Source organism: Hyperoodon ampullatus, assembly GCF_949752795.1.
Source record: "Hyperoodon ampullatus genome assembly, chromosome: 1".
NCBI lineage: Eukaryota > Metazoa > Chordata > Mammalia > Artiodactyla > Ziphiidae > Hyperoodon > Hyperoodon ampullatus.
The window spans coordinates 192,318,755-192,390,843 of NC_136914.1; the positions used below are offsets into that span (position 1 = coordinate 192,318,755).

General features: G+C 43.3%; 3 protein-coding genes across 3 annotated transcripts in view; 1 reads left to right on the forward strand and 2 right to left on the reverse strand.

Moving 5' to 3' along the window:
* The window catches only part of CH25H (cholesterol 25-hydroxylase), a gene marked incomplete at both ends in the record, with an annotated part of 813 nt that extends 617 nt beyond the window's left edge, over window positions 1-196 (reverse strand). Inside the window, one exon of the mRNA XM_079707634.1 lies at window positions 1-196. This exon is cut by the window's left edge and continues 617 nt beyond it. Within this exon, the coding sequence (XP_079563760.1) occupies window positions 1-196 (196 nt within the window).
* Window positions 197-7,514: 7,318 nt separating this feature from the next.
* On the reverse strand, window positions 7,515-38,801 carry LIPA (lipase A, lysosomal acid type; the record flags this gene model as incomplete). The annotated part of the gene is made up of 9 exons (XM_079704893.1): window positions 7,515-7,827; window positions 8,712-8,783; window positions 13,829-13,900; window positions 14,783-14,929; window positions 17,676-17,812; window positions 19,361-19,470; window positions 20,813-21,011; window positions 36,066-36,183; window positions 38,691-38,801. 9 exons carry the CDS (start codon window positions 38,799-38,801, stop codon window positions 7,594-7,596), a joined length of 1,200 nt encoding a protein of 399 aa, XP_079561019.1. The 3' UTR covers window positions 7,515-7,593.
* Window positions 38,802-66,716: 27,915 nt separating this feature from the next.
* LOC307069745 (interferon-induced protein with tetratricopeptide repeats 2-like) lies at window positions 66,717-70,185 on the forward strand (the record flags this gene model as incomplete). The annotated part of the gene is given in 6 exon segments (XM_079728072.1): window positions 66,717-66,779; window positions 68,705-68,776; window positions 68,779-69,147; window positions 69,151-69,301; window positions 69,304-70,004; window positions 70,006-70,185. Coding segments are annotated over 6 exon segments (1,536 nt in total).
* Between the last annotated feature and the right edge of the window lie 1,904 nt (window positions 70,186-72,089).

Genomic DNA, 72,089 nt, shown 5'->3' on the forward strand with positions numbered 1-72,089 from the left:
GCACCCAGGGGCACAGGACGTCCAGCACCACGAAGGGAAGGCAGAAGCCCACGTAGGTGGTGATGGAGAAGACGACGGGGAAGACGGGCGACTGGATGAGGGCCTCCCAGGTCCTCAGGCGGTCCCAGAGCGGCTGCAAGAACAGCTGGCCGGAGCTGCAGAGGACGTGGAGCTCGGAGCCGTTGTGACTGCTCATGATGAGGTGGTGTCTGGCAGCGGCTGCCGCTAGGGTCCTACCGACTTTTCTTAGGGCTTTCGGCCCCGCCCCGAGTGATGTCAGCCGCCGTTCTCCCTTTCCCGGCTTCGGGGAGCTTGCATAATTAAATAATCAAACAGAGTTGCTCTTAGTTGCTATAAATACTCATCTACAGCTGCATTTAATCGGCATTCCTGTATGCAGTTACGCAATGGCACGCAGTACTTTCTATGCATGCAGGATTACGTTCTGATTTCTTAATTGACGTACAATTTACACACGATACCATGCACAGATCTTCAGTATAGAATTTCTACGAGTTCTGACAACTCAATTCATGGATCATCACCATTCCCAAACAAGATGAAGAATATTTCCATCATCACCGGGAAGAGCTCCTTTGCCACCAATGCAGAATTACTTGTGTTTTTTCATACATACATAAAATTGCGTCTATGTGTTTTAATAAAGATACAAGTGTAACTGCATTAAAAAACAAAAAACTTTAAAAAGCCACGTACCTTTCGTATTTCGGGTCTTTTCTTTCTGCTCTCGCCGTATGGAGCTAACCAGCAGTGATCAGCAAACTAACCTTTCGCAGTTAACCGCGGGTCTTTGGCGGCGCGCGGCGGCGAGCAGCGCAGGAAATCAGACTGGCGGGACGGGAACCTCCTCCAGTTTCAGTGTCTCCGTTGGGGAGCTGTGCCCGCCAGCTCGCGGACTGCTCCAGATCCCACCTCACGCAGACTCCCCCGGAGGAGCCCCAAAACCTGGCGGGCGGGTCGTCCCTTCGCGGCGCGCCGGGGTCGCCCAGACCAGCGAAGGGAACCTGGAGGCACGGAGGGAAGAGAGGGGACCGCGACTGTTACCCTTCACTTTACAAAAAAAGAAAGAAAGAAAAAAAAAAAGTCAAGGGCTGGATTTAACATCCAGAGCCTGCCCAGATCTGGCTAAAAGCCGCTGCATCTCAGTTTGGGGTGGAAGCAGTGAAATCAGTAAACCACCCACTTTGAGGAATCAAGGGAATATTTTTGCATTCTGGAAGCCTCAGGGGAGGCTGTTGATTGAACAGATGATGTCACGCCCTCCCTACCTTTCCCTTGCTGGCTTCGCGACGCCAACTTGCCCCACGTCCATGACGCCTATTTCCCCAAACCACCCCAGACTCAGAGAGCCCACCGGCGAGGCCACGCTCACCTCTGCGTTTCTCCACCATCAGCTGGAGTCGACTGGCCTGGACTGAGCCTGAGAAAGTCGGTACTAGGAGAGCTCTGATGGGTCGGGGCGGGGGCAGGGGGTGACCCCGGAACTTGAATGAAAAGAAACCTCTGCGTTTGACCCCGGGGGCCAGACACAAGGGGCGCCTAGAGGATAGAAGTTTGGGACGGAAACTTCGAAGCCAGGGATCACTCCTAGCCCTAGCTTTGCCTCTTCTTGCCTCACAGACCATGAGGTTGGGGCCAGCGCCTCTCTCCATGAAGCTTTGCGTATTCTTACCACCCCTTCCTTTCCAAAGGGAAATAACAATAGCAGCCATCGCATGAGGCTACTGCAAGCATTAAATGAGAAAACAATAATAATAATGTTAAAGTTACTATGTAACGTCTGCCAGGCATTAACTGTTTTACTTGAAGTGATTTCATCCAGTCCTTAGAAGAGCAGGGTTTGCCACACTGCCAAGATTATTATTGCCATGGTCTTACAGAAGGAAAAGTATAGTGCCTGGAACAGAGTTACAGAATGAGACATATTCTTTTAAATGTGTACTCCACCTTTTACCTAAAGAATAATTGAGGAAGTTTGCATTTAAAATCAAATAAAGTTATGTAAAGAGAAATAAAAGATATAAAGCCATATACTATGAGGAAATAAGTACAACAAAAATATAGACCAATATATGGGCCTAAAATATATATGTAATAGTCCAATTCATAACATATATATTAATATATGATATATATGGGATGTTTTATGTGTATGTATACACACACACACCCCTATAATAGGTGAATTCATAATTCAGAACCTCCTTGAACTGCCACTAATGGAATATGGATATTCCTTAGATGCTCATTCTCTGGAACCCCCAGCCTCTGGCCCTACCGCAGCCTTTTAAATTTTTTTTAGACTCAGTTGGCCATAAGAATATTATGATATTCTGCTTGTGTCTTGATCAGATAAATGTTCAGAAGCAGCTTTGAGCTTCTTGACAGCCAATGCAAAAAAGGAAAGGGGGTGAATTTTCTAATGTTGCTTGGATATCTGGATGGTAGTAGAGACAGGTACCATGCAGGCCCTTGGCCTCCCTGCGGGGGGTTTCTCCCAGTTAGACAGCCTGTCCTTTCTAGGCTTCTCTTCAATCTTCCCCCTCCTCCACTGCTCTTGGCAGTTCACCTTTAGGACAACCCAGGCACCTTCTTCTTTCCCATTCCTGGTAGACATCACCCTACCTTTGAATTTTGTATAACTCAAGCAGCATCTCAGAGAGAAGAGGAGAGTTTTTTCTCCTTTACTTTTTTTGGGGGGTGTTGGGGTCGGGTGGGGTGATTTTTTTTTTTTTTTTTTTTTTTTGCGGTACGCAGGCCTCTCACTGTTGTGGTCTCTCCCGTTGCGGAGCACAGGCTCCCGACGCACAGGCTCAGCGGCCATGGCTCACGAGGCCAGCCGCTTCGCGGAATGTGGGATCTTCCCGGACCGGGGCACGAACCCGTGTTCCCTGCATCGGCAGGCGGACTCTCAACCACTGCGCCACCAGGGAAGCCCGGGGTTATTTTTAAGACGTTTATTTGAGAATTACACCACACAATTGAATGTCTCTTATGCCATTTACTAATATTTGCCCTGAACAGAAATTAAGTCAACCTTCAAATTTCCATTCAGCACATGCTGTTCTTTTCTTTGGTTTCAGCTCTCATGCTTGAATGCTTTGGATTCTCTCAGATTTAAGTGGGTGGCTTCATTTGCTTAATTTGGATTTAGCTAATAGATTGCTATCAGGACTGCCTCCTCTGAGGCCCCAGCCCCAACCAACACGTTCTTTTCCTTACTTGGTTCTTCCATCCTCTATCCCTAAGCCTATTAGAATATGCTCCATAAAACCCTGAGCAGCAAGACCTAAAGCCACAACTTCAGCCTGCTTGGCCCAGGCTCTCCCCTCTTACTTGCAGTAGCACTCTGAAGAATAGCCACCAGCTTCTCTGCCTTTCCAGCCCATGAAGCCCCCCAGGACAGAAGTCTGTGTCCTCCTATCTACAAATGCAATTGTCTCGAGGAAAGTGGTCAGTTAAAATCTCATCAGTTGTCCACTCTCTCTCATGGAGGATGCTGAAACAGTAGGCACAACATTTTGACCGATCAAAACCAGCATCACTTAATGGACACAAATAAAATTGAGCCCTATTTAGCCTTAAGTGGTGCTATTTCCTGCATTGGCAAACATGCACCTTTAAACACTTTAAACTTACACAAAATTTAGCTAATGGCTTGCTAGATGAATAGGTGTTTTTAGGGCACAGAGTCTATCTTCTAGGATTTTTTTTCCCACAGTGTCAAGCATCATACCTTGCACATAATGAGGTTCAAAAGATATCTGTGAACTCAGTGCTCATTTTAGAAGATATTGGCTTTAAATCGAGGCTTAAAAAGGAATCATTTTTTCTGGGGCACTGGTTGATATCATTTAAGTCCATTTACTTACTGGGATTACTGGGATGGTTTTCCATAGAAGGGGGTGTTTACTGACTTGTGATGGTATTAGGATTTTGGCCACACTATTTCTTGTGCTTCTCCAGTTGGTTTTGACTTCTGTGTATTTTTATCTTGGCGTGGTCTTTCTGACAGAGATCCAATCACTTTTCTGAGAGTACACCAATCAGGTCTATGCATATTTAACACAATCTCAAAGCTATTTGGTACCACCTCACCAAAAGACAACGTGTAATGCCCCCGCAACCCCCTCAAGAAAAAATAGATGTAGTTGGAAAAACCCTTTACCAATGACACAATCTTTTTTTTTTTTTTTTTTTTTTTTTTTTGCCGTACGCGGGCCTCTCACTGTTGTGGCCTCTCCCGTGGCGGAGCACAGGCTCCGGACGCGCAGGCTCAGCAGCCATGGCTCACGGGCCCAGCCACTCCGTGGCATGTGGGATCTTCCCGGACCGGGGCACGAAGCCGTGTCCCCTGCATCAGCAGGCAGACTCTCGAGCACTGTGCCACCAGGGAAGCCCCACAATCTCTTTTTTCTTGCATGGCCTTTACGATTATTTTTTCTCTGCATAATTAGGTGAGACTGTGTTGGCATCTATCTAACCAAAACGATTATTCCTGGGTATCAGAGATGAGAAGTGTTTGAACATTTTACAGCTGTAACACATAAAACTCATAGAGGGTGGAGCAAACTCAAAGATCAAAATCTAATCCCTCCTTGTAAAAATGAAGACAGTCTCAGAAAAGTCAAGACTAGCTAGGGTTCAATAGGAAGTAAGGGCCAGACTGAGAGCAGAACTTGGTCAGTGTCAATTTCAAGGTAGGTACCTCTTCAGGAGGAGTTTGGTGTTGGAGTGGGGCATCGAAGTTGCATTTATAGGGCAGTTTACAAAAGACTCAGAAAACAATAATTATCAACACCAAAACAGTAGGGGATGCTGATGAAGAACATGGTGGGGGGAGGGTATAAGCTCCCCCAAGAGAGTCCTTGATGGCCTTATTTGACACAGATGCTGATACATATTTGGCTTTAAAAGTGTTCTCTTTATATTTTGATCCATCTGTGTCACATGTAAGTGGGTGCTTCTACTGACATTGTTGGAACTCTCGACAACCTGCTTAAAATATATAAAGCATATAAAATCATCCCCATTAAAAGGCATACCGTTGCCTGTAAAGCAGAGAAAATACTCACCTTACCCATCAAAGGGGTGCTGTAAAGATCAAAGCCTTATGAGAAGGCTTCAAAACCCCGGAAGGCACAGTGTAAAAATGCGAGGTATTTGTTTTAGTACTACTAAACCAAGTTGGTAGAGAAGGTTTTACTTGTTTAGTTTGGAATTGATCTTGAAATCTATACCTTGCACAGTACAATAAATACTCAATAAATACTCTTGAATGAATCACTGACAAACTTTTTTAAAATCAGAATTATGATAACCTGATGTTGTCTTTCAGGGGTCACATTTTGAAAATCTCTCCATATATCAAAAAAAAATGATGAGTTAAAATTACAGGATACTTTAAAGGTATACATTTAACAAATTAACGCGTTTCATACCCACAAACACAAAATAATCGTTTGGAGATAATATCAATAGTCTTTAATTAAAGTGTGAAGCCTTGGTTAAAGCATTCTGCACTTCCTCCTCATGTCTGAGGTTCTGACCATTCTTAGCTATTCGGCAAGTTTTTATTTTCATGTCCCATTTGGGGCACAGTTATTCTTTGAGAACATTTTTCAGATATTACGAATTAGGCAAGAATTCGTTATAATCCTGGACAGAAATGACCACAGACATGGTTGGTCTTCCAGTCCTCAAATTACCAGCTGGCTCCTAAATCAGCAAAGTTCTCTGCCTAGCCCAGAAAAGGTTAGGAAGCAGAGCCAAGAGTGCCCCCTTATGGCGAATGAAAAAAATGACTTCATTCTCAATTGTGACTTCATGTAGTGGCTTTACCCAAGTAAACACAAGATCTTGGAGTTCCAAGTTGACGGAATATTAACTAGTCTTCTCCTTGCCCTAGAGGTCTGTGGAGATCTTTGTGTTCTGCTCAAAAGAATATATAGCAAACCCAGTGGAAAAGAACAGAGTCAGAACTCCTCCCAACCTGTTACAGGACTTCTCAAGGCACAAGGTCCAATCTTGCTCTGCACTGTCAGCCAACGGTGAAACAAAACTACGTGAATGCAGCTGGGGTTGTAAGGATATAAGAACCTACAAAGCTGCATCAGGAGCAAGAGGCCAGCAATAAAGGCAAATGCACCGTGTAGCCCAACTGTAGCAAAACCCACCATGCAACATCTCCACTTCTGGACTGGCCCACATACTGAAGAAAAATCCCCAAAGAAAAGTTTGGGAAGGAGGTGAAGAGAAAAACACTCCAACAAAGGTGGACTCTATAGAATGTAGCCCCTGCTCATTCATTCCCGTGGTCTGAGTGGCAGATTTACTGACCACAAGTTCTCAAGGGCATCTGAAGGAGACTCCATGGCAGCAACCAAAGAAGGGAAACCAAGTCACCTACGACACAGAAGCCATTCTCTGACGAGCTCTCTCTACCACTACTGGAAAACGACAAACAAAAACATCCACTCAGGGCTTCCCTGGTGGTGCAGTGGTTGAGAGTCCGCCTGCCGCTGCAGGGGACACGGGTTCGTGCCCCGGTCCAGGAAGATCCCACATGCTGCGGAGCTGCTAGGCCCGTGAGCCATGGCCGCTGAGCCTGAACGTCTGGAGCCTGTGCTCCGCAACGGGAGAGGCCACAATAGTGAGAGGCCCGCGTACCGCAAAAAAAAAAAAAAAAAAAAAATCCACTCACTGTTCTGTTCTTTCTGGCCCTGACCCAAGAATCTTGTACCTGGTTGGCCAAACCAGTTTGCCTTGGTCAAAGGAGAAAGAATTGTCCTTTCTTTAGGGGGACATAAGGCCAGTGGGGAGAGTGGCATCCTCCTGGGGACGTATATCCTTCGCATCTAGTACAATTTTACTCTTTTCTTTACAATTTCACTTTAGTTGCCATGAAAAATCAGATTCCACTTCAGACCCTCGCAGATGTTACTTGTGCATCTAATTTCATATAGCTAAACAACAAAGTCCATCGCCTGTCACACATTCTGTCAGTCTGCGTATATTTATTAACTCACTAATATTCCAGGCTTTGTGTTAGATTCTGGGCATACAGAGGTAAGTAAGATATATCTTCAAGCTTACAGAGTAGTGGGAGAAATCACATTAGACCCCTAAATCTATGTTTTGGGGGCCCTATGGCATTGTCTCTGCCAGCTTTGGTTGCTTCATTTGTCCAAGGAGAGCATTTGATGGACAGTCCTTGAATCCAGGGTCCCACCTGGAGCCACTACCTGCAAATGGGCTAATCAGGGCTGTCTCCACTCACAGCCTCGCTCAGTGGAAACTGCGGATTTCCAAACCATCACCCACCCCTCCTTAGGTTTAAGACCACTCTCCTCCCCATGGGAGAGGATCAAAGGTTTGCGGGCAGTTTGTTTGATTGAACAAAAAAAGCGAAAGCATTTCTTATCCTAACTGGAGAGAACTGGGCATCTTCAACGGCATAATTTTCTTGGATATAAAAACACAAAATGCCTGGGAAAGGAGAACAAGTATATTTAGAGAAATTAAGCAAACAAATTTAACATGACTTGATAGTAAATGTCTCCAGTCTGGCGTTCACTGATACTTCCTCATTAGATTTATCATTTCATTATAGAGCTGCCACGGGGCATCCAAGCCCCAGATGAAGTCAAGATGCTCCCACTCAGGAATGTGCTTGTGGTACACCAGGTTGGAGATCTGGGTCAGTAAGATATTGACGTCGCTGACGTCCGCGAGCCAGTCCTGCCCCCCGCTCCAGACAGCGGTCCGCACCAGCATGTCTCTCACATTGTAAGAGGGAGGGTAACTCTGTAATGAAAACCCATAGAAAGCTTTGTCTTTGTTGTTTTAATTGACAAAAATACAATCCCCAGTAAACACTGATACACTGATTAGTAAATCTCATCTGAGAATCAAAGACTAAAGTTTGAAAATCACTCTGTTTACTTTTTAAGTTACTATTACCAGAACAAAAAGAAGCCTACCTAACCCACAAGAAAAGAATACTAGCCGTTACAACTGCTAGCTCTCGAGTTGTTACCCTGTGCTGGGCAAGGTAACGAGTTTCATCCCCTGGGAGGAAGGCGTCATTCTCCCAGGTAGTTGATGCCAAGCTGTAGAACCAAACCAAGTGGTTGGGAAGGAGCTTTGGAGTCATACCCACATCTCCCTTCCCTCTGGGGTGTGACACAAGTCACAGAAATTCCCTAAGCCTCTGTTTCTTCCTCTTCAATCATCATCACATCTATGTCACAGGGATATTCTGAGAATTAAATAAGAAAAACATGAGCAGAGTGCCTCACATTTTAGAGCCCTTAGCACCCAAAAAGTGGTCAATTCATTTGTATATGGAAGAAAAGGTTTAGGCAATGCAATTTGGCCAAGGCCCCCCAGCCACCAGGTAACAGCCCTAGGCTTGTCTGACTCTTAAGGTCTGTGTACCTGATCACTATCCATGACCGATGACAGAGATGACTATTTATACAGAGCCAGGGAAAGGACAAGGTCCAAAGCACGAACCAGGATGCTTAGGTTGTTCTAGGATTGACTGGGGGAGAACAAAGGCTACCTAGTCAACCCTCCCGACCATTTCCCCCCGCACCTGAGCCCAGCCAGAATCCTCATAACTCAGGCTGGCTTCCTTGATGAGTTTTCAGGGCCCATTTTAATTCTAAAGACTCTGAAGACTTTACCTGGTTGTAATGAAAATAATTCTTGGCACTACTTCCCCAGTCGAAGGCTTGAAACTTCTGCAATTTAATAAGCTAGACAGAAGATAATTGGGGGAGAAATAAAGTTATCTAACACAGAAATCTGATATAGCATCACAGGTTGCAAGAGTTAGCCACCCCCTCAGATACCAAGTTTACACCGATACCCAGATTCACTCTTAATTTCCAAACTGCAATTTAAAATAAAACGGCATAATTTTGCTCTCCTTTCCTAAATGACTCAATTTCTCACTGTATGATTGGAAAGTAGCTATTACATGACACAATAAAGCAGCTACACACATGTGCCATAAATGATCCTGGATCAGCATTGCATCCGTTGGATAAACTTTACGCTGATTTTTTTTATTGGAATTTGAATCTTAAACTTTTCCAAAGAGTTAACTATCTCACTTGGGAAAGAAATACATATTACATATAACATATGGATTAATATATTAATGTGTATTTATATGGATAAATATATTTATATTAGTATGTAAATAAATTGTATATGTAATTATATTACATATAATCTCCATCATATTTCTTATATATCCATCCGATTTGACTCGTTATATTATTTAATATTTTACTAATTTAATTTATTTAACACTTTTTCTTGAGTACCAGTACCAGTACCAGTAAAATCACCAAATTGTACTGCACACTGAACAATTCTAATCAGTTGAGGATACTAGAGCCATGAAATGATATTGTATATGAAATTTAAATGTATGCTTATTTAGTATAGCATGATATAAAAATATTAACAGAAAGTCACTTATTCATAAATTTTTAAATAATGCAAATACATACCTCCTCTATATCCCCCAATTAAAAATGTCAAGAATTAAATCCAAAAGTGGCGAACCAAACGAATTGGAAACTGTTTAAGCTTTGGCCAGAGGGTGGCACCTGGTAAACAGGAAAAACCTAGGCATTCTTTGTCAGAACTGCCTTTGGCTTCAGTTCTTATCAATTGCATAAAATTCTACTGTTTTATACAATAAACAACAGTGTGAGATGAGGTACTACAGGGGGAATGTTTAGCATCTGCATTTGCCATTGCAAATGACAGATATTAATACCTGCAACACATTTAACAAGCAGAATAAGGTATGAATTTACAGGACCTGTTAGTGTATCTCTTCCCTAGCTCTAATTGCCAGTGAAAATATATCAATGCAAGTTGTTCTGCCCCCGTAGACAGACATCAGCTTGTCATTTTCTCACATATGTCTTTGGCTTTTATATAAAGCACCCAGAGTGAGTGTAGTAACAAAGGAAAGACGTGCCGAGAGTTCAGGCTAAACTTCAGATTTGACTTTTGTGCTCAGCGTCATAGGACTTCAAACTATGCCCTTGAAGGGGCATCTCAGAAGGAGGGAAATGTGAAGAAGACTATTTATAGTAACAAAAACCTGCTAATAAGCTAACATCCAATGACAGATACTTGGTTAAATACATTATATTAATTACATCAATATACACATGGTATGCCACTGTCGTAAATATAATACAATAGAAAGAAAAACTGTTTATAAATAATACTAAGTAGAGAAAAGTCAGAAAGTAAAATTGAATATGCACTATGGCTATACTTAAGTGGTAATCTTATGTGGATAAAGGTCAGGTGAAAATGCTTATAATACTAGGAGAGACAGTTTTTAAAGTCTCTCCTAATATTATAAGCATTTCCACCTGACCTTTATCCACATATGAATATTTTAAGTTTAAATTAATTTTAAACTATTTTAAAAATTATTTTAACATCTTGTTGGTACTGAAAATGTAAATAGGTTCAACCTTTCTAAAGTACCATACATATTTGAAAGTCTTAAAGAGATGCCTACCCTCTGATCACTAAGTCTACTAAGACTGTATCCTAAGGAAGTCATCTGCCTAATGTATAAGAACAGATCTCTAATTCAAGAATATTTATCCCAGAATGTTTTATTGCCAAAAAAACCTATCATAGTAATAATAATAAATTCAAACAATAAAAAGTTGTCCTCAATTACAAATATTTTTAAGTGTAGTTATTGACCTGGAAAAGCATTTTTGATTATGGCAGAGACTGCTATTTGCCCCCCAGTACCCATTCTTGCCTTCTTCCTTTCAGTAATAAAATTTCTAAAGTTTTTGCTAAGCACATGGCTGCCAGGGTAGGAACCATATCCCTCATGTGCCTTCTTCCTGGGGGCTGGAACTGCCATGAAAGTGACCCACTTTCAACCAGGCAGAAGAGGCCAGCGCCCCAGAGATGGCCAAGCTATAGTGCCAAGGGGACTGGGTCACTGCATGGCTTCCCGGAGCAGTCACAACTCCTCCACAACTGTGTGCCACTGATGTCTGGACTGGATTCTGAGGAAGAAAACTATTTATTTAGATGCTGTATTTTAGGGTCTTTGATACAGCAACTTAGCCTGCACCTCAGAAATACAATGCTGTTTAATCAAATAAAAAATAAAATTATTAAAAAGTGAATGTAGCATAATCCTTCTTCTGTAATGGAAACAATTATACCAAAAAATTATAAGATTACAGTGCAAGAGTTCAGGACATGCCACCCCAAAATATGCCACTTTGGCATAATGATTATTTTGAGTTAAAGGCACTTGAAAAACAGAAGATGTGGAGAGGATGCTGACCTTCCTTTTTCTTTCTAAAAGGAGAACACAAAACTCCCATGTGAAAGAAGCCCTCCCTATACCAGGAGGAAGAAGCGTGCTCATCACCAGAGTCTAAAAGAGGAGGCTGACAGAAATCTATACAAAAAGACCTTGTGAAAATAACTCTTATGTCTTGTAAGTCTCCCCATATATTTTAGTTACTTTTCTAAAACTGCTACTATTTGTTCAACCTAGTATATAAGCACTTAGGCCTAGTTACTTCTTTGGGTCTTCATTTTTGTGAGGGCTCCCATGTACACGTAAATAAAATCCATATGCTTTTCTCCAGTTAATTTGTCCTATGGCAGTCCCAGTCAGAAACCCAAAGAGGGTAAAGGAAAAATTTTACCTCCCCTATAATACACAGATGCTAATCGTAGTTATCCCTGGTGGTAGACATACAGGTAATGTATTTTCTTCTTTGTACTCACATATTTTTTAAATTTCATAATGAACATATATGTATAACAAAAATTTTACTAAATGTCTCTTACAGTGTTTTGAAGAGCCTAGCTAATGTATATTTTGCATTTTTTTTTTAAGCAGCAGGTTTCAAACAATAGAGAACATCAGATCTTACAAGGTGCTTATTAAAATGCAGATCCCAGAGCCATACCCTCAGGAATTCTGATTCTCAACAAGTCTTGGGTAGACCTAAGAAACTGTATTTTTTTATAGCACCCTAAGTAATTCTGAACAGCACTGTAAAGATATGTTAGGACTGGCCTTCTTCAAACAGGAGCAAGTAGCTGGGCTCTGGGCATAGTTGGCAAGGGGGCTAGAGATTCCGGAGGGTTTCTGAAACGTGTGAGGCTTATAAAGAGAAGAAGAAGATTTGTAAGCTAAATTTAAAAAACCCAGTGAAGAACTAGGTTTTAGAACTTCGAGAATGCTGAATGCTAATTACTTATACAAAAGATCCATTTCAAATTTTACTCTGAATAGAATGGCCTTTAAGGGCACCCCCAAACTCCTGCCACAGAAACCTCCCAACTTCACATCTGAATTGTAGCCCTCAAGCCTGCCAGCATCCAGGCCCTGCACACCCTCAGCGGAAGCCTCTCCCAGCAGGGACCAGGGCTGCTGCCCCAGCATGTCCTGGGTAGGCAGAGAGTGGCAGTCCCTGGCTGGCAGCCCTTGGCCAACAGCCCAGAGGAGGGAGAATCAAGAAGATCCTATGAAACAACTGCACAAAGCAACCATTTTCTTAACAAAGGGATGACACAGGGAGCAGAAAAACAAAGGGCAGGGCTGACTTCTGCAGGGAATCTGGGCTTCAGAAACGTTCGTGGCACACATTGCAATGCGGTGAGGACCTAAAACCACATGGTCACCACTGGGCCTGAGATTGGTGCTCTGATCCACAGCCAGCAGCCTCTGACCCCAGTCAGCTGCTTGACAAAAGGGCTGGAATGGGCTTCCCTGGTGGCGCAGTGGTTGAGAGTCCACCTGCCGATGCAGGGGACACGGGTTCGTGCCCCGGTCCGGGAAGATCCCACGTGCCGCGAAGCGGCTGGGCCCATGAGCCATGGCCGCTGAGCCTGCGCGTCCGGAGCCTGTGCTCCGCAACGGGAGAGGCCACAACAGTGAGAGGCCCGTGTACAGCAAAAAAAAAAAGAATTTTGGGGGAAAAATTATACAAAAACATGTCCTGAGGTAGAAAAAGTCCCTGACATACTGTCAGGTGAAAAAAACAGCTACAAAAGAGTAAGAAGAAAAGTAATCAATCTATTTCTACAATTATGATTTCTATCTATATCTTTAACCACTTCTTTCTGAAATGATATGCAGCAAGAGACATGGAGTAGAATGTAGAGACATTTTATATCCCTGGTACACATTCTCCATCTCTGTGTGGGATTACAGAACAATTTTATTTTTCACCTTATGAGAATTTTTATTATTACACCCATATGTAATTTATAAATTTTCTAGAATGAACATGCATACTTTTGTGATGTGTGATCATACAATCAAAACTCTATTTTAAAATTTAGTGTCTCTTACTTATATCCTTGACTGATTTGGCTCTGTTTCTCCACTGATGTTTCAGGCATACAGTGTTCATAGGTTAATGCTAAAATAGCAGCTTCTATCTCCAAAGCTGCTCTAAAATCTTGCTTTCTGGAGCAACACAGAAATAAAATAAATCTGGGACTCAATGAAAAACTGCCAGAGGGGAGGGGGAAGAAAAGAACAAACAAGTCAACCCCAATAGCTGTTTGGTGAACTCACACCTTAGTACAGTCTGCCCCGGGGAGGATAACACAAGCAACATAAACATAGTGACAGGAGCCCAGGACTCAGGAAGGAAAGCAGCTCAGATGTGTAAGTAGACTATGTTTCTATTTGCTTCATGGAATGCACAGAACTTTCTAAGGCCGATGTTCCACAAACCCCCCACTGTACTCCTGGAATGCGTACCTGGCTCCAGTGTAACATATTTTGCACAGAAGTTCCGGCAGGAGAGTGTGTGGCATACACAGCCACTCTAGACTGCAAAATAAACACGTGGAAATAAAGAATGAAAACAGCCTGAAGGAGGCATTGATAATAAACACAGTTCTCACCTTGAAGCATTAAAAACTACAGAGCCACAATCTCAAATACGTGAGATTAAGAGCAGGAAAAAATTCTTTGACTACAAATACGTCCTGTAAAAATATGAATAACCACACAAACACACACAGAATACACATGAAAGATATACAGCAACATGGTGACCGTGGGGCTGTATTGGTTGAGATTACTGCTCATTTCTATTTTCTTCTTCATATTTTTCTGAATTTCCAAAATTTTATATAACAATCATACCTTGCTTTTATTCATCAGAAACAAGAAAAATTAACATCCCTTAAAAATTCCCTAGAGCCTTCGTTCCAGAATTTTAAGACCTGTTTTCAAAATACAACATGACAAACTACGAATGCATTTAGAAACACCAGCACATTGCTGGCCAAGGGTTTACATTTTATAAAATAAATAAATAAATGTATATATACATGGGTGGGTATGTGCCTGTGTGTGTGTGTAAATGGCCATTCCAAATTTAAACACAATTATAGTAATTATTTTGAAGAAAAAGATCACTAGAATAAATATAAATATTGCAATTTAAATGATGACCGATCTCCTCATTCCATAGTTTCCACATAGGTACAATGTAGGAAGCTGACAATGGCTGGCCTGAGGTTAGCCACAAATGGTGTTCCAGGTACCTGCCAAGGTTGATTCTTATACCCCTTAAATGAAAGAGCCTTTAGAGCTCTAATGAGGTCATTCCTGCCTCTCCCACACCCTCCAACACAAAGAAGCACATTCACAGATAAAATAAAATCACTGACAGTTTAAAGCAAGTGTTATTGTAAACATACATACCATATTTAAATTTCTCTCATTAAATCCACACATAACAAAAAAGACATTTCCACAAAGCTCCTTCAGAATGACATGAGTACAAACATGTGTACTCAGCCATTTCACAAACATACTCTGGGGAAGAAATTCTTTAACCCCAAATAAGTCCTGCAAAATAAAAAGAATATCTCAGCATTTCCTTCTGGTGTATGGCCTCCACGTCCCACCTCACAAGCAGACACATGCCAACCTTGTCCACGGATGGCCTCAGAAAGAGAAATGGCAACCAGTGGGCATTCAAACTAGGACACCTGTGCGATACGTTTACTAAGGCAATAGCAGATGTTATAGACGTGTATTTAAAGTCTCAAATGAAAAAAAGAAGGCAAAAAATCAAATAGGTCCACAGAAGACTTTTACAGTGGGAGGGGGCCTGAATGATCCCTGATCCCAGGGCCATTCTCAAAGTTTCATCTGACTCTGATGGACTGCTAGTGACTTCTGAGAAAGAGTTGAAACTGTGGTTGGTCAGCAATGTGTCTGCTTAGGACACATACATCTGATCCGATGCTATTGGCCAGTGGGCTAAATCCTGCCCACTGCCTTTTGGGGTTTTTTAATACTTAATACAAAATTTACCATTTTAACCATTTTTGAGTGTTCAGATCAGCAGCATTAGTACATTCACATTGTTGTGCAACCATCACCACTATCCATCCATCTCCAGAACTCTTTCAACATCTCAGACTGAAACTCTGTACCCATTTAAACAATAACTCCCCATGCCTCCTCTGCCAGCACTGCCTGTTTTTATAAAGTTTATTGGAACACGGCCATGCTTTTCTCTATACACATTGTCTCTGGCTGTTTTCACAAGACAAAGCAGAGGACTTCCCTGGTGGTGCAGTGGTTAAGAATCCACCTGCCAATGCAGGGGACACGGGTTCGAGCCCTGGTCCGGGAAGATCCCACATGCCACGGAGCAACTAAGTCCGTGCACCACAACTACTGAAGCCCGCGTGCTCTAGGGCCCGCGAGCCACAACTACTGAGCACATGTGCCACAACTATTGAAGCCCACACGCCTAGAGCCCGTGCTCCGCAAAAAGAGAAGCCACCGCGATGAGAAGCCCGTGCACCGCAATGAAGAGTAGTCCCCGCTCACCGCAACTAGAGAAAGCCCACGCACAGCAACGGAGACCCAACGCAGCCAAAAATAAAAAGACAAAGGCAGAGTTCAGTAGTTGAAACAGAAACCATATGACCCACAAAGCCAAAAATATTTATTATCTGGACCTTTAACAGAAAACGTTGGCTGACTCCTGGTGTACATCAGGCCTGACCAATGGCCCCTGGACCTGTGCTCAAGTATTTCTGGGGCAACCACTATGCCCTCAAGGCAGATCGTCGTGTACATGTGTAATAGGAAATAGGAAAAAGATCTTCTTTATAGTGAACCCAAATTTGTCTCCTTATAATTTACACTTTCGCTGATGCCTACCCTCTGGAGGGACAAGCAGAGTGAAAAATTCAAATGCCTACAAAGGCAGTTTTATGGGTTGAATTGTGTCCCTCCCGAAAAAGATATGTTGAAGTCCTAATTCCCTGTATCTCAGCATGTGACATTATTTGGAAATAGGGTCTTTATCAAGGTACTCAAGTTACATAGTTGGATACTGTCTACATTGAAACAAAACAATACATTTCTCTCTGGACCTATACAGGTATATAAATTCACACACAAGGTCTGTAGGAAAAGACCCCAGGCTGAGCATGGTGCTTAATTCTGAGGAAGGCGCTAGGAGAAGCCTTGGTAGTTGAAGGGTACTTTATTTGTAATCTCCGAATTGTATACAATGAAAATCGAAGGTTCTGTTATCCAAGGTATTTAAAATAAATGTGGTTAGAGGGGCCCACATCTTACCTGCCTCTCTGATCACTGGTACAGAGAATCCCATCTTAGGTGAGAGTCAGATTCTGAGGTCAGAGTATATAGTCTATATGTCCAGTGAACATATTTCTTAAATGGCCAAGAGATATGTATAAGTTAAGTATATATTTCTGTATAGGATTTCATATGTGTGTGTACAAACCTATCATACATAAAACATAGATAGTGCGTGCGTAACGGACCATCTGGCCTCAGCTGGCTCTCAACTCCTCAAAAAAACTGCTTCCTGGGACTCCCTGGTGGCGCAGTGGTTGAGAGTCCACCTGCCGATGCAGGGGACATGGGTTCGTGTCCCGGTCCGGGAAGATCCCACATGTCACAGAGCGGCTGGGCCTGTGAGCCATGGCCGCTGAGCCTGCGCGTCTGGAGCCTGTGCTCCGCAACGGGAGAGGCCACAACAGTGAGAGGCCCGCGTACCGCAAAAAAACCCCAAAAAACAAAAAAAACTGTTTCCTCCTTGAGCAAAGCCTGGAGGGTTCACACATTGAGCTCCGATGAAGTTACTGGCCTCTGTTTAGGGGCCATATAATATAATAGATCACCCTCAGTGTGGTCAGGGTCGGGCATGTGGAATAGCACATCGCCTGTCTCCCATCTCCTGCCTACTCCTAGGCACGGACCCACCCTATGGAATAAAGGGCAAATTCAGGGAGGTTTAAGCTGCCTTCTCCCGGCCTTCCTCGTGCTGCTCTCTTTGTAAGGTGGGTGGGGAGTTGCACTGACATGTTAGCCACGAGAACAGGGAGCTCCAGTGTGGAGTCAAGGACACCTTCCCTGGCTCCCCCGGATCTGGAAGTAGGGGTGAAGGGGGAAAGAAAAACCACGGACAGAGGAAAACCCACTGTTCCACTGAAAGCAAAACACAGGGGAGGAAGGCACACCTTCTTCCTCTGAAGGCCAATTCTTCAGAACCAAAAGGGAAATCTGTGAGGGAAGGGAGTAGAGGTGGGGGGAATCCAAGTACCTTAATGAGAAGATCTGGAAATCGTCCTAATTTAACTAAAGGGCTAGTAGCGAACTGGGCTGAGGCCACGGGAGCCAGGGCAAAAAACATTTTAATCTTTTTGGCCAGCTCCGGGATCCGTGAAAATGCTATGAAACCTGTGGGAACAAAAGGAAAATAACAGAATTCCATCTTCTGGGACTTTTCTCTGAAGAGGCAAGGGCAGGCATGCGTGTCGCCTTCTAGTGGCAATCTGAGAACTGTGCAAGCGATGCCAGGAGGCAAAACTCGTGAAACGAGGGCCTCTGAACTCCTATGCGCACAAACACTGAATTTGATTAAACCAGTAAATCAAGTTTTGCTAAGTGCTTGTTTCGATTTTCAGCCTACATATATATGCACTGGAAGAAATCCGGGTTGCTAGAACCAGAAGATGTTTCCCGTTCCTTTAATGATGTAAGCCAGGGAATGGAAGACTATTCCTAACAGCTCCACCCCACTGTGTCCATCCCCTACTGCCCCCACTCCATCACCAAGAATGATGTACGAAGGTGCTCAAAGCAGTCGCCAAGGACTTGAAAGGAACTTACACATTTAGAATCCTCTAGTTTTAAAATATCTTTTAGCTTCCTCTCAGGTCACTTCTTGCCTTAAACTTGGCCCCAGAATGTCAATTTTGAAAGCAGTGGGGCAAAGGACACCAATGGACAAGTCATGGAAGAACAAATATAGATGAAAAAAATGCTTAAGTCCATTAATAAGAAGGGCAATTACGTCCATGTTTCTTGTTGCTTGAAGCCTCTCAAGCTGACAAAGAGGAGTGGTAGTGAGGGCAAGGCAACTTAACCACGTATAAGGAGATGCTTCAAAGCATTCATACCTTTCATATCATAGTTTTCTTCTAGGAATGTATTCTAAGAAGATTGTGTGATAGGAACACAAAGATATTAGTCATAGTAAACACTAACGGGGGAATTAAATAAATTATGGGACAGGTCTCTAGTCCCTAATCAGAGGAACTCTTGTTTGCTCGAATTATGAGCATTTTTTTTGGGGGGGGGGGGGAGGCCACGACGCGTGGCTTCAAGGATCTCAGTTCCCCAACCAGGGATTGAACCCAGGACAAGGTAGTGAAAGTTCAAAGTCCTAACCACTAGGCCACCAGAGAACTCCTGGCAATTTTTATTTTTTTTAAACTTTGCTAAATTTTCTGTTTCTGTTTACAATGAACACACAATACTTTTATCATCAGCACAAATTAAAAATATATATGACTTTTAAATATTATTTGTAAATAAAGTGTACTATGGCATCCTTGTAGCTAGCTTTATTCCACTTCACTTTAAAAAATCAGTGTATTTCCTTGTTTTCTTTATAGAAGTCTCTGCACTTACACAACTTTCTGTTTTCTACTCTCTTACATCCCCATATCACTTAACTAGGAAAATATGTAATAGGCTGTGGTTTACATTGATTCCTTCAATCAAGGGAACCATACATCATGTTCATCTATTTATGCTTGTCTGAATTTCCAGAGAAGACTCAATATTACCAAAATTCTTTGCCCTATTCATTATTTCTGCCTGGCATTAAAAAACAAACACAAAACTCTATCTGAACATTATTTTTTTATATTTCACTTTTAAGAATGAATACAAACTGTAATAAAACATTACATCAACCTCCCATCTTTATTTTATACATACCTATCGTGGTGCCTTGAGAATGACCCACATAATACACTTGTTCTTGGCCAGTTTTATTCAGAATGAAGTTAATTGAAGCTGGTAGGTCATAATTTGCCATCTCATCGTAACTGTAATCCAAAAAAGGAAATCCTTCATTGAGACATTGCATGCAAATACAACAGCATACAAGTGTGCTGCTTGATGAGTTATCGCAAAGTGAACACAGCTGGGTAAACCAGGCCTGAGCACAGGGAAATGAACATTACCAGTGCTGCAGAAGCCTCCCTGGGCTCCTGGCTAACCATGCCTCCCCAAAATAACCACTATTCTCCTTTCTTTTTTTTTTTTTTTTGCGGTACGCGGGCCTCTCACTGTTGTGGCCCCTCCCGTTGCGGAGCACAGGCTCCGGACGCGCAGGCTCAGCGGCCATGGCTCACGGGCCCAGCCGCTCCGCGGCATGTGGGATCTTCCCAGACCAGGGCACGAACCCGTGTCCCCTGCATCGGCAGGTGGACTCTCAACCACTGCGCCACCAGGGAAGCCCTATCCTCCTTTCTTAAACCATAAATTAGTTTGATCCATTTGGGAACTTTTCTATGAATGGGATCAAACAGCATGTATCGTTCTGCATCTGACTTCATCTTTGCTGTCACATATAGCTGTCGGCTAGTCATTGTGTAAATACATGACACTTTATTTGTTCACTCACTGCTGATGGGCATTTGGTAGTTTCCAATTTTTTGCTATTACAAATAGTGTAACAACAAGTATATTCTTGGAAATGCCTTTGGTAAAAGCTCTCATTCCTGTGTTTCACGGCCTCGGGTAGGTTCTGGTTTTACAAATGGGGAAGCAAGCCTGAAGGAGGCATGGTGCTGACTTTCTCTAATGCCTGGTACAGAGACACAGCCCTGAACCTGTACACATGTGTACTGACTGTAACCACCACTTGAGCTGTGCCAGGCTCTGTGCCAGCCTCTTTCCTTGTATCCTCTCCTTTAAGCCCCCAGTGACCTTATGAGAAAGGTATTTATTAGCCCCATTTTACAAAAAGGCAACAGACACAGGGCTTATGCCACATGCCTGATACCATGCAGTGATCCACTGGTATAGCCAGAAGTAAGAGAGAGAAGAGGAGAACTTCTAGAAATAAGAAGAGTGAATATTTTCAGGACATGTTTATGGAGGAAGGGAGAAGGGTATGGTACACAATTTACACAGCGACACCCACACCACCAGGAATGTCAAAATAACTAAAAATCCCTTATTGAATCTAATCCATAAATGTAATCATTTATTTATAATTTACCTTACTGCTATTTATTAAATTCCTAACAAGGTATAAAACCTTTCATAAACCATTAATTTCCCATCATATGATCTTGAGTTTCCCATCTATTTGCCTCCCCAGTGTCTATGTTGAGGGTACCAAGGAAAAAGACCCCCCCGTCATAATCAATTCAAAGATACCTGAAGGCCCAGAATTCATCCTGAGAAACTGAAAGAGTCTTGTGTTTCTGAGACCAGGTGTTTCCCCTGCTGTTCCCCATCCACACATCAAAACCCGCATCTGCCAGAATGAAGCCCAGGCTGCTGTTGGGCAGGTTTGTGACCCAGTTACTGGAATCGGCCAGCAAGCCATGCTGCAGGAACACAACTGGTTTGGGACCTGGAAAGCAATCATGTTTAGGAGTTAGCAGCACTAAGCTTCAAAACAAACATGATATCTTGCTAATCAGAAAAGTCACAAAAGATCACAAAGCAAATAATGAAACAGAAACAAAAGACTGAGGTAGCATTATCATTCCGTGGTAACTGTACTATATATACTGTGTGAAGGGCGCTTGGGAGCTGTATGTTTTCCTTGGGCACATTAAGACACTTCTCACCCATCCAAGGTGCTCTGGGGCTGGGCCATGAGGAAGAAGACTTGACCTTAAAAGACCAGGAAGTCAAGCTAACCAAGAAGAGACCTTGGCAACATATGGGGAGCAGTGGGGCAGGACTGCCTTGTTCCAAGAGGCGCTGCCGCGGGTCATCAGTCAGAGAGAAGGAGCGTCGGCAGTGCGGTGGCCTCTGCCGGGGAAAGCAGAGTTAGAGCGAGGCAGAAGGAGAGCACGCTGGGGGCCAGATTCCTTGTGCTGGTTCCAACCTGTGACTCTTCAGACACTTAGTGGAAAACCTGAGGCTGTGCAGCCGACTTCACAGGGCAGAGTCCTGAGAAAGGAGGACGGGTTTCAGTGTGGGTGGGAGAACTGAGGAGGGGAGAGCAGGATAGAGAGTGGGGCAGCCAGGCCAGGGCTGAGCTGGAAGGGGGGTCAGGTGCCAGTTTTCAGGAACCAGGAGTCAGCTGCCTACCTTTTCTTTTTTTTTTTTTTCTTTAACATCTTTATTGGAGTATAATTGCTTTACAATGTTGTGTTACTTTCTGCTGTATAACAAAGTTAGTTTCAGCTATACGTATACATATATCCCCATATCTCTTCCCTCTTGCATCTCCCTCCCACCCTCCCTATCCCACCCCTCTAGGTGGTCACAAAGCACGGAGCTGATCTCCCTGTGCTATGTGGCTGCTTCCCACCAGCTATCTAGTTTACCCTTGGTAGTGTATATATGTCCATGCCACTCTCTCATACTTCGTCCCAGCTTACCCTTCCCCCTCCCCATGTCCTCAAGTCCATTCTCTACGTCTGCGTCTTTATTCCTGTCCTGCCCCTAGGTTCTTCAGAACCATTTTTTTTTTAGATGCTATACATATGTGTTAGCACATGGTATTTGTTTTTCTCTGCCTACCTTTTCTTGATGGGGAATATTTCAAATTCCCCTGAAATCTCTCTGCACTTGCATCCCTAACCCCACAGAAGGCTTCAAGGGAGAAATTTGGGAGTTGGCAAGTTGAAGATATACCAGGAAACTCTTTAAGCATGGCCAATAAATAACTTCGGGATTCCCACAGGCAATTAGGAGCCACTGACACTTTCCCAGGAGGTGAGCGTGAAGCCCAGGAAAATGCAGGCGGCCAACTCAGGCATGTGCCCACCATGCATGTGTGCCCACCATGCACGCGTGCCAATTATGGTGGCTGAGGGGCTTCCAACAATACCTGCAAATACCCCCACTGCAGCCCGTACCTACCATTCACCCCTGCTCGAGGCTTAAAACATTCCCAGACCCCTCACCCTACACTCCATAGAAGGGTTTCCCAAAGTTCCTATATTTACCCCATACATTGAATTTCCATGGACTTGGCTTTGCCTAAAACAACCACTACTGCAATCCAGGTTATAAAGAGTCTCTGTTTAACAGAAAAAGAAACAAAGAAAATATGTTTAATTACTTTGGAATTTAAATAAACTGTTTACATTAAAGGGTAATCTGTGGACATCCATTAACTCTATGCCACAGTCAGCTGGGTACCTACAAAATGAAAGTAACTGCACAAGGACAAAGAGAACACAGCTACACACACACACACACACACACACACACACACACACACGCACAGCCAGACCATGCAGACCCCAGGGTGACAGCAAACGCACAGCCAGACCATGCAGACCCCAGGGTGACAGCAAAGCCATCCAGTGTGTGTCGGGGGAGGGGTGGTGGAGAAAACTCAGTGATTTGTTAAGACACCCGTCAAGGGGGAAGGGAGAGGATCGAAGTCACTTTTTTTTCTAATTCTCTTTTTGTTTGTTGGGATTCCCCCATCCCTCACTTCAAGCTGAATATGAAAGCTCAATGAACAGATATAAAAGATGGCACCACATAGGAAGAAAATAGTGAATCTGTTCTTGAAAAGCCAGGTGTTTTCAAATCTGGAGGATCCGGGCCAAGAACTGCAAAGCATATGGCAGACCCCACGGCTTGCTCATGGGACATGCCAGCAGGGGAGCAAAGGGGCTGGCATGGGAAGGCACATGGCTGAGAAATGGCACCTCAGCAACCTCAGGCCTCTCAGCTGGGTCCTACTCATTCATCTGAAGAGTTTTTACTGAGAATTTTACTGTATAATAAGCAGTGCACTAGAAGTTAAAAAAAATCGAGTGATTCAAAACACACGTCACATTTTGTATAAACCTGTCCTGGTACCTACTATGTGTTAGTCACTGTGTTAGATTTAGGGACACGAAAGTGGGTAAGCCATGCTCCCTCCCCCACGGAGCTCCATTCTAGTGAAGGAGACAGATACACGATTACCTTCTAGACCAGTGTGGAAAAGGCCAGACCACCACGCAGGAAAGCCCAGAGGAAAGAGAAAAGTACTCAGCCAGGGGAGGAATATTCGAGCCGGTTCTTAAGTAAGAGACAGACTGCCCCACAAAGGATTCAGGTGAAGAAACGGCAGCCTGGATTGGCAGAGAACAGACAGTGCATCCCAGGCCTCAGCCAGATGGGACCCCAGAGTGTACTGTAAAATGTAAACACTCCCTATAGGAGTCTGATGCACAGGCAGCTTGGGGAACCGCTGGTAGGGCATGGTGCCTTGTCTGACCTGGGCACAGAGGGGATATGAAGGACTTCCTTCAGGGGTGCACATCCTTGCAGGTGTGGCCAGCTCCCTTTCCTCCCAGAACAAAAGGGGCCTCTAAGGACGAAGCTGCAGAGGATACAACCCACTGGGCTTCCCATGCCCGTGATTCCATTAGACATGATGGGCCACCAACAAAGAGAAAATATTAACAAATCCTGTCCTGGGATGGAAAATGAGTGCTAAACTGCTTGTCCCTTCCCTCTGGCATTTCGTGAATGCAAAAGGGCAGCAGAATAGACAAGGGCACTGTGACGGGCCTACCCACATGTCTGCCAGCTTCTCCCACCTGCTCCTAAGAGGGGGGGAGTGGGGAGAAAGGAAGGCATTATGTCATCTTTCCCATCCCGCCACCAATCAAGGATTTAAGGATTTGCTGGACAAAGAAGTTTCTCTCTAGGAGGGTTAAACCTACTGCCATTCACATCTTCCAGTGAATTACTTTAATCAGGTTTCTTGTCATCCTGCTGAGAGGAGCCGATTGAATTAACAGCTAGCTATATTATTATGCACCCCTGTGCTCTAAGGCACTGTGCTGAAAATCCTATGAAGTTAGTACTATTTCCATTTAACAGAACAAGAAATTGTGGCTAAGAGAAGTCAAGTAATTTGCACAAGATTGGATAAGAGCTAAAAAGTGGGGGAGCTGGGATTTGAATCCACGTAAGTCTAATGCCAGGGTCCATGCTCTTAGCGGTTTTGCTTCGGGAAAGGCTAACAACAGAGAGTCATTCTACAACATACAGAGGCCCTCAGGGAATGACAAGCCAAAGAGAGAAAGCTATTTTGGAGGGAGCTGGACCAAGTGCTTGGAAGAAAGGAATCTCTAGTAGATGGATGGAGGAGACAGAGAACAGGAGGCCAGGCCACGATATGCAACCTTGCCTGCTCAGGCAATTCTTCCAAGGACCAGCCTAGCCCACACACTCCAGCACCTGCAGCCTGGTCTGTCTTTGAGCAACAAACCAACAGGTCAGGACAAGGGCTGCATTTCCTGCTGTGCCCTGCAATTAGCTTGTCCAAACTGGCTGTACGAGGGCTGGGGGCTGAGGGAAAAGCCTAAAAGTACCTTGGCCCAGAGAGGGCAAGTGACTTCATCACAGTCACCTATGTAGTTTGCACAGAGCCAGCAAAGAGATGCAGCCCAGTGACGGGCCGCCACGGCGCTGCCTGCCCGATGGGGCCAAACGTGGGTGGAAGCCAGGAGGGGATTACTCAGCCTCCAAAAATGAATCTGCTGAGCCCACAGTCTCACAAGAGGAAGATGACTGGGTGCATGGGAAAGTTCCTCCTGCCTCCCAAGCCCTGGCCTTCTCTACCAGGGCAGTGTCTGGACAGGCCTCCACCATGCTCAAAAATGGTGTGAGAAATCAGCTGAGGTCCAACAAAGAACCAAAAGAAGGAGGAAGAGGAGGAGATCACAAAGATCCGTGCGTTGGCATGAAACAGACTTTGGTTCTTACTGGATATGAAACCCTTCAGAATTTACTCAATCTCTCTGGAGTATCGATGTCCTTTTCTAAAGTGGGGATGATACAATGGCTGATAAATCATAGTGACTCACAGTAATAATAAATGTACAAATGTAATAATAAATCATTACTAGAACGCAAGCTCTGTGAAGAAAGACAACACGAAGTGGCATTCTTTAGCCGAGAAAAGGCTAATGGCAAAAGGAACTTGGCAGATGTGATTAAGGATCTTGAGATGGGGTAGCATCCTGGATTATCGGGTGGGCCCAGCGTAATCACAGGGCTCCTTCTAAGAGGGTCAGAATCAGAGAGAGATTGGAAAATGCTACCCTACTGGCTTTGAAGATGGAGGATGGGGCCAGAAGCCGAGGAATGTGGGCAGCGTCCAGATGCTGGAAAAGGCAAGTGAATGGATCTTCCCCAAGTGCCTCCAAAAGGTAGCCCTACCAACACCTTGATCTTAGGACTTCTGGCCTCCAGAAGAGTAAGGTAATAAATTTATGCTGTTTTAAGCCACTAAGTTTGTGGTAGTTTGTTACAGCAGCAGTAGGAAACTAATACAGTTGGGGATGAGTTTTCACCCCCATTTTTCAGATAAGGACTCTGAGGCACAGTGTGGCTAAGTAGCCTGTGCAGAGTTGCACAGCCACCAATCCCAAACCAGGACTCAGAGGCGGGCAGGATGTCTCCTGGGCCTGAAGAAGAGAGAGACCTGGCTGCTTGCTAGTTTGGCAGGAGCCTGCATGACCTAAAATCTTCTAGAAAAGCTTAGAAGACAGGCTGTAAGTTGCATAAGGGCCCCCCATCTTCTCTGCAAAGGCAGGTTCTAGACAAAATGGCAACAAGGACCTGGCTTATGGTGCACAGGCATCCCTGGCACCCCACACTGAGTAATGCAAAGTCAGGATCACCCCTCACTTTAGACCTCCCTGCAGCCATCCATGGGACTGGACAAAGCCAAAGTCCAAGGGCTGGTTCAACCACGCCAAGGACAGGCTGTCGATCACCCAAAGAGCCAGGGCCCAGGGGGCTTCCTGAATCTGCCCCGACTGCTTAAGACAAACCCTAGCCAGCATTGTGGCATCTGGTGGATTTATTGTTATTATTACCATTCATCAGTAACAGCTACCTATCATGCACCACGTTTCACATAGATTACACTGTTGCAAGAGAGCTGTTAAGATCCACCCCCATGTTACAGATGAGGTAACCGATGCCTGGAGAGAAAGGTCAGGTAACCTGCCCTGGAACAATCACCTCAGCAGTGAGCCAGAATTGAAACCCAAGTCAGCCACATTCTGAAGTCCTTGCTTGTAACCACTACTCTAAAGAAAACTTCATTCAAAAATAAAGAGGTAGGGGGCAGGGGGAGTGCTTATAAATATTCCGTTTGTACGTGGCCACTTCAAATCAAGCCAAGCACTAGTTCCTAAAAGTGGCTACATATCAAAATCATCTGGGGGCATTTCATGCACATTTCTGCCCTTGGTCCTGATTTAGGGAATCAGGAAGTCCAGAGACGGAGCCTGGAAATATTTATTTTCGGCAAGCTCCCTCAGCTCTCCTGACGTAGCCCATCCATAGCTGTGTTCAAAGTGGATTCATTAAAAGGGAAGCATGTCCAGCCCTCTGCTGCACCAGGCTGGCCCAGAGAAGAGGCCAACCAGACGCGGAGATCCCGGGTCCAGCATCCAAGAGGCCCCTGAAGGTAATTCTAGGGCCTCCTACTCCAGAATTATCAAGAGCAGACTTTCATTTATCCACAACAGGGGACGACTGGGTGAATTTTTGTAGTCTAATTCTAATTTGAAGAATTGGCCTCAAAAACAGCCCAAAACACTGTCAACAAATAACATTAATGGGAAGACTCGGCCACAACACCTTATATTCACTGGAGGAAGAAATAAGGAGAGGCTTATCTCCAAAGCACTCATCACCAGGAACTTAAGCAATGGAAGCTGGTACGCAGGTTATCTAAACCAAGCACTTTGCACAGTGTCCCTTGATCAGAGACATTGCTGCAGTGCTAAGAGCCCAACGGGCAGACATGCCATCACAAGCCATGGGAATCCTGTCTTTACGACCAACCACCAGCTACTTTATAATAAGCAAGTTAATTAACCTCTGTAACCTTGGTTTCCTCCTCTGTAACAGGGGGTAGTAAGAGCCCTGACATCCAACAGCTGTGTGACAAGTCGTGACAGTTCACACAGAGTGCAGCACATGGCCCACCCACAGGAAGCGTTCAGAAAGGCATGCAGACCTTGCCACTGCCCAGATCACTGCACTCACATTTCACAGTCACCCTGCTGGAAAGGGGGTGACCCTCGGCAGAAGGAACACAATAGTGCTGGGATCACAGAGCAGGGAAGAAAAACACCCCATCCTCAGGATGCCATTCGCCCCACCAGCAGCAGTGGTGGTCACTTTGGTCACTAAGCAACAAGAAGGCAGCAATCGGTCTGTCTCATTCACAGCAGCCTCCGTGGCACCCAGTGCTGAGTCTGCCACGTGGTGCTCGCTCCAGGCAAATTCGATGAATAAAAGCAACAATGAAGGAATAAAGGAAGGAAAGAAATAAAAAAACACACAACAGTGCATATTCACACACGCAGAGATACCCACCCCACATATACCATGTGCACTTTCCAGGGCACTGCCTTAATTAGAGTTTACTGTGTATCCGGGATGGCACTACGCCATTTATGTTATCCTTCCTACGTTACAGACGGGGACTCTGAGGCATAGAAAAAAGCAATGATTTGCCCCAGGATGTAAATACAATTAGTGTATGGTGGAACTGGGAACCATGTGATCACGTGACACCAAAGTGCTTGTTATCTCCATGCCACACTGCCTTTCTGCTTTCCCTGCCCTTCTCTGCGACCACAGCCTGCCTTCAAACAGAGGTACGGTGCCTCTGAGCTCAGGAGGATCCTTAATTCAATGTGGTCTTGGGCAAGGAACATTAGAAAGGGCGGATGCTTTGGTCAACCCGGTCCCCAGGAGGACCAGGACTGTAGAAGCAGGTAGACTGAAGCCTTGGGCCGGAGAGATTATCGAGTCATCAGAAAAGGTTTGGGCTCTCCAAGAGCTCATGGTCTAGTGGGGAGGACCGAGGTTATAAGCATCATCACTGACAGAATACGCTATTATTTATTGTCTTACCTGTCTTAACTGCTATGAAGGAAACACACAAAGAGCTATGAGAATATGTGGCCAGGGGCCACCCTGAGAGGGTGTGAGAGCTGGGGAGCTCCTCCCTGAAGCGACATCGAGGTTAGGTAGCAGGAAAAGAGGGAGCACTGGAGGAGGGAGGGGTGCCCAGCACAGCACTCTCTTCCTTCCCACTCTTGGCTCTTAGCCCCAGCTCCAACCTGCCAATACGAGACAAACTGTGCTGTGCAGCTGACACTGCCTTGTGGTGCTCCGTGACGCAGAGAGTCTGAATACAGCCCGCTGCCCAGCGTGCCATCAAGGTCCAAGCGAGCCTGGGCTTGAGCTCAGGGAGCTAGAGTGAACAAGCCCAGGCGCTGACTAATGGCCCTACATCTGTCCAGTGCCACTGGGAGGCGAGGAATTACATCCCAGCTGATCAAGGCCTCTGTTTAGCTTGTTAGAGAACTGCATTTAGGAAATGGTTTCCTTAGGAACCATGTACAAGGGAAGAACAGAAAACCCAGAAATTGGTCAGAAACCTAAAACATATAATCAAAACAAAGAAATTTTTTTTTTTAAACCATAGCCTGATGGTCTTTCCCCTCAAAACCTAACTCACAAGCCAGGTTGTGAATTTTCAATTATGACTGAAAAAGTTCAATGGGCAAAACCCCACGGCAAAGTTCAAAAACCCTGTTTCTGCACAAAGGCAATTACTCACACTCCAGAATGCACTTCATTCACCAGGCCATCAGACACATACTGCTTTTCAGATATAAACGTTCCATGTTTGGTGCTTTTTTTGATGATTGCTTTATTTTACAGTTTATTTCCTAGTTAGGCAGAAGTAAGTCGGCTTCGCTGTTACTGTTGCTATTTTATGTATTTTAGGCAAGGCCTTTCTCTATTTCTTGGTTTTAACCAACTAAAATAAATACGCTGACTATCATAGGATCAAGTTGCTCAATACTTATTACAAAAGGCCACGCACTCCAGTTCAAAGAACACTGAACCCGGAGTCAAACTGGCTGGGCCACTATCTTTTGACCTAAAGCAAATCCCCTTCCCTCTTTGAACCTAACTGTCATGCCCAGTAAAATGAGAGTGTTGCTCTAGAACCTGGGTTCCCAAACCCAAGATTTTCCCTTGGAATCCACTAGGGAGTTATGTTAAAAATGTAAGTTCGGGCTTCCCTGGTGGCGCAGTGGTTGAGAGTCCGCCTGCCGATGCAGGGGACACGGGTTCGTGCCCCGGTCCGGGAAGATCCCACATGCCGCAGAGCGGCTGGGCCCGTGAGCCATGGCCGCTGAGCCTGCGCATCCGGAGCCTGTGCTCCGCAACGGGAGAGGCCACAACAGTGAGAGGCCCACATACCGCAAAAAAAAAAAAAAAAAAATGCAAGTTCTCCAAACTGCCGGCCCAGGCAGGACTCTGAGATCCTTCTAGTGCCAGCATCCCGTGACTTTCTGAAATACAGCTGAGCAGATTAAAATATAACCACTTCCCTATAAAGGATGGATTTCTGAATTTCAATTCCCTTATTGGAGTTAGTGCAAAGTAGGGGTAGCTCAACACTTGATAGAGAAGTTTGCTGAACATTGAGAAACAGCCCACATACACTCCACAGGTCACTAACAGCTTTCTAAATACACATTTCAAGCTTCCTAATTAGTAGAGGTCTGACCAGACAGGCAAAGGATTGCCTAAATCAGGGGCTTCTTTAAAACAGTGTGGTATTGGTACAAAACAGGCATATGGATCAATGGAACAGAATACAGAGCCAAAAATAAACCCACACACCTATGGTCAATTAATCTTTGACAAAGGAGGCAAGATTATAAAATGGGAAAAAGACAGTCTCTTCAGCAAGTGGTATTGGGAAAGTTGGACAGCTGCATGTAAATCGATGAAGTTAGAACACATCCTCACACCATACACAAAAATAAACTCAAAATGGCTTAAAGACTTAAAAACAAGACATGACACCATGAAACTCCTAGAAGAGAGCATAGGCAAAACATTCTCTGACATAAATTGTACCATTGTTTTCTTACATCAGTCTCCCAAGTCAATAGAAGTAAAAACAAAAATAAACAAATGGGACCTAATCAAACTTACAAGCTTTTGCACAGCAAAGGAAACCATAATAAAATGAAAAGACAACTTATGGATTGGAGAGAATATTTGCAAATGATGCAATAGACAAAGGCTTAATCTCCAAAATATACAAACAGCTCATACAGCTCAACAACAAAAAAACAAACAACCCAATTGAAAAACGGGCAGAAGACCTTCATAAGACATTTCTCCAAAGAAGACATACAGATGGCCAGTAGGCACATGAAAAGATGCTCAACATCGCTAATTATTAGAGAAACGCAAATCAAAACCACGATGAGGTACCACCTCACAGCGGTCAGAATGGCCATCATTAAAAAGTCTACAAATAACAAACGCTGGAGAGGGTGTGCAGAAAATGGAACCCTCCTACACTCTTGGCGGGAATGTAAGTTGGTAGAGCCACTATGGAAAACAGTATTGGAGATTCCTCAGAAAACTAAAAATAGAATTACCATATGACCCAGCAATCCCACTCCTGGGAATATACCCTGACAAAACTATAATTCAAAAAGATACATGCACCCCTATGGTCATAGCGGCACTGTTCGCAATAGCCCAAACATGGAAACAACCTAAATGTCCATCGACAGATGAATGCATAAAGAAGATGTGGTACATATATACAATGGAATAAAAAAGAATGAAATAATGCCATTTGCAGCAACATGGATGCAACGAGAGATTATCATACTAAGTGAAGTAAGCCAGAAGGAGGAAGACAAATACCATATGATATCACTTATATGTGGAATCTAAAATATGGCACAAATGAACCTGTCTACAAAACAGAAACAGACTCATAGACATAGAGAACAGACTTGTGGTTGCCAAGGGGGAGAAGGGGAGGGAGAGGGATGGACTGGGACTTTGGGGTTGGCAGATGCCAACTATTACATTTAGAATGGATAAACAACAAGGTCCTACTGTAGAGCACAGGGAACTATATTCAGTATCTTGTGATAAACCATAATGGAAACGAATATGAAAAAAGAACGTCTATGTGTATATAACTGAGTCATTGTGCTGTACAGCAGAGACTGGCACAACACTGTAAATCAGCTCTACTTCAATAAAGAAAATTTTTTTAAATAAAAATAAATCAGGGGATTCTTTACACACCCTCTGCATCTTAATATGAAATTTGTGTGTGCACAAGTGTCTATTTTATTTTACTAGAGAGAGGATCCATTCCCTTCATGCACTTCAGAATCCCAATTCTGAAGACTGCCCGATATATCTCTTAATTAGGCCACGCACGCAGGCAACCTGGTGCTGTTGGTTGCTGTGAGGAACACAGAGGTGACAAAGACACGCTTCTGCCTTCAAAGAGTGGTTGCAGGGAGGGATGGTGGGGAGAGAGAAGTACATGCGTGAGTTAACCCCGAAGCAGAGGAAGAAAAGCACCTCAAGAGAGGTGTCAGCAAGGCATCTGGGAGTTCAGAGGAAGTGTGTCTCCTTCATGCTCAAGCACCATGGAGAGTTGGCAGTTAAGCTGGGTGGGGCTGGAAGGACAGAAAAAAAAATGTTTTTAGGAATGTATAGAAATAAAGATGGTGGGCAGGGTGAACACCAATCCAGAGGGTTGTGTCACCAGCTGAGGCCCAGGGAGAATTTAGCAAAAGGGAAATAACTCATTTGGATTTCAGCACGTGAGAGAGCAGTTCTTTGATACTTATCACAGACACAACTTCAGTTATACCATTTGCAATTTGGCTATGGTGCCAATTTAAACCTGCGCAGTTGACAAATATAAATGTTTCTTAGATGATGGGTAAACACAGCTGCAACCAGTGGTTCTCAAGCACTCCTCATAAACCTTGTGAAAGAGGTATTCTATCCCATTATACAGAAGAAGTCACCGTAGAAATCATAGCCTACAAGTGTAATCACTAGTTTGAGGAATCATGAAGTTCTTGCACATATCCATGGTGAACTTCAAAGGTCCACTGCTGCATAAAATGAGGGTGAACAGTAAAGACAAAAGCTAGGACAAAATATTAAAGAATGGTGTTATCTTCATTTATTAGGTTCATGAAGATTGCTGAGTGGCAATATCATATAATTATACCTGGGCTCTACGAAGCTTAATCCTGCAAAACTACATAAGATGGATGAGAACAGGGAGGTTGGCAGAAAGGAGAGCAGTTGGCATGGGTAGAGGAGCCATGTGGCCAAGTCCTGTGATCATAAAAAACTTCCAATGACCCCCAAGTGAGGCTCTACATACAATCAAAGGGGTTCACTGAGACAGGACTGAAAGATGCTCACCACACAGCTTTAAACTAAGGTTCCATAAGGAATGTGGTACCTATAAATAAATAACGGAGGTGACATCGGCAAGATGGCAGAATAGGAGATCCCCAGCCCTAGCCCCCTCACAGAAACTCCAACTTAGCAACTATCCACAGACAAGAATGCCTTTGTTAGCATCCCTGAGCCCAGGGGTAAGGTTACAGCATCCCAGAAGAACACAAAAACTGAGAAAAACTACATTAAGAAGGGTAAGAGGAATAGCTTCACTTCATCCTTGATAAATGAATAATGTTTTAATGTATCTTGTAATGACTTATAAATAGTACAGATGTATGGCATTATTTTCTTAAAAGCATTAATTTCTTAAAAGATAAGCAGACTGAATTTCCCTATTCCTGTTTTGAAATTCTTTCTCTCTCTCAGGTTCTGAGCTTATTTCAGATGGCCGAGTAAATGGTCACAAGAGCATAAGGTACGATGGTGGCCTGGCAAAGAGAAGAAAGGGCTGAACTGAAGCCATAAAACAGGGGAGCCTACAGAGGACCTGACAGCTCCTCCAGGATGGGGGTCAAGAGTGACTATGCAGTTTCTGGTCTAGGTCCAGAAGGATAAGGGTGTGATTAATAGAGGGGGAAGTCAGGAGAGGAAGGGGCATGGATGAGCTGGGTTCCATGTTGGGTGTGAAGGATTGTGTGTATTCTTTTTGTCTAGCTGGCTTAAATAAGCCAAATTAGCACCACTGACAACACTGCTCCTGAATGGGAGTGAAGGACAGTGCAGAGCCTCAGCTCCGTGCTCTGCCTTGGACCATGGAAATGCAAACCATCAGAGAAACACCTATGCAGTTTTCAGGAGAATCACAAATTCCTTTAGATAACTAAGTCACTTGTCACAGGTTTCCTCCAAAACTCGCCTCTGAGCTTAGCTCACAGCAGGTGTTCTATACATACCACTGATCCTCTACAGGGAGGCCTCCTCAGGACAGAGGAAAAGGGTGGGGACCTAATGCTATCACCAGACTTAGTTTAGAGTGCATTCAGTCTGTTCCCCATTCTGAAAACCAAGGGTATCCACTGGCCCAATCCACACACCCCTGACAATGAATGAATGAATGAATGAATGAATGAATATAGAATATAACCCGTAGAACAGAGAGTGATAAAGACTAATGGGGAACTTTGAGATGATCCCAGACAATCGACTGTGTTTACAGATGAAGAATCCAAGGCCTACAGAGGAGAAAGCACAGAAGTATTTAGGGGCAGACGGAATTCTCCTCATTCTTCTTCCTACCACCTGAGAGCAAATCAAAAAGGATGCTCACTTCCCAGGGCACAGCACCTTCACCTGCAGTGGTGGAGATACATACCATAGAGCATCTGGCACTATTTCCTGTAACTGCTGTAGGAAAGAGAAGCCTAGAGGTGGATATAGAAAAAGAAGAGGAGGCACATTCTCTAAGCATGTTTTTACTGTGGTTCCCTGCATTTTTGAACAATGGCTCACACTACTAATTATTAGTCAACTAACCACTTTTAAGAGAAATAATATCAATACCTATTTTTCTTTATATGGGATCCGAAATCTGTATACAGGGTTTACTTTTTTTAAAAAAAGGGAAGGAAATCAAGATCATATGTTCACTCTGAAATAAAATATGTTTCGTGTGTCTTGAGCAGAAGAAAAAATAGAAGCCCTTGCTGTAACTCATTGCTCATTTTGTAACATGCTTTTAAGAGGATCTGTAAATCATAAAACTCTCAAGAGTTAGAAATTAAATTTCAAAAACAGTATTGGCTGTCTTGACCAGGTAACATTACTGAAAGGCTCATTAGAGCCAGAATTTATGGCAGAACAACATGGACAAATCAGATTATATTAAGAGAAAAACAGATAATGATACAAAGCTCACATTAACACAGAGGGCTTTTAAGTTTGCTTTGAATAAAAATTTTCTACTCACATAAAATTTTAATTGAAGAAGAGATAGTTATCCAATTACCTTAATCTCACCTTAATTTCCTAAGGAAAGTTTCTAAAATCAGAAAATGTTAAAAGAAAAAAAATAAGCTACATCTGGAGAGATGATTGACTAAGGATCAGATCCTTATTCTGATATCTAACAATTTCAAGTAAGCTATCTAGAAATTCCTCAATCTGCATTGGAAACCACAGTTTTGCTTGAGTTATGAGAAAAAGAAAAAATATGTATAGACTTTAAGCCAAAACTATAAGAACTTTCATATATTGCTTATGAGTGTAATTACCAGAACAAGACCACATGAAAAGCAATTTAACAATATCTATCAAAATCACAAATCCATATATCCTCTGACCCAAAAATTCTATTTCTGAAAATGTATCTTATAAATAAACTTGCACACATACAAGGTTACTTACAGCAGCAATATTTGTTAATCGAAGACCAGAAATAGTCTATATGCCCATCAAGAGGACACTTGTTAAATACATCATGGTACTCTTATACAGTGGAATACTATGTATCAGCAGAGATAAATGATGAAGTGCTCTCTGTATTGTATGGAAAAATCTCCAAAATATTAACTAAAAAATTCAAGGAACAAAAGAATGTGCATTATAAGCCATATTTTATATTAAAAGGGAAGCAGGGAAAAATAATAATTTATGTTTGCTTCTAAAGAGATTTTTTTAGAGATAAAGAAATTTAAAATAAAGAGATTTTGGAAAGATACATAAAAAATGGGTGAGGTGGAGAATGAGATGGGAGGGAGGTATTTCACTGTGTATCTTTTCATTCTCTTTGATTTTTGAACTATGTGAATACATTACCTATTCAAAATATTAAGTAATTTTCAAACAGCAAGAGCTATCTACTTAATGCTCAAACCATCTTATTAAATGAAATGCTTCCTTATAACAAAGAAAGAAGAGATTTTAGCATACCCTCAAACAAACCTGACCTTTGAACCTTTAAGCGGAATATGAAATTAGATGACTCTTGTCCTTATTTCTTTAAAAGAAGAAGTGTTTTTTATACACCTTGCATAAATGTAACATGTTGAGTACTTTGGTCTAAAAAATAATCCCATTTCAATGTTTTCAAGTTAAATCTGAACTTGGTTACTGATATAAAAAAAGAGCCAAATTCCAGCAATGCTGTTAAATTTTCAGAGCTTTCCTTTCTCACCACAGAAAACACCCATACCTCTGTCAGAATGGTTCTTCCTCCCGTGGGGGATTCGGTTAAGGCAAAGAATATATCCATCTTCTGTCACAACTAGGTGTTCCTCGCTAGGGAATCCCCAGTGAGAGATAATTTCACTCTGCGGAGCACAGAAGAAGACAAAGTGTCAATGACATTCTCCAGGTTTTACTTAAGAAATGAATTGTTACTGAAATTTCAGTCTGCTCAACCTAGTAGCCAACATCCCATCGTAAAAGTAAATCCTCCACTTGTTTTACCTCTGTGTTCTACTCATAGATGTTCAGCTAAACCATTTTAACATGTTCTACACCAAGTGTGTCTTATTTTACCATAGCTTTGGGCTTCTTTGTTTCCATCCTGGCTCCCAGGTACAAATAAACACTTCTTTCTTTCTTTTCTAAATATGCCAGGTAATACTGTAATCTACCATTTTCCTTGTTTTAAGAGACCCCATCCTGGGAAATGAAGCATAAAAAGTATTAATATGTTTTTAACCAATGGACCAATAAAACTACACTAGAATGTCAAGCTAGAGTTGAACAAGAAAAGATAAAATGATTGTGGTAGCATACGCTATTTGTTTTTCTTTTTCTGACTTACTTCACTCTGTATGACAGACTCTAGGTCCATCCACCTCACTACAAATAACTCAATTTCATTTCTTTTTATGGCTGAGTAATATTCCATTGCATATATATGCCACATCTTCTTTATGCATTCATCTGTCGATGGATGCTTAGGTTGCTTCCATGTCCTGGCTATTGTAAATAGGGGTGGGATAGGGAGGGTGGTAGGGAGACGCAAGAGGGAGGAGATATGGGGATAGATGTATATGTATAGCTGACTCACTTTGTTATAAAGCAGAAACGAACACACCATTGAAAAACAATTATACTCCAATAAAGATGTTAAATAAATAAATAAATAAAATGTGGTAATCATTTTACAATAATCATTTTACAATCATTATGTTGTACACCTTAAACTAATACAATGTTATATGTCAATTATATCTCAATAAAACTGGAGGGAAAAGAGGAAAAGTAAGGAATTATGATCAAATTCACTACTCCATAAGGAAAGACCCATGGGGCAATTGTTTTTTGTTTTCTTTTTTTTAAAACTGAGGTATAGTTGATGTACAATATTATATAAGTTTCAGGTGTGCAACACAGTGATTCACAATTTTTAAAGGTTAAATTCCATTTACAGGTGCTTCCCTGGTGGCGCAGTGGTTGAGAGTCCACCTGCCGATGCAGGGGACATGGGTTTGTGACCCGGTCTGGGATGATCCCACATGCCGCGGAGTGGCTGGGCCCGTGAGCCATGGCTGCTGAGCCTGCGTGTCCGCAGCCTGTGCTCCACCATTGGAGAGGCCACAACAGTGAGAGGCCCACGTACCACAAAAAAAAAAAAAAAAAATTCCATTTATAGTTATTATAAAATATTGGCTACATTCCCTGTGTTGTACAACTTATCCTCGTTTATTTATTTTATACATAGCAGTTTGTACCAATTAATCCATGGGGCAATTGTTAACTGGGAGCTCAGTGGCATATGCATAACTCAATTATCCAGAAGACTTAATGTAAATAAGTACTCATTATTCTCTCTACCACAAACACTTGAAAGGATTTAAGTTTATTATTCTTACAGAAAAAGATTTTAAAATAAAAATGCTTTTAATTTAAAAAAATTTAAAAAGAAAAGATTTGGGACAAGAAATAAAATGTAAGCTTAAGACCCTGATACCAGGTCATACTCTCTTGGCTTTCTATAAATTTATCTCCATCTCCAAAGTTGCCTGATTCTTCAGTTGCGTCACTGCATCATCTGTTTTTTGTTTTGTTTTGTTTTGTTTTTTGCGGTATGCGGGCCTCTCACTGTTGTGGCCTCTCCTGTTGTGGAGCACAGGCTCCGGACGCACAGACTCAGAGGTCATGGCTCACGGACCTAGCCGCTCCGCGGCATGTGGGATCTGTCCGGACCGGGGCACGAACCCATGTCCCCTGCGTTGGCAGGCGGACTCTCAACCACTGCACCACCAGGGAAGCCCCATGCATCATCTGTTTTAAAGCTGCTGTTTTCTGTAGCAACATGTACTTTCCTGATATTTTATGCCTAAATAAGGTATCTCCAGATTTAATTGTTTATGTAAGATTAATAACTTTCAAATGTTTTCATTACTCAAGGGATTATTTTTGCTTATTTCTTCGAACAAATTTTTTTCAGATACTTTGGTTTTTGTATTGAACTATGGACATTGGTAAACTGTCCTTGTTCAGCACATTGAGTATTAACATTCTTCCAAAGTTTTGACACTTTTTTTTATTGTTGTTTAAACAAATTCAGTGAGACTTAAAAATGAAATGAATGTATAAAAAATATCACTTATCTTACTAAGAAGTATATGTTTTAACAGCAAATGAGGCTTGTAAAATACACATTACCTTTTAGGTAAAGTCCAGCTAGCTGAATCTAAGATTCGGAGAACAGGAAAAACATAATGAGATATAAAGAGAATAGAGCTCGTGGCTTCGTGTAGCGACATAACTGGATTTCAGAAAATAATTAACATTGATCACAGATGCGTTTTTAAAAAACAGATGACTTTGAGAAACTTACCACATTCATATTTGTTTCAGGATCCACAGGTGCGAGCTTCCCTCTGGATACCTCGGAATGCAGGGTCCCAAGGACCAAACAGACCACCAAACACCAGAGCCACATTTTCATTCTGTATAAAACAGTCTGTTGTTACTTGTCTACACAAGGTTTTACTACACAAAATTATGTTGGTAAATAATGCTCCCATACAAAGTTCTGAACCAGGTTTAGGTCAGGTAAAAGTTAGGTAAAGGGCAAATATAGAACAAATGACTCAAGCCATACCTCGAAGCAAAAATTGAGGAATTCTGTTTTACTGGGAAACCTCCCACCCGCCACTCCCAGTTAATATGTGACATTTGGAGCCCAGAACACCAACTCACCTCCTCACCAGGTAGTTAAACATAATGTTCCCAGAGAAATAGCAGAAAGGAGGACTCAGAAGAGAATAGGTTGAGAAAAAGGAAGATCCCCCAAATTCCGGAGCCTGTTAACCTCCCACCTTTTCCTAATTGCAATTTAAACACTTTTAAGTTCAGCGATATGAGCTCTTGCTCCCACTAGCTATTCACTTCCCTTCCTGCATAAAATTACACCCAAGGGAAAAAGTGTCATGAAAGAAAAGAGAGTTTGCAAGAGAAATAGAGGGAAAGGAGACCACCCCTCTTTGCTTCTGAGACCCTCCAGCCATCAACAAAGACCATCTAGTTTCTGGCAGTGATGGCACAAAATCACAGTGTAGCAAAGACCTTGAGGATGGATGTTAAAGGCAAAATGAAGTGACTCTTCCAAGGACACCCAGATGGTTAGAGGCAAAGCTGGGACAACAGCCCAGGCCTCCCACGTTTTTTAAAATAAATATAATCATTCAAAAAGATGCATGAGTGTATACCCATACAAAGACTTGTACAAAAATGTTTGTAACAGCTCTATGTGCAACAGCCAAACACCGGAAAAACCCAAATTCCCCTAATGGGTGAATGGGTCAACATATTGTGATATATACATACTACTCAGCCATAAAAAGGAATGCACATAAAATAACATGGATGAATCTCAAAACAATTATGGTGAGTAAAAGAAGCCAGACCATATAAATAAATACGTATGATTTCATTTCTATAAAACTCTAGAAAAGGCAACCTTATCTCTATTGACGTAAAGCAGATCAATGGCTGCCTGGGGAGACGAGGGCCAGGAGCTAAGCATTGCAAAGGGAAATCTTTTGGGGGTGATGAACAGGTTAATGATATTGAACGTATCACAGTTTCACATGTGTATACATATCAAAACATAAAATTGTACATTCTAAATATGCCCTGCTATTGTACGTCAGTAATACAATACAGCTGTTTTTAAGACTTGGGCTTAAACTGAGTATTCCACAAGTCTTAAGAAATTGGTTCTCAGAAGATTGCAAAAGTGAACTGACTCCCTTCTGTCGATGCACCTCTTGATGGTGCTACAGTGATTTCTCCCAGCAGTGGTGAACCTGGAACTTCTAGACAGGAGGGGATGTTATCTTGAGTCTCTACTGGCAAAGCAAGCCCAATGTGCTTACTCACAAGTTTGTATTTCTCTACAGTGGTTGGGAAGGGCTGTACAGTTCCGGGCTACCTTTTATCATAAATATAACCTTCCAAAAGCCCATTATTCCTCGGGAATAAGGAGTATATTGAAAGGAAAAGTGAAAGTCTGTAACCACAATTTGAAACAGTGAGGCCTCTGGCAGTACCTCCGTTTCCACTCAGGCCTATCCTCCGGGACCTGGACCAGCTGTCCACAATGGAAGCTCCAGGAAGATAACAGCTGAAGCCACTCAACTAGAAATGTCACCCAGTTGATTTTTCCTTCCAACAAAACACTAGTAAGTTTTTCAACCTACTAGTCCAGTAATTGTCATAAGGATGAGGATTGGGAAGTTCAAAAGAGAAAAGGCCTCCTCCAGGATGCATGCAATGTGCTTTGCTGGGCTCTCTCAGCAACTTTTAGCTCAATCCTTTTTATACTGTAACAATCCAATTAAGTACTCGTCTGTCTTCATTTTACCCCAGCCCAAGGGCAGAGCCAGCATCTGAGTCAACTCTGAACCCCCAGGACCTAGCAAAGTGTAGATGCACAAGACAGATTTTGAAAAATGGGATTGGGGCGGTCCAGAGTTCAGTGGCTGAAGAAGAGCTCCAAAGCAGCTTGTCATTCAGCTTTCTAATAATAACACCACCACTAATAATTTCCGCTCCCATTTAAGCTCCTGCTATGCTCCAGACTTCCGCAGGCAGCGCTTCTGACCTACTATGTTAATTATGCCTCGCCAACTCTCTGCAGTACCGTTAAGTCCTTTTTCCAGGAAACTCGGACTCACCCAAGTTAAGTACTGGAAGCAAAATGTCAACTGGTTAAATAGGATCGCCAAGATATTCACCAGGACCGATGTCAAACCGTTCTCGACCACACCTTGACTAAAAAGTTAGAGTGGTCTACAGGCTGCCTGGGGGAGTTAATGGGAGTAAAGGACAAGGAGGAAGGAGGTGAGGGAAGCTGGGAATCAGAAATCCTGGGTGTCGCTGCAGCCCAGGGGCGACCGCGCCTGCCCAGGAAGCCCGAGGGCACCTGGGAAAGGGCAGGCAAATTCAAGACAGCCCTCAATTCCTGGGTCACCGCGAGATGCCTCGGGCGACCGCTTGCAGAAGAGGCACCCGCAGGTGCTCCAGGTAAGACGCGCTGGAGACCAGCGCAGAGGGTCCTGACGGCATGCAGAGGCTCAGGGCCGGCGGGAATGAGCCTCGGAAGCGGTGCGGGGCCCTGGCCTCAGAGCCGGTGGGGGGAAGCCGAAGCTGCGGCACCCGCACCTCGCAGTGCAATGGGGCCGGCACTCACCTGTGGCAATCCTCCCGGGCCGCTGTCCACAGCCGCAGTGCCAGCTCGCGGGGCTGGGCCCCCGGCTGAGACCTGGAGGGGGCGGAGACGGCTGAACGCCAGGGCCCGCTCCCGCCTCCGGCTACCAGCGACCCAATCAGAGCAGCCGGCCGCCGAGAAGTGCCGCGGAGACACCGCCCAGGCCTAGCGCCGCCGCCGCTTCTGAGAGGGTCCTCCGCTGAAGCGGAGCATGCGCCATGGACCAAGAGGTGCGGCGCCAGGCGGCCTCCTCCCCGGCGGAGTCGATTACCAGCTCCACCTGCAGGCCGCACCCGCCCGGTCTCTTAGCGGCTGCCCCTGGCTCTGCCCCAGGGGCTCTTGCAGGGCCGCCAATCTCTGCGCCTAGCACGGAAAACATGGGCTCTACAGATGAAAAGAAATTATATGCTACGTATAAAGCCCTTAGCGGTGTGCGTACTGCAAAGCAATCTTGCTGTACATTTTATTTTTATTGCTAAAATGCCTAGCATTATTAAGACACTAGGGGTATAGTAGCCAAACAACAGCACTCTTCTGCTTACATTCTAATGGGAAGAAACACCATGAATAAATTAAAAAATGAGGTAATGGAAAGTGCTATGAAGAGCAGTAAAAAACTAAAGGGATAATGAAGGTGGGTGCTATGTTATGTACAAGGTAATCGGGAAAGCACTCTCTGATGCAGTGACACCGGAGCACAAACAAAAAGGAGGTGACTCAGAGCCATGTGGATACTGGGGAAGGAGTATTCTGAGATGAGAGAATAGGAAATGCAAAGGTCCTGAGGCAGGAATATTCTTAGTAGGTTCTAGTCAGCGAAATTCGGTCAGCGTGGCTGGAACAGAATGCGCGTGGTGGAGAGTGGTAGAACATGAAGTCCTAGAGGTGCCTCGGGGGCCAATTGGAACGACTCTGCTATTTCTTCTGACCAAGATAAGAAGCCATTGGAAGGTTTTCAGGAGAAAGGCAACAAAACCTTGTCAGTCATATCATTTGTAAATATTTCCCCCCATTCCATAGGTTGTCTTTTTATTTTGTCAGTGATGTCCTTTGCTGTGCAAAAGCTTTTAAGTTTAACGAGGTTCCCCCCCCCCTTTTTTGCTTTTGTTTCCTTTGCCTTTGGAGACAGATCTAAAAATATATGTATATATTACTATGATTTATGTCAAAGAATGTTCTGCCTATGTTCTCTTCTAGGAGTTTTATGGTTTCACGTCTTACATTTAGGTCTTCAATCCATTTTGAGATTATTTTTTATATGGTGTGAGGAAATGTTCTAATCTCATTGTTTTGCATATAGCTGTCCAGTTTTCCCAGCACCACTTGTTGAAGTGTCTTTTCTCCATTGTATATTTTTGCTTCCTTTGTCATAGATTAATTGGCCATAGGTGCGTGGGTTTATTTCTGGGCTCTCTATTCCATTCCCTCTTAATAGTTGAACTGCCAGCAGGCCATTTTTCACTTTCTCACAAAGAAGGGGCCAATTGAGTCCTGAAGGAAATGGGGGAGCTTGCCCTGTCAATATTGGGGCAGCGGAGCATTCCAGGTGGAGATTCAGAGGGTGGCCGGGGTAGAGGTAAGGATGGGGAAGTCCACCATGTATGGCCACATAAATCCTTGCGAGAACTTTGGCTTCTACTGATTTGAAAATGCTTTTGTTGTTTTATTTTAATATTGCTTATTATTGAGTTTGTGGTTGTCCTGTGATACACTTACATGATATTTTAAAACAATGAAATTGTGCTTATGTCTTTAAACAATTTGTTTGCAGTGCCTTCTATACCCCTTGTAACATTATACTCCACAAATTTCTGTTGGAGTTCTATAACATATTCTCATTTTAAAAATGATTCATGGTTCAAAACAAAACAAAAACCAGACAAATGAAAAAACAAACCAACAAACAAAAAAACTCAGAGGAGCTATTAAAGTAGAGAGAGAGAGGGCAATTACACTTTCTGTCTGTACCATTCATTTCATTACAGAGAAGGAATCTTCCAAAGAAGAGAAGAACCAGGCTAAATCCCTGGGATCTTTAGGAGAAAAGAAGGCATGAAAAGGAGCAGACTGAGACCTGAGTAAAGGCCACAGTGGTCAGCAGTGCTGGGTTCTCCCACAAGATCCTGGTTACCCTGTAAACCCTGGGAATATGGAAATCAGTGTCAATACTAAGTGCCAACCAATTATAGACAACCAGGCCAGTCTCACAATTACTCTCATAAGATCAGTCTTTCCAAGTATTGCAGAATTTATTTGCCTTTTATAGAAAGCACAGATCTGAATGTAGTTAAGGAAGCAACTATAGACAGAACTAGCAGATGCAGCATTAGCTTTAAAAGATGTTCTGTACCTTTGTATCTGCTGGCTTGTTCCTTTTTTGTGTAGGCAACTTTCTAGAGTTTCTCCTTATTCTCCACCTCCTCCTCCAACCCTTTCCCTTCCTGTGTGAGTCAGAACTAAGCTGTCAGAGCAGAAAATTAAAGCCTCTCTCCTTGCCTCAAATTTAGAAAAATATATATTTATTTTTTGTTTTTATGAAACTCTTATATTTTATCACCATCAATCTTGTTGGGTACAAAAGAAGAAGGCAGCTGACTCAAGGGAGTGGAAGAGTGACCTGGTCATGTCTTGTGATGCTTGACTATAGACACAGCTTTTCTGCAAGTCCTCAAATGTCTGTTCTGCTCAGACTTGTGAAATAGTTCAACAGTTCACGAGAAGGTCCTCAACATCAGAGGACTGAGAAAGCAGGGAAAGAACTGTGTTATTATATTATGCTTTATGTTATCGTGAGTGTAAGATAAGGAGTCTATACAAATGTTTTGATTCAAGTCTGTCTCAGCTTCTATTTTCTGTTTCTCAGTTTCTATAGACGTCCTATCTAATGACCTCATAAATCTGTTCCAGATGAAGAGCTGTCTATAAAATGCTCTATGATTCGATGACCATGTGTGTCACAAGGTCAGTAAATTGCTCTGAAAACTGCTGTGAGAATTACTTTGATATAATTACTTATGACAGCGAGATTGCAAAACTTCAGAGAGCATATTGATCACCATGCAGCATGCTTTACAGATATCTCTACAGCCCATCTGTCTAAAAGAGGAAAGTAAGGAATGGAGAATAGAATAATGTGCAGGTGGCCATGAACATGCAACTTAAAATATCTTAGTTTGTAACCATCAACCTTACTCCTACAGAGGATCTATTCTTATACTAGCTTCAACTTTCCTGTTCATGTGGTATATATACCCAAAACGCTCAATGTCAGCTTTTTGAAAACAGGTATCATGACTTGTATCAGTTTGGATTCTAACTAGGACACTTAAAATGGGATGATTGAGAGAGCTGATTTACAAAGGGACTATTTAACAGTTGTCGGGTAGGGCAATCACAAGACAGCACAGCAGTTAGCCATCCCTAGGCCCAAAGAGATGAGATGGCTACTGGAAAACGGAAGGAAAGAGTCTCATAGAAGCCCCCTTGAAAGGAAGAGTACCCTTCAGTAGACTGACACAGCACTTAGCCTCTCAGCAGGGAGAGGACCAGAGAAATAAACCCTCTACCATCACTGTCTCTCTCCCTTCTTCTGCAAACTGCTCCCCATTGACAAACCCAATCAGTAGCTGGAGGACATAGGAACCTGTTCATATAGTCTATTCCATAATCCTTCCACTTCACAGGGCAGGATGGGAAAAGATGAAAAATGGAGCTAGATTGGGGAAATTCAAGATAATGTTCACATGATCTTTCTACACTCTATGCTGGCAGAGGGAAGTAGGAGGAAGTGCAGAATTGTGGTTAACAATGCAGACTCAGGGATGAGACCTCCCAAGTTCAAGCCAGTATCTACAACTTGTTAGCTGTGCAAACTTGGGGAAGATTTTTAACTTCTTTCTTCCTGTTTCCTCATCTATAAAATAAAATATGTAGTGTCTAAGACCATTTCAAAGTTTAGACAAGATAAAATGTGTAAAAGCACTTGTGAGTTATTTGTAGTGAGGTGGATGGACCTAGAGTCTGTCATACAGAGTGAAGTCAGAAAGAGAAAAACAAATGCCATATGCTAACACATATATATGGAATCTAAAAAAAAAAAAAAAAATTGGTCATGAAGAACCTAGGGGCAGGATGGAAATAAAGACACAGCCCTACTACAGAATGGACCTGAGGACGCAGGGAGGGGGAAGGGTAAGCTGGGACAAAGTGGGAGAGTGGCATGGACATATATACACTACCAAATGTAGAACCAATAGCTAGTGGGAAGCAGGAGCATAGCACAGGGAGATCAGCTCGGTGCTTTGTGATCATCTAGAGCGGTGGGATAAGGAGGGTGGGAGGGAGGAAGACACAAGAGGGAAGAGATATGGGGATATATGTATATGTATAGTTGATTCACTTTGTTATAAAGCAGAAACTAACACACCATTGTAAAGCAATTATACTCCAATAAAGATGTTAAAAAAAAAAAGCACTTATAATAGGTCTGGCATATAGCACTCGATAAATGTTGGTTAATTGTTTGGTGTTTTTTTAACATTTTTCCTTACAGTAAATTCCTTTCTATAAATTCAATTTACTTGATTATTAATGGCTTTTAGTTATCATATAGGTTCAATATAATTCCCACTTTGGTGGGTATATATCTAACACTATTCTCCTCTGCATACCTAATTTTACAATAATGGGCTAATACTATACATATTATTTAGTTGTCTACTTTATTCCCACTTAATATGGGAAATCTTTCTATGTCATCCAACATTTTAAAAATCATTTTTAATGGTTGCATGTATGATTTTGTCATTTGGAGGTACAATAATTTACTAACAAATCCCCTTTGTTGGATGTTTAAGTTATGTCCATTTTTAAAAACCAATATCAGGGACTTCCCTGGTGGCGCAGTGGTTAAGAATACGCATGCCAATACCGGGGACACGGGTTCGATCCCTTGTCCGGGAAGATCTCACATGCCATGGAGCAACTAAGCCCGTGCACCACAACTACTGAGCCTGCACTAGAGAGCCCGCGAGCCTACTGAAGCCCGCGTGCCTAGAGCCCATGCTCCGCAACAAGAGAAGCCTCCACAACAAGAGAAGCCACCACAATGAGAAGCCTGTGCACCGCAGCGAAGAGTAGCCCCCGCTCACCACAACTAGAGAAAGCCCACGTGCAGCAACGAAGACCCAACACAGCCAAATAAATAAATAAATTTATAAAAAACCAATATCAGCTATTATGCATGGTAATTCCATTAGGATAAAGTCTTTGAAATAAAATTTATAGGTCTAACAAAGGTTCTCCTTTAAGGATTTTTCTTATTCTAATTAATATTTTATTCTTCTTTCAACATTGTTTAAAGATGCCAACATAGGGACCTCCCTGATGGCACAGTGGTTAAGAATCCGCCTGTCAATGCTGGGGACATGGGTTCGATCCCTGGTCCAGGGAGATCCCACATGCCACGGAGAAACTAAGCCCGTGTGCCACAACTACTGAGCCTGCGCTCTAGAGCCTGTGAGCCACAACTACTGAGCCCGCGTGCCACAGTTACTGAAGCCCACGTGCCTAGAGCCCGTGATCCGCAACAAGAGAAGCCACCGCAATTAGAAGCTCGTGCACTGCAACGAAGAGTAGCCCCCACTCACCACAACTAGAGAAAGCCCGCGCACAGCAACGAAGACCCAACGCAGCCCAAAATAAAAAAAAAAAAAATTAATTCAGAAAAGAAGAGATGCCAACATATTAGACAAACAAATCTTTGGTAATGTAAGTGTTAACTTCTCTGGAGACAACCATACAATCCTTTAAGATGACATGAAAGTGTGTATAAGTGAGACTGAGGTTTCTGCAGCCTAGAGGTTTCCCTCTCTTTGGGGGTAAATTTAAAGTGACATATTGGCAAGACAATAATTCAGCTGTAGCTTCTTTTTTTTTTAATGGGTAAGCACTTTATTTATTTACTTTATTTTGGCTGCGCTGGGTCTCAGTTGCAGCACGTGGGATCTTTAGTTGCGGCATGCGAACTCTTAGTTGCAGCATGCATGCGGATCTAGTTCCCTGACCAGGGACTGAACCCCGGCCCCCTGCATTGGTAGCGCAGAGTCTTACCCACTGGATCACCAGGGAAGTGCCTCAACCGTAGCTTTTGAAAATATTTCCTTTCCAAATGTTAACATCCGGTAAATGAACATATCCCCTGTTAGATCAAAGAACTCAACACAGGAAAAGCACAAGCATGGGTACTCCGTTCACCTCCATGCATCATCTTAGACCTTTCTTAGACCCCAGGCTGCTCCATGAAATTCTGGTCACCTAGAAAGACCCTTCACCACTAGCTCATGCTAAAAGTACTCCTTATTCCGAACAAGGTGAAACATAACATTCTTCCTAAGGGAAGGCAGAAGGAGGAAACACATGTGTTAAGCATTTCCTGTGAGTGTCTTCCTAAGTACTTCACATCCAATATCTCAATAACCCCTTGCAAATGTGCATGAAGTTCTCTAGACTGCTCACTTCTTTATCCAAAAAAGAAGGATGCTATGTCTTCTAATTCATTTTAGGTGACTCCTGGCACAACTAAGTATCTCACTGAAAGACAGGTAATAAGTAATATCTGATAGAGATGAGAATAAGACAAAAAGGACTCACTTGCTTTCATTTGGCTTAAAGAAAAAAAAAAGTACTCTATTATAAGCAGTACTCAGACCAATGCATGATACAGTGCAAAAATTTAATACAATGTGGCTAATAAACACAATATTCAAGCACATGAAGGTCATCTTCTGACAGATGAACTGGGCATTTTTTTCAATAGTTTCCTTAGTGTAACTTTATAAAATTCTTGCCTTCAAAAGTGTCCGGTGTCTTGATACTTGTTAAAAAGTCTGATATAAGACAACCACATCTCAACAGTGAGAGATTTAAAAGACCATCCTAATGCCCGTCTTCAAAATATATCATCAGAGAACTGATCACCATCTTCATCCCTTACTTCTTGGTATTTCCCCCAAAGTCTACCCTCTGGATTATAGGTATGCATTTTAATATTCAATCTTTCAGCTAATCTTTGTCCTGTGATCTTGGCTTGCATCTCCTCACAACTGTTTCTGCTCTTTCTGAAGGGCCAAAGATCCTTCTAGGAAAGCAGCCGTGTAGGTGTACAGTGACGTGGTAGAAGTCCAGCTGCTGTGATGCCATAAAGATGCTTCTTATCCTTGTGCCTCCTTCTTCAGAGGAAACAGGAGGCCCTCTTCTCGCATAATGACAAAAGGGAACACATTTGTTTTAAGTTTATGTGGTGAGGCCGCTGGGTTTTTGGCCCAAATTCCTAGCACTTCCATGAATGAGGCTCCTTCTGAGTTCCACTATGAAGGCCTATCCACAGGTACAGTACTTGTGTTTCCCTCTGAGTGATTTTTACCTTGTGATCCTTTGTAACCTATCAATAAACAGGCTGTCGGAGCTGGAGTATCTTCTGCTTCACTTGAATGTGGATGCTGAGGGAGGTACTCACTAGCTCCGGAAGAGGCAGGCGCCCGGGCGCTACAGCTGGAAGGCCGGCTCTCTCCCGCTGCGGACTCGCTTTCGAAGTCTCTCCACCGTTCGTCAAGGGGACAAGTGGTCCCTGTTTGTATGAGGTTGCTTTAGATGACCGGCTGTTATCTGCGGAGGAACAGCCAGGAACGGGTCATAAAATGTCGCGAATCACTGTCAGAATTCTGGGCCTCAGCCGGGTCCACATCCTCTCCCGCAGTGGCTTTTCGCCTTGGTGCATGGTCTATGGGAGGAAACAGTTCGCGTTTCCTCCAAGCTCCTCACGTTGTGCAATTTGGCCACAGAGTTGAAGCTCTTTTCACCCTCGGCGGGCAATTTGCAAGTGACCTTGTCGTTGTCAAAGACTCGCCTCGCGCTTCAGCGCCTCCCGGAGTTCTGGCGGACTCGGCGGCCCGAGTCCCAGGAGCTGGGGCTCCAAGCGGGGACACGGACGCGAGGCTGGAGGGTGACGGACGTCTCGGTCCCTCGGCAGTCCCGCCGCTCGCGCCCATCGCGGCCGAGAAGGACAAATACCGTATGCTAACACATATATATGGAATCTAAGGGGAAAAAAATGTCATGAAGAACCTAAGGGTAAGACAGGAATAAAGACACAGACCTACTAGAGAACGGACTTGAGGATATGGGGACGGGGAAGGGTAAGCTGTGATAAAGTGAGAGAGTGGCATGGACATACATACACTACCAAACATAAAATAGATAGCTAGTGGGAAGCAGCGGCATAGCACAGGGAGATCAGCTCAGTGCTTTGTGTGACCACCTCGAGGGGTGGGATAGGGAGGGTGGGAGGGAGGGAGACGCAAGAGGGAAGAGATATGGGAACATATGTATATGTATAACTGATTCACTTTGTTATAAAGCAGAAACTAACACAACATTGTAAAGCAATTAAAGATCTTAAAAAAAAAAGGATGTTGATTCGTTACAAAACCGCCATCTAGAAAGCCAGTCACGATTTAAACTTCCATCAGAGATCAATTATTGCAGGATTGGATCATATTTTGGGTACCTATTTTGCAATCTATTTCATATTTGAGAGAGGACGAATTTTTAAAAATTTCTTTACCAAAAATTGAGATAAAGTACTAGTAATGAATCTGCAGGTCCAATTTGTGATGGCAACTAGATGTGATTACAGAGTCGCTGAGGTGTTAAGATGTGACGATCTGGGCTTAGACTTTGGAGTCAGAATTCGGGTCTGTCGTTTGTTAGTTGTGTGGTCTCAGTGCCAATTTCTTTCTCTTTAAAGGATTGCTTAACTATGTCTATGCAAAGGGCAGATGGATCTTGGGGACAGTGGATTTTAGTCAACTTAATGAGATGGTCACTTCAGTTTAGCTGCTGTTCCTGCTTTTCATTGTTGGAGCAAATTGACCCATTCTGGGGCAGGTGGTATGCAGCTATGCAACTGGTAAATGCTGTATTATCTATTCATGCTAGTAAAGACCAATAGAAGCAGTTTGCTTCCAGCTGGCCAGACCGGAAATTCACCTTCCCTGTCTTATCTCAGGGATACAGCCCTCTGTCACTATTTCCTTCACAGAGACTGATATTTCTTCATTTCCCAAGACATCATGCTGGTCCACTGTGATGCTGATGGTATGCTGCTGATTTGGACATGGTAAGCAGGAAGTTGCAACCATTCGAGACACCTTGGTAAGACCCATGTATATCAGTGGGTGGAAATAAGCCCCTTAACATTTCAGAGGTCTGCCACCTTAGTGACGTTTCTAGGAGTCCAACGTCTGGGGCATGTTGACATGTACTTTCCAATGTGAAATACAAGTTGTTGCATCTGCTCCCTTCTACTACTGATAAAGAGGCACGAAGCCTAGTGGGCCTCCTTGGAGTCTGAGACAATGTGTACCCCGTTCGAGCCTGCTACTTTGACCCATTTTCTGAATTATCCTAAAGGCTGCCAGTTTTGAGTGCCCACAGAGCAAGAGAAGGGTCTGCAACAGGTCTGAGCTGCAGGCAAGCTGCTCTGCTACTTGTGCCACATGACCCAACAGATTTGAGATGCCTAAAGTGTCTGTGACAGATAGTGATGCTCTATGGAGCCTTTGTCAGGTGAATCACAGAACACACCTTTAGGATCTTGGAGCATAGCTATGTCATCCTCTGCAAATTACTATTCTCCTTTGAGGAACAGTGTCTGGCTTGTTCAGAACTCTTAGTAGAGATTGAATGAATACTTGACGATAGACCATCAAGCTATATGTGATTGACTACCCATCATGAATTGGGTGTAGCCTGACCAATCAAACTATAAAGTTGGGTGTGCTCAGGAGCTCTCCATCATCAAGAAGTTCTGTAGATGAAACTGAGCCCATGTAGGACCTAAAGACGCAAGGAAGTCCCACAAGCAAGATTCCCATGACCCGTATTCTTTCTACATTGCCTTTTCTCTCTCAGTCTCACCTATGGCCTCATGGGGAGTTCCATGTGACTAGCTGAGGAAGAGATTATTTGGACCAGTTTATAAATGGTTCTACATGATATGCTTGGTACTTCCCCAAAGTAGACAACTGTAGCACTCTAGCCCAATTTAGGCGTGGTTCCAAAGGCCAGTGGTTATGGGAATTTCCCCCAGTGGAAGAGCTTTGCACAGTTAATCTGCATGTTAATCTTTCCAAAAAGGAAACATGTCCAGAATTAATGGATCTACATTGACTGTGGCTCCTTTAACCTGGAAGCTGAAATTGCTAAGTCACCACTTTGGGCTCCTTATGCCAGTAATGCAACAGGCATCAGAACTTGGGTCAATAATTGCCAGCTTCCTTTTTTTTCCTCCCCACATCTACACTCCCCTTCCAACTCAGGTCCAACCAGAGAAAGCCAAATACGTTTCTTAAACCAATCACATAAGATGTCCATCTCTAGTTAGTCCTCCTCCAGCTTTCCGGTGCCAACAGCCCCCAGACTGTGCTCCTGGAGCCTTCCCTTTCCACCTGGGAGCTTCCCACTGCCCTGTCTGCCTGGGGTCCCCGCCAAATGCAAGTAATGGTGGCGACTCCTCTGGCCGCCTCTGAGTAAACAGCTGTGTGTTCTCACTGGAGTCGCCTGTGTTTATCTTACAGGGCATCGCGCCCCACCCCCAGCAGGTAGAAAAGAAGAAGAGCAGGGTTCCAGGGAGGCGCCGGGCCTGGCAGCGGTTTGGCTCCAGGTGGGGCAGCGCGGCCTCAATTTGGAACAGCGCCTCCTCTAGTCCCCGGGCGGCGGTTCTGGAGGCGATGCTTCTGGAGGCGTGGAGATGGGGGTCCGCGTTTCAATCCCTTAGGTCGGGAGGCCGCCCTCCCTGCTCTCGAGTCCCGGCTGCCCGCACAGCGGCTGGTCCTGATTCTGCTGCACCGGCAGCTGCTCGCGTGGAGCTTCGCCTGGCCCTGCATCGTCTCCTGCCCCCGCACCCTCTCCTGCCCCGCATCCTCTCCTGCCCCCGCATCCTCTCCTGTCCCCGCATCCTCTCCCGCCCCCGCATCCTCTCCTGTCCCCGCATCCTCTCCCCCCGCTCCAGGGAGCTCGTGGTCTCCATCGTCCATCTCAAGTGTAGTGAGCGCGGCTCACGTTTTATCTCTGCCTCGGCTGCTCAACTCGTGAGTGAGGAGTGTCTTCCCTTTGTCTTGGCTTTCAGGTTCATTCAGGTTCCTCTGGCAAACCTCGATTTCTTCCTGTCGATTTGGACTTGAACTTCCTGAAGAAGCTCCCAGTGGAGCCGATCGTGGCTTTTGCCGCTGGCGGAGGCTGGGGTCTCACCTCAGGGCAGAATGTCTGGGTCTGGCACCTGTCGGGCTGCCCCTGTGGGCGGAGTTCCCATTGGACAGAGCCGGGGCTCCACTCCCTACTGACCTTGCAGGTAGACGGGTGGACTCGGGGACAGGTGGGGGCTGTGCTGGGCTTGGGCTCCTCACAGGTACTCTCCGCGGGGCGGGGCCCGGAGGCCGGCATGGGCTGCACTTGGATTCCTGGTGCAGGCGGGGCCGGGTTAGAGTGCAGCCGAAGCCGAAGCCAAGGGGGCCCGGGAGCCGCACGGTTAGGCTGCCTTGGCCGCTCCGCACGGAGGCCTGGCCGAGGCTGGCTCACTCCTAGCGCGGGGGATTCCTGCTCTGACTTGTGCCGGTGGGGAGGGCGCTGGGGGGTGGGCGGCAGCGGCGGTCTTCTTCCCGTGCCGCTCGCTGGCTGTGCTGTGGCCCTCCGCCCTGGGCCCTGATCCTCCTCCACATCTGCGTTCCTCCTCGGCGGAGTGTTCTCAGAGCAGCAGAGGTGGGAGTGTGCTGCTTGCAGCTGGCGGGGACCCTGCCCCGTTCCTGGGGGCAGGGAAGTTGTGCTGCTGTTAGATCCGCTGAAGGCTGAGGCTTCAGTGTGACCCCGTAGCCCTCTGGCTCAGATCTCTTATAACCCAGGAGCAGATACTGGAACATTACCTTGTCTTTCCGGCCTGTCAGTGAGTCCTGGATCTCTGTCTCCGAGTGTAACCATGGACGCCATAAATTCGGTCTGCCTGGGGTCCTGGTAGTCAGAGAGTGGCTCCATGTAGAGCTTTAGTTCCTCATAGCCATGACCCACAGTAATCCACGGATCCTTCACAATTTGCTCTAAAGAGCCTCTCTTTTTGGGATGGAAAATGAGAAATTTCTCTAGCATATATTCACATTCCATTGACAAGAATCAAATGTGATATATTCTGCTCAGAACCTGCTCCCACAGCTCCTTGAGTTTCTGTCCTTCAAAAGGCAGGAATCCATAGGCCAGTGTAGACAGGATGACTTCCTGTGGTTCCTCCCTGGAAGAGTTCCGGGCAGCATGGGGGGGACCACTGCAGAAGGTGTCCAGCTTGTTGTAAAAGGTGCATTTGTTGCTGAAGCCAAAGTCTGATGTTCCTGTTCGCATCCAAGAGCAGGTTTTCTGCCTTTCAATCTCTGTGGACAATACCCTCCTGGTGGACTCTGCTTTCAGCTGCTTTGCTTTCCTACTGCCATGTGCCACGAGGTACTCAAACACCTCTCCTCCACTAGAATCCTCCTAACAAGGCAGAGAGTTTCCTCAGCCTCCGTCACTTCAAATACTTCACTATGTTGGGATGATCCAAGCCTTCATGATTCCTGCTTTGCGGGACAGTCTCCGGAGGCTGGAGGAGTTCCGCTGAGTCTCGTCAATGATCTTCACGGCTCTCGCTTTCCCAGCCAGGATGTGCCGGCCAGCTGCACCGTAGCCCGGTCTTCCTTGCCAACAGTCTCGAGGGTCTGGAGGAGGCCATGTGAATCTGGGTCTCTCCTCAGCAGAGACAGCTTAGAGGCCCCGCAGCACACTGGACTCACTGCTGTGATTGGAGTCCAGGCGTCCTAAGGTCGGCTTACATCTGGGAAGAGCTGGTGAGAAGCTTGGTCCAAATCAAAAGAAAACCAGTTCAAAGTTCACCCCATGAACTGGTCTTTATGACTGAATCAAAACCAATGCCAGACAAAAATGAAAATAAACTAAATAAATAAGAAAAACTGAAAAAGAAGTGAGTAAAAAGAATAAAGAAAAAAGAAAAAGAGAGAATAAAAGGTAAAAATGAGAAAAAGAAAAAAGTGAGAAAAAGAAAGTAACAAATGAAATAGACAAAAATGCCAAGTAGGAAACAGGGTACCTTTGGTCAAAATCTCTCAGGTGACTGAAAAGCAGCTTCCTGAGCCAGAAGGACTGACAATTTAGGCCCAGCCAGGGACTTGGATAAGTGCTAGGAACTCCAAAGCAATAGTTTCGTATGAGGTCATGGGAAGAAATGAATCTACCAACAAGGCTGAAGATAATCCACTGTGATTTTCCCACTTTTTGATCTCAAAACCCCCTTACTCTTTTTAAAAAAATATTAAGGGCCTCAGAGAGCTTTTTGTGTGGGTTATAGCAAGTGACATTACCTTATTAGAAATTGAAACCTGTAGTATGCTTCAGTGGCCTTTTCTAGTTTGGAAAGGTGTGATCATTTCTGGCTTTTGAAAACCTCATAATGTCTACACTTAAAATATTCAATGTCCTTGAAAATCTGAATGATTCAGCTCAAAATAATGTCACAATTTAATTGGCATTATGATACTGTCTGAAATGCTCTGTTGCATAAGACACATTAAAGAACATTATTAATAACTCTAAAGCTGAAGGGAAGCTAGCAGGCATCATAGTTTGATTTCTTTTCACAGTTCTGCCCAGGTTCTTTGGAGTACATTTCTCTCTTTCCACACTCTTTCTCTCTTTCTCGCTTTTCTCAGGGCTCTGTACTAACTCCTACTTCTGCCTGGGACATTCTCAGAGATCCATATGGTTTCCTCCCCAACCTCATTCAAGTCTTTGCTCCAATGTCACCTTCTCAGTGCGACCTTCCCTGATTTACCTATTTGGTCTTACAAAACCCCTTGCATGTCTTATCTGCCACCCCTATGTATTATGGAAAATTTTTAAACATACAAAAAATTTTTAAAGTATCTTCCTCATGTATCTATCATCCAATATCAATAATTTGCAACATTTTTGCAATCTTAGTTTATACATAAACACTTCAGTCTGCATTTTTAAATAAATGTATTTTAGAAACACTGCTACCATGCCATTATCAAATCTAAGAGACTAACATTATCATATACCAGTATATATTCAAATCTCCCGGTTATCTCAAAGATGTCTTGTTACAGTTGACATGTTTGACAAGGTACATATATTGCTTTATAATTTTTCCATAGCTATATCACCACTTAAAATACTACATATTTTACATATCTGCTTCCTGTCTTTATATCCCATTAGAATTTCAACTTTGAGCAAACAGAGATTTTTGTTTTGTCCTTTGTTCTAGGTATCTTCAGCACCTAGAATGGCTTTCACATGCAGTAGGCATTCAATAAATGTTTGTGGAATGAATGAATGAATGGAATTGGCAACAAGGATGTGACAATCAAGGGGTATACTGTCTAAACCTGGTCAGATCTGGTAGTTTCTATCTCTAAATCTTTGAGCAACTTTTCTGAGCCTTGGTTTTCCCATCTGTAAAATGGGACTAATAACACCCACTTTGCAGAACTGATTGCAGGGCTGCAGTCTTGCTGTGAGAAACACAGAAAATATGCATACAGTGCCTGGCATGAAGTACACCCTCAATGAGGCTACTATTTGTATTTTTCATTAAGTTACAGATCTTGAGATGAGATCATCCTGGATTAGGATTAGCCGTAAATCCTATGACAGTGTCCTTATGACAGAAAAGGAGAAGACACAGGGACACACAGGGAAGAAGACCATGTGAAGATAGAAGCGGAGACTAGAGTAATGCAGCCACAAACCAAGTAACACAGGACCCATCAGAAGCTAGAAGAGGCAAGAATGGATTCTCCCCTACAGCCTTCAGAGGGAGTGTGGCCCTGCCAACACATTGATTTTGGATTTCTAGCCTCCAGAACAGTGGAGAACAAATTTCTGTTGTTTGGAGATTTCTGTCTTACACCAAGTTTGGGAGTACTGTGCCTGGGTTCAACCAATCCAATGGTTTGGAGCATGTTCACCATACTTTCAACGGATTTGAAGTTCAGCCCAAACTGGTTCTCAGTCTTCATTTATCTCTCTCTCTCTCTCTGTCACTATTCTCAATAGATCTGCCCCAACTCCCACCCCCAGTCTCCTACTTTTATGATGGACTCAGAGGCACCAAAAGATCTAATGATTTCTTTCTGCCTTATTCAGAGAGTTGTGACAATGGGACAAATATCAATTGGAGGGTCTCTACTTAGGTGATCTGATGCAGTACAAATACATTTTCCATCATCCTATGAAAGGTCAGGAGGGTGGGACAAATAGAAATATCAAGAGTGATTGGAGAGGGCCTGCACAGAACGGGAGAGGCAGCATGTGGAAAGGAAGGCCTCTGGAGTATGGAATTCCAGAGTTTGGAGGATGATTAACAAAGGCATGAGGAAAGGGCAGACAGCAGAAGCAAGAAGAACTACAATCGTGCAGCCTGTGGAACAAAAACCACATTCACAGAAAGACACACAAGATGAAAAGGCAGAGGGCTATGTACCAGATGAAGAAAGAAGACAAAACCCCAGAAAAACAACTAAATGAAGTGGAGATAGACAACCTTCCAGAAAAAAGAATTCAGAATAATGATAGTGAAGATGATCAGGGACCTTGGAAAAAGAATGGAGGCAAAGATTGAAAAGATGCAAGAAAAGTTTAACAAAGATCTAGAAGAATTAAAGAACAAACAAACAGAGATGAACAGTACAATAACTGAAATGAAAAATACACTAGAAGGAATCAATAGCAGAATAACTGAGGCAGAAGAATGGATAAGTGACCTGGAAGACAGAAAGGTGGAATTCACTGCCATGGAACAGAATAAAGAAAAAAGAATGAAAAGGAAGACAGCCTAAGAAACCTCTGGGACAACATTAAATACAACAACATTCACATTATAGGGGTCCCAGAAGGAGAAGAGAGAGAGAAAGGACCAGAGAAAACATTTGAAGAGATTATAGTTGAAAACTTCCCTAACATAGGAAAGGAAATAGCCACCCAAGTCCAGGAAGCACAGGGAGTCCCATACAGGATAAACCAAAGGAGAAATACGCCCAGACACATAGTAATCAAATTGGCAAAAATTAAAGACAAGGAAAAATTATTGAAAGCAGCAAGGGAAAAATGACAAATAACATACAAGGGAACCCCCGTAAGGTTAACATCTGATTTCTCAGCAGAAACTCTACAAGCCAGAAGGGAGTGGCAGGACATATGTAAAGTGATGAAAGGGAAGAACCTACAACCAAGATTACTCTACCTGGCAAGGATCTCATTCAGAGTCGATGAAGAAATCAAAAGCTTTACAGACAAGCAAAAGCTAAAAGAATTTTGCACTACCAAACCAGCTCTATAATAAACGCTAAACGAACTTCTCTAAGTGGGAAACACAAGAGAAGAAAAGGCCCTACAAAAACAAACCCAAAACAAGAAAATGGTAATAGGATCATACATATCTATAATTACCTTAAACGTGAATGGGTTAAATGCTCCAACCAAAAGACACAGGCTCACTGAATGGATACAAAAACAAGACTCATATATATGCTGACTACAAGAGACCCACTTCAGACCTAGGGACACACCCAGACTGAAAGTGAGGGGATGGAAAAAGATATTTCATGCAAACAGAAATCAAAAGAAAGCCAGGGTAGCAATACTCATATCAGATAAAATAGACTTTAAAATAAAGAATGTTACAAGAGACAGGAAGGACACTACATAATGATCAAGGGATCAATCCCAGAAGAAGATATAACAATTATAAATAATATGCACCCAACATAGAAGCACCTCAATACATAAGGCAAATGCTAACAGCTATAAAAGAGGAAATTGACAGTAACACAATAATAGTGGGGGATTTTAACACCTCACTTACGAAAACGGACAGATCATGCAAACAGAAAATTAATAAGGAAACACAAGCTTTAAATGACACAATAGACCAGATAGATTTAATTGATATTTATAGGACACTCCATCCCAAAACAGCAGATTACATGTTCTTCTAAAGTGCACACGGAATATTCTCCAGGATATATCACATGTTGGGTCACAAATCAAGCCTCAGTAAATTTAAGAAAATTGAAATCATATCAAGCATTTTTTCTGACCACAATGCTATGAGATTAGAAATCAATTACAGGGAAAAAAAAACGTAAAAAACACAAGCACATGGAGGCTAAACAGTATGTTACTAAATAACCAAGGGATCACCAGTGAGGAAATAAAAAAATACCTAGAGACAAAGGACAAAACACGACGATCCAAAACCTATGGGATGCAGCAAAAGCAGTTCCAAGAGGGAAGTTGACAGCAATACAATCCTACCTAAAGAAACAACAAACATCTCAAATAAACAATCTAACCTTACACGTAAACGAACTAGAGAAAGAAGAACAAACAAAACCCAAAGTTAGTAGAAGGAAAGAAATCATAAAGATCAGAGCAGAAATAAATGAAATAGAAACAAAGAAAACAATAGCAAAGATCAATAAAATGAAAAGCTGGTTCTTTGAGAAGATAAAATTGATAAACCATTAGCCAGACTCATCAAAAAAAGAGGGAGAGGACTCAAATCAATAAAATTAGAAATGAAAAAGAAGTTACAGTGGACACCACAGAAATACAAAGCATCCTAAGAGACTACTACAAGCAACTCTATGCCAATAAAATGGACAACCTGGAAGAAATGGACAAGTTCTTAGAAAGGTATTACATTGCAAGACTGAACCAGGAAGAAACAGAAAATATGAACAAACCAATCACAAGTAATGAAATTGAAACTGTGATTAAAAATGTTCCAGCAAACAAAAGTCCAGAACCAGATGGCTTCACAGGTGAATTCTATCAAACATTTAGAGAAGAGCTAACACCCATCCTTCTCAAACTCTTCCAAACAATATCAGAGGAAGGAACACTCCCAAACTCATTCTATGAGGCCCCCATCACCCTGATTACAAAACCACACAAAGATACTACAAAAAAAGAAAATTACAGGACAATATCACTGATGAATATAGATGCAAAAATCTCAACAAAATACTAGCAAACAGAATCCAACAACACATTAAAAGGATCATACACCATGATCAAGAGGGATTTATCCCAGGGATGCAAGGATTCTTCAATATACGCAAATCAATCAATGTGATAGACCATATTAACAAATTGAAGAAGAAAAACCATATCATCATCTCAGTAGATGCAGGAAAAGCTTTTGACAAAATTCAACACCCATTTATGATAAAAACTCTCCAGAAAGTGGGCATAAAGGGAACCTACCTCAACATAATAAAGGCCATATATGACAAACCCACAGCAAACATCATTCTCAATGGTGAAAAACTAAAAGCATTCCTAAGATCAGGAACAAGACAAGGTTGTCCACTCTCACCATTATTATTCAACATAGTTTTGGAAGTCCTAGCCACAGCAATCAGAGAAGAAAAAGAAATAAAAGGAATATAAATTGGAAAAGAAGAAGTAAAATTGTCACTGTTTGCAGATGACATGATACTATACATAGAGAATCCTAAAGATGCTCCCAGAAAACTACTAGAGCTAATCAATGAATTTGGTAAAGTTGCAGAATACAAAATTAATGCACAGAAATCTCTTGCATTCCTATACACTAATGATAAAAAATCTGAAAGAGAAATTAAGGAAACACTCCCATTTCCACTGCAACAAAAAGAAGAAAATAGCTAGGAATAAACCTAACTAGGGAGACAAAAGACCTGTATTCAGAAAAGCATAAGACACTGATGAAAGTAATTAAAGATGATACAAACAGATGGAGAGATATACCATGTTCTTGGATTGGAAGAATCAATATTGTGAAAATGACTCTACTACCCAAAGCAATCTACAGATTCATTGCAATCCCTGTCAAATTACCAATGGCATTTTTTACAGAACTAGAACAAAAAATCTTAAGATTTGTATGGAGACACAAAAGACCCTGAATAGCCAAAGCGGTCTTGAGGGAAAAAAATGGAGCTGGAGGAATCAGACTCCCTGACTTCAGACTATACTACAAAGCTACACTAATCAGGACAATATGGTACTGGCACAAAAACAGAAATATAGATCAATGGAACAGGATAGAAAGCCCAGAGATAAACCCATGCACCTATGGTCAACTAATCTATGACAAAGGGGGCAAAGACATACAATGGAGAAAAGACAGTCTCTTCAATAACTGGTGCTGGAAAACTGGACAGCTACATGTAAAAGAATGAAATTAGAACGTTCCGTAACACTATACACAGAAATAAACTCAAAATGGATTAAAAACCTAAATGTAAGACCGGACACTATAAAACTCTTAGAGGAAAACATAGGAAGAACACTCTTTGACATAAAACACAGCAAGATCTTTTTTGATCCTCCTCCCAGAGTAACGGAAAGAAAAACTAAAATAAACAAATGGGACCTAATGAAACTTAAAAGTTTTTGCACAGCAAAGGAAACTACAAACAAGATGAAAAGACAACCCTCAGAATGGGAGAAAATATTTGCAAACGAATCAATGGACAAAGGATTAATCTCCAAAATATATAAACAGTTCATGCAGCTCAATATTAAAAAAACAAACAACCCAATCCAAAAATGGGCAGAAGACCTAAATAGACATTTCTCCAAAGAAGACAGACAGACGGCCAAGAAGCACATGAAAAGCTGCTCAACATCACTAATTATTAGAGAAATGCAAATCAAAACTAGAATGAGGTATCACCTCACACCAGTCAGAATGGGCATCAACAGAAAATCTACAAATGACAAATGCTGGAGAGGGTTTGGAGAAAAGGGAACCCTCTTGCACTGTTTGTGGGAATGTAAACTGATATAGCCACTATGGAGAACAGTATGGAGGTTCCTTAAAAAACTAAAAATAGAATTACCATATGACCCAGCAATCCCACTACTGGGCATATACCCAGAGAAAACCATAATTCAAAAAGACACATGCACCCGCATGTTCATTGCAGCACTGTTGACAATAGCCAGGTCATGGAAGCAACGTAATGCCCATCGACAGACAAATGGATAAAGAAGAAAAGGTACATACATACAATGCAATCTTACTCAGCCATAAAAAGTAACGAAATTGGGTCATCTGTAGAGACGTGGATGGATCTAGAGACTGTCACACAGAGTGAAGTAAGTCAGAAAGATAAAAACAAATATCGTATATTAACGCATATATGTGGAACCTAGGAAAATGGTACAGATGAACCGGTGTGCAGGGCAGAAATTGAGACACAGATGTAGAGAACAAACATAGGGACAGCAAGGGGGGAAAGTGGTGGGGGGGGTGGGGGTGGTGTTGGGATGAATTGGGAGATTGGGATCGACATGTATACACTAATATGTATAAAATGGATAACTAATAAGAACCTGCTCTATAAAAACATAAAATAAAAATTTAAAAAAAGAGTGATTGGAGATAGAAATATTTCAAATAGGAGACAAATCAGTGTGTGTACATGTGTATGTGCTTGTGTGTGTATGTGTGTGGGCTGATGTGTATGATTAGTGTCTGTGAGTCCAGGCAAGAGAAGCAGGATTCTGGCTTAAAAACTTAAGTGGTACTAAGCTGAGTCTGACTCCACCAGGCCCCTGGGGGCATTCAGGGGTTAATCGTTACTGTTGTGTCGCTGTAGGGGGTGGTGCCCTTCTGGGGGCCATTTGCAGAAATGACTAGGAGTGTCTTGGATAGATTTTACAGTAAGGGAAGGGAAAATGGGAACACAGATTTGGTGTGAGGAACATGACTCAGTGTGAAAGGGAAGGGGGTAGTTTTCATTCTAGATCTGCCTTCCCTTCCTGCCCGGCCTAGGCACTTACTTGTGTAGGTAAAAGTACATTAAAGCTCTTCTGTCACCACAGTTTCCATATGTGGTAACCCAGCTACATGCAGGGAGTCAAGGCAAACCTTTCTTCCAGTTCACTGGGGAGCAGGTGGCCTGGCCAAGGACACCAGGCTCAGCTTGGGCTTTGGAGAGAGCAGTGGCAGGAGTGTCACCATGGCATAGGAAGCAGGAAGGAGAAACCCCATGGAGATTCCATGGAGCTCCCAGACATATTTGGGAGTCGGGGGTAGACTAGGGCAGGGCTGGATTCTGCTCTTGTGGCTGGAAATGGAGCCAGAGAAACAGGGTTTTACTTCTCTCTTCTGTTTCTCTCATGGAGATGCCGGCTTTGACTCCAGGCCGGAATGACCTGGGAATCACAGGTGACAGTAGGGGTATGAAACCAGTTACATTTATCGAAAGCTTGTCATTGCTGGAACTCATTGAAAACAAGCTTATTTTACAAAGCCAATGAAAAGAACTTGTAAGACTTGTTATAATTTAGTGAAATTGATCAATAAAAAGAATTTACTTTGCATAGATGTGGATAACCAACGAATGACAAAATCTCCACGATTAGAACCTATTAAGGCTATCATATCCTATTTGCATCATAAACTTGTGGTCCTATGGCCCTCCACTCTCCCCTCAGTCTCTCTCAGCCATCTCAGGCCTGTCAGTCAGGAGGTGTCTAGTATCTGGCAGCATCTCAGCATCTCCACTCAGGCCTCCACTCACCCAGCAGCTTCTCCCAGAAGAGCAGCTAGGAATCCTGGGGATCAGGGACTCCCACTGGGTCACCTTTAATTGTGGTGAAGTGTTCTGCTTTTCAATCAAGTACTGTGGTTACCATGGGCCCGGCGCTGTGTTAGGCAGAGTGGGGAAATCTGCATGGCTCCACACACCGCCTTCACCCTTAGGAGTGTTTCAGGAGAGTGAACACACTGAAATTAGAAAAGGAAGAGAAAAGAAAGCAACAGAAGGACAGTGTCATGTAGTGTTCATGTCCTGATGTAGTCTCATTTGTTTACTTTTGCTTTTAGTGCTTGTGCTTCTGGTGTCATATCCAAAAATATCATTGTCAGGACGGATGTCAAGGAGCTTTTTCTGCAAGGACAATTTTAACGGACCCTGGAGGGGTGGAGGGCGCTATCAGATTTGCCCACTAGGGGGCGGGCTTGGCCAACTCACTGGCCCCTTGTGAGCTGGGCGGTGGTGGCCTGTCCATCTTCTTTCCCCACAAAGGTTTCCACAACCCCTTCAGAAGTGAGTGCTTGAAAAACACCATTTTTCTTTTGTAGTTCTTGAAAAGGACTACTCAGAAAATTATGAAAATACAGAAAACCACAAAGAAAATTTATCCACAGTCTTAGAACACTGGGAGTCCACTAGCATTTTAGTGTGGAATGAGTTGACTTTTCCTTTTTAAAGTAGCAACTGGCATCTCAATTCCTTTTGTGTGTGTGGGGTTCTATTTCCTTTCTTCATGTATTCTTTTTCTCTTTCTTTTTTTGAGAAAAATAAACTGGTTCATTTTCTGGGTTCAGAGCGGGAGGACATCTTGTCCCTGGATACAGGAAGCAGAGAGATGGGGTGTGGGGACTGGGTGTCCTCTGACAAAAGGGATTCAGAGCTGGGAGGAAGCTGGATGACCTGGCTCTTTTTTGGCAACAAATGCAAAATCGTTTGTTGCACTGTGTGAATGAGTATTTTAGGGGTGCTGTGCGGAGGTGTTAATTTCACATCTAGGTCAAAACAAACACCATAAACATGGAGTCTGTGAAGAGGGAACTCAGGAGGCCATCAGCACAGAAACCCACGTGAAGCTGCAGAAATCTGGAGCTTTGGACTTCAGGCATTTGGACATCTACAGTTTGTGGTGAATTGACAGGGGTGAGTCAGCTGTACCCGGAAATCTGGGGAAAGGAAAACATCTGGCTGGGTTATTGTGTCATGCTAGAAATATACCACTGGAATCATGCTGTTCTTATATATATATATATATATATATATATATATATATATATATATGTATGTATGTATGTATGTATGTATCAATACACAATTACTCCTTCCAGTGACCACAGGAGACATCAGCTACCAATTCATGGGAGCTGATACTCAAGAAGAAACTTTCTGCTCATCTTGGCTTAAACATAATACCCATTCTAGAGAGGACAATCCTCTTATAATGCCTTTGATGGATGATTCAAGGCTTCCCACATTTGCCTCCAACTTTTCTCTCTAGCTCTAAACAACGACATGCCATCAAATGGAATGCTCTCTGGTGCCCAACAAAGCCTTCACTGTTCTTGTATTACTTTGTAAGTCTTTGGAGGTCTCCAGCAGTGCTCCCACCTCAAAAACATTCCAGCATCCTTCAGCGAGTGTCCAAGAGCTGCTTCTGCAGCAAAGTCTTCTAACCATTTATGCTTCAGAGAATTTTATGTGATCACTTCTTCATTTAAATCTTCACAGCACTCTGTATATTTTAGTAAACCCTAGCAAGTGTTTTGCCACCAAGACTTCTTCCATGGTTAATGCTTTTTGTTTCCTGTTTAAGAAACCACGTCTGCCCCAATTTACCTAAGTATCAATCAAATCACACTTTTGACAGCCAGGAAAGAAGTCTGCTAGGAAAAATATTGTAAAGTGGGGAGCAGCGAGGAGGCTGCTAAGGAGAAGATCAGGCCACAATTGTCAGGACTTTATTGATCACTTAGTCAAAAGATTTAACCAATGTATAGATGGAGATGGTATGTTTGGGATGTTCAATGAGATATTCCTGTAGGTCATTTGTTGTAATTACAGCAATTTGGGAGTTCCCTGGTGGCCTAGTGGTTAGGATGTGGCGCTTTCTCTGCAGAGGCTCAGGTTCGATCCCTGGTCAAAGAACCATCCTGTATGTCGTGCAGCGCAGCCGAAAAATACCAAAAAATAATAATAATAATAAAATTTTTTTAAAATAACAGAAATTTGAAGTAAAAGGAGGCAGAGTGAATAACACTATGTGCCATTTCCTCAAGATGCTCTGTGAATATGAAGAATGTATTGGGCCATAGAGCAAGGACTAACACCCTATAGCTCGTGGACTATAGTACAGTCTGCCCGTTGCTTTCATAAATATGTCTTACTGGAACATGTATTGTCTATGACTGCTTTTGTACTGTAACAGCAGAGTTAAGGAGTTGAGACAGAGACTGTGTTGCCCACAATGCTGAAAATAGTTACTACCTGGGCCTTTAAAAATATTAGCAATCTCTGCTAGAGAACATTATTATAGCTGTGATTACCATTCCTGGGATCCTTGAGACTCACCAGATGGTAGAAACTGTTGATGGTGTGCCAGGGACCCCTGGACAAAAGTACAGACACCCTCTGGGGTATTTTTTGGTTATTTGAAATGTTTCAATGCTTCCTATGAGACATAATTTAATTAAACAATAACAAGAATCTAAAATAGAGCAAAGGATTGCCTCTGGTCTTGCATTCTGCTGTAAGAATATTTGCACACTTGTTGCTTTGAATTGTCTTTGTTAGAGAAGAGAGAATGGAAACCCAAATGAAAGTGAGAGACATATATGGACGTCGTCATTGTCAGTCATTTGGGGATAATTAGAGAAGGAGACAGATGACCTTGAGGGAAAGGACCATATCCATGGACATAGGATATGTCCACAGTGCCTGATTCCAGGCAGCCTTTGGTGTGGGTCCTCTTAAAAGGGGGGATGCTCAAGTCTCTGCTCTGCTCGGTCCCCAAAAGCAGCCCACAAGTTAAAAAGAGAGACCTCTGTGTTGGACAGCTAACCAGGGCAGATCATGTCTTCATAGTACCTTAATTAGGAAATAAAGGGATTTGTAAAAAAAATCATTTTTGACTGATGTCTCTCCCTTAGCATCCTGGATCTTGTATTCATTGACTCAAACAACAATACTTTTTATGCTACTGAAATCTGGCAAGATGAAGAAAATTTCCCCTGATCCTTGGACCGTGACAAGAGACTATGGGTAAGGATGGGGACTGGGGCTCCCAGCAAGAACTGTCATTTCTATGTCTGATGGAAGGGAGGTGACTTCCCTGAGGATCGACTTTCTTGGAGTTTTCTTTCTCTCAGAACCCACAGAGATGAAGAATGGTTTCGTTTTTTTGGTGCTGCTGCTATTATTAGCAGAGGCTTCTCGTGCTATGACTTCTGTCATCATCCCAGAAATCAAGAATGCATTGCTCAATAATGACGTTCCTTTTCCTGTAAACACACACACACACACACACACACACATTTGGTTGACTGAAATGGCAATGTATTTGCTGTGTGATACTGTGTAAGAAACTAGCTCTTTCAGTTCCTCCTCTGAAAATGGGGTTATTGACCACCTACCTCCTGGGGCTGTTGTGAATATCAAGTAAGATGATCCCTGTGAATGGCCTCACTTGATTAATGTAGCTTGTTGTTGCCCATAATGATAACAGTACTAACAAATAACATTTTCAGATGCTTTCCATGTGCCAGGCAATGTTACAGGCACTTTATATATATCTCATTTAATCCTCACAAAAGATATAAGAAATCTAAGCTCAGAAAGGCTAAACAACTTACACAAGGTCACAAAAAGAATGTGTTAATTTCATCTGCCAATTAGTTCTCAGGTCCTGAGTCCTGGTTTTTAAGGTTTCCTTTCTTTTTCTGTGTAAATCAGGTTCCTAGCAGGAAACTGATGTTGAACTCAAGCTGAGTAATTAAAGAAAGTTGAATAAGAAGTGGTTTGGATTCAGAGGTAAGAAGAGATGATATAATACCCTGGGGCTAATAACACACTCGGGCCCCAAGCCCCAAGAGAAAGGAGAAGTTATAGGAACCTGAAAAAACAAGTGTAAACAGAAGGCCAACTGACAGCACCTGTGGGCTTCAGCAGAGGAACGTTCTGCAGGGTGGAAGCCCCAGAAGCCACGAGGATACCACTCCCTCCCTCTGAGCTCTTGTGTCTCCCTTTGGCCAAACCCACTGGGAAGCCAGAGACCATGGAGCTCCCTCTCTGACGGTGACAGTCTGGTGGGGAAGGATGCAGATTGGATCTGAAGGGGCAAGTGGAAACTATCGAGACTGACTTCATGGAGTCATAATGCCTACATTTCTTGGTTTACAGAAATGCATGCTCAGAAGCAAAAACTTAGAGGTAGAGGGGAAGGAAACACAGAGAAATAAATAAAGATAAAAAGTATTGCTAACATTTTGGTGTATACCTTCCCCAAGAAGCAAACTTAGAGAACCACCCTCACGTGTCACTACCAAATCTTCTACCTGCCTAAATCTATGCCTTCAGCCTGCCTTCCCTTCCATAGTTTGGATGAATTATCCCTAGTGTTTAAAAAAAAAACGGTTCAGCATCATAATTTTGTTCTAGTTCACATCCCATTTCACCTCCTTAAAGACTTCACTCCAGCAATTGTCAGCTCTTTGGTATCACAGTTTTTCCATCCCTACTGCATCACTCTCATCAGCACATAAACATTCATTAATATCACCCACTTTCAAAAATAATCTCCCCTCAGCCATCTCCAGCTATAGCCACCCAAGTTCCTGCTTTTACAGCGAAACTTCTCAGAACAACTGTCTCCTCACTTCTTGTTTTCTCAATTCATTGCAAAAGAGCATTTCCTTCATCACTTTTTTTTTTTTTTTCCAGTAGGCGGGCCTCTCACTGTTGTGGCCTCTCCCTTTGCGGAGCACAGGCTCCGGACTCGCAGGCTCAGCGGCCATGGCTCACGGACCCAGCCGCTCCGCAGTATGTGGGATCCTCCCGGACCGGGGCACGAACGCGTGTCCCCTGCATCGGCAGGCGGACTCTCAACCACTGCGCCACCAGGGAAGCCCGGAAAGGATATTGCTTAAAAAAATTTTTTTAAATTAATTTTTATTGGAGTATGGTTTCTTTACGATGTTGTGTTAGCCTCTACTGCACAACAAAATGAATCAGCCAGACACATACAGATATGCCCTCCCTTTTGGACTTCCCTCCCATTTAGGTTACCACAGTGCATTATGTAGAGTTCCCTGTGCTATACAGTATATTCCCATCAGTTGTCTATTTTATACATAGTATCAATAGTGTATATGTGTCAATCCCAGTCTCCCAATAGGATATTCTTTTTTGACTGGGGTTGACACCCTTTAGGAGGAGAATGCTATTTGTCATGCTCCCCATTTCTTGTCTGGTGAATCTGTGCTCTGTCTCGGAGTGTTCATCTTTCTGTTTCCGCCCCCCACAGTGAGACCACAAAGAACTCCTTGGACAGCAGCCTACGGCAACTAAAATGCCATTTCACCTGGAACTTGGTAGAGGGAGAAAATTCCTTGGATGATTTTGAAGACAGAGTGTGTAACCTGACTGAGTTTCAGAACAGCGGATTCCAAGCCACAATGTGCAACATATTGGTCTACATAAAACACTGCAGAGGCCAGCAAGAGGCAGCCCTGGGATGCTTACGGCAGGCTGAAGAGTTCATCCAGCGAGAGCACGCTGACCAGGCAGAGATCAGAAGCCTGGTCACCTGGGGAAACTACGCCTGGGTCTACTACCACCTGGGAAGATTCTCAGAAGCTCAGGTTTCTGTAGACTAGGTGAAACAAGTATGCCAGAAGTATTCCAGCCCCTACAGAATTGAGAGTCCTGAGATGCATTGTGAGGAAGGGTGGACACGGTTAAGGTGTGGAGGAAACCAAAATGAAAGGGCCAAGGTGTGTTTTGAGAAGGCTCTGGAAAAGAAACCCAAGACCCAGAATTCTCCTCTGGACTGGCCATCGCGAGCTACCGTCTGGATAACTGGCCACCGTCTCAGAATCCCGTTGACCCTTTGAGGCAAGCCATTCAGCTGAATCCTGACAACCAGTATGTCAAAGTCCTCTTGGCCCTGAGACTTCAAAAGATTAATAAAGAAGGTGAAGGAGAGAGGTCAGTCAAAGAAGCTTTGGAGAAAGCCCCATTGGCAACAGATGTGCTTTGTGGGGCAGCAAAGCTGTATCGAAGAAAAGGTGACCTGGACCAAGCTATAGAACTCCCGAGAAAGGCTCTAAAATGCATGCCAAACAACACCTACCTGCATTGCCACATTGGGTGCTACTATAGGGCCAAAGTCCTTGAAATACAGAAAATGGGTGGGAAAAGAGAAAAGTTACAGGAACTAATAGGACACGCTCTAGATCATTTAAAGAGAGCTGATGAGAGCAATGGAAATTTCTTCCATATCTGCTCCTGTATCGCCTGTCTCTCTTCACAAGCATGTCGGTATGAAGAAGCAGAGTATTACTTTCAAAAAGAATTCAGCAAAGAGCTTCCTCCTGTAGCCAAACAAGTGCTCCATCTGCGATATTGCAACTTTCAGCTGTATCAAATGAAGTGTCAAGACAAGGCCACCCACCATTTTATGACAGGTGTGAAAATAAACCAGGAGTCAAAGGAGAGAGAAAAAAATGTAAAACAGACTGCAAAAATTTGCCAAAATCAAGCTCTCAAACAACGGAGCAGATCCTAAGGCTTTGCATCTCTTGGCGTTTCTTCAGGAACTGAATGGAGAAATGCAGCCAGCAGAGAAAAAATCTGAGAGGGTTTTGGACTCTGGAAACCTCATCCCTTTAGCATCTTTAGGCGAGGAATAAGAATCGGAATGTGGTACCCATAGGGCTACTGCTGGAAGGGAGCTGAAACCCTTCCACCAAGTTGGTATTCAAAATATTTAACAACTGGTATGGCATAGGCATGGACTTAGACCCTGGCCACAGCACTGGATCAGGGTTAAGGAGAAACTCTGCTGGGCAAGTGTTAACACTTGAATTGCTCAGAGAGTTCTGGGAGGGGGACTAGATTGGGGCAGGCAGGTCCTGGGGCTCAGTAAAGGGCCTATTTCCCGATTGACCCCTTGGGAGCAGTTGGCACTGTGACATTCCCTCTGTGGGGTGATGTCTTGGGTTTGTTTCTATGTTTCTATAAAGCAGTCAGATACCTCACACCTGTAACACTGTGGTTCTTTTTAGCAATGTTTTTCCATCCTTGGAGTCATTTTAGAAACTGTACAGATTGGCCCTGTGATACAGTTCAATGCAGGCTGTCCCAAAATATGCCAGTGGCATATTGATTATTTTGAATTTGTTGCTTGAGAAAACAGCCAGTGTAAGAAGAACACTCTGACCCTCCTCTGAAAGCAGGAAATAAATCTCCCATGTGAAAGGTACCCTCACTGTAGCAGGAGGTAGCGAGACATCCTTGTCGCCGGACATAGGGAATTGAGGGCTGAGAAGGCTATGTGAACCAGGTCTGCTTACATTCTCCACTAATTCGTACCCAAGCCCAAGTTTCTTTGCCTTGGCAATTCCTCACAAATTTATTATTTCTTTGCCTAAAAGGTATAAAAGCTGCTTGCTTTGGTCACTTCTTAGGCTGTATCTATGAGACCTCCATATGTATGAAATTAACATAGATTTTCTCCTGTTCATTTGTCTTGTGTCAATTTAATTATTAGATCAGCCAGAGGAACCCCAAAGGGTAAGGTGAAATTGCCCCTCCCCGACACCCTGCATAGACACTAATGTGTTGTGTCCATCCAAAGGCTGGGGGACCAAAGCCTAGAGAGGGCTGGGTGCTCTCTCTCTCTCCCTTCTGCCTTTTTCCCCCTCCTCCTCAGAAAAGCCTCCATCTAGGATTGTCTCTACAAACTCTACAAACAACATGAGTTCAACTGTCCCATTAACTGAAGGGGGAAGAGAGTTTTTAGAAAAAGAGAGCAGAGAACAGGTCAAATCTAGAAGGAACATATCTAAAAGAAATGGGGTCCGGCAACCACAATACAAGAGTTTCAGGAGGCATGTGGGGAGATTTCACCTTCTTTCTGCCCACCCCTGTAATCATAACACACCATGTGAAGGATTAAAAAGTAGATTCTGTACAATATGCTAGAAACCAAAATAATACTTTTCTTTAAAACTTATATGGAAAAATGTCTTACCAGTAGGAATGGGGAAAGATAGGCAAAAGAGAAGGAGGGAACAATGCTGGTTTGTCATCGTAGATTATAAACATATGGAGAAATTTTCATTTTCTTAGCCACTATGGGGAAAATTTCTTGATAACATGAAGACTTGCTTTATTCAGAAATGCTTTGATGAGCCCAGGTTCAAGATGATAGGACAGCGGCTGGACAGAGGAATTATTGGGTGGTTAAGGACCTAGTGAAAGGTCTTAGGAAATAATAATGGAGGTTTCTTTCCCCCATTAGAAATATTGTATATTAGGTGATATAAAACTTCATTTAACCCTGAAAATCTTGAGGGAAACCACAAAAGTCATGGTATGCCTGGAGCAATTGGGATTTTCTAGGTAAATATTGAATGGCCAGGAACAGACATCAAGGTTGGTGTGAATCAAAACAGTTAGCTGACCCAGCATGAGACCACCAGTCACCCTCTGGGTTGCAAAATGATTGCCTGTTGGAATTAATTTAAATTTAAATGGTGGTTATCAGAGGCTGCAGTGTGGGGGGGAATAGGAGAGATGTAGTTTAAGGGTA